Raw genomic sequence first — 72,089 nt, 5'->3', positions numbered from 1 at the left:
TAATTGCAGTAGGATGCAATCATCTCGGATGAACCGGATTGGATAGTTTGCTATCTGGCTTAATAAAGCCAAATAAATTACAAGACAGATATAAACGGTTAAATGGGCTTCGTCAATAATGAACCCTGTGCACGTGCTATCCTGACTTGGAAAGATCTAGAAAAATAGCATGCAGCCCCAGAAGTTCAAGGGTCTTTCAGCACTGCCTTCTTATCATGTCTTCTCATGTGATTTATCACTGGGGGTATCTCAGCCATTACAGCCGACTTGCCCCTCAATTTCCAAAGCTCAATGCTAAGAGCACTCCCTGCCCCAGTCAAGTATCATGATGTCATTGCTGTGCAACTCATTTGTACTCAAATATACCTCCTGTCTGTCATATCTGTCAGTAATACCCCTTCTGTATCCTTTCTGATATTTTTAATACCTAATAAAGCATTCCAAAATATGAATATGCATTTTTGATTTGTATAATAGTGGATTAGCCCACTATAGTCTCTGTTATTTAAATTAAGGTTTAATTTTTTTTTACCAAACTGTTTGTTTGCTTTCAATGCTTGCATTTTGACAGAACTGTTCGTTTGCTTTGAATGCTTGCTTTTTGGCAGCTGGTTTGGTTGTTTTGTGTGGATAGTGCAAATGACCTGTATGGATGGACTCTTTTACGACCCTATGGAAATGATTCACACCGAGTTGTTTATGTTCGGCAGAAAAAATCTTGACTTGGTCAAACAGAAATATGTTTCTTCGTAACAAATGTAATTACGAGAGCATATATTGCGTGCATTTTGCATGAAATTTTACTTGCTCAAAATTTTTAACAAAAGCCAGTTTAAATTCAGCTACAGTCCTTTTTGTCCTTAACTTCTGATCTTGAAATATAACATTGATAGTTGCTGAAATGTATATATATATATGTATGTATATAAGTATATAAGACTATAATCTTTGATCACATCTGATTCTGCATCTGACCTTTATAATACATTTTAAGCAATGTTACATAGCATATAGACATTTAACATTCTAATGTTTCTGCAATTCCTCAGGAATGTAACCAGCTAATGATGCTGCAGAGTTGTAGTATTGACTAGAATCATGTAACTCTGTCACTGTTCAATTTCATATATGCCTAACATCTGCTCTATGTGATACAGAAGGTTGGAGTAGGCCTTTCTCGTGTACATGGAGTGTCGGTCTGTGAGTTTAAAGTATGTATATACTCAATCTTTCAGGTATAGCTAATCAGTAAAGAGTAGTAAAAAATGTTTTTTTTTCTTTTCTTTTTAGTCTGTAAGTACATCCGGTCTGCATTTCCTTATCTAATCCCTCCACTTTTGATAGCATTTAAGAGGAAACACTACCAAGAAACTCCACACAACCCCTGCAACTTTGTCAGTGTCAAAAAACAGCGGAGATCTGAAGCATAGTTTAATGATTGTTGGGTCTGTTCACCCCACCCTCTCCCCACACACACCTGGTCTGGGTACCTGTGTGCTCGTCTATAACTGTGACATAGCTACAGTTCTCGAGGCTTCCAGAAACAATGCCCCCCATGCCTCCCCCCTCAATTCCCACCCCAACCATTCCTAACACACTGACCGCCACTTCACCTCTCTTCACCCACTGTGTGAAAATGCACCAGAATGAGTGACAGACCTCACATTGTTTCACTCAGTCCAATCCCCCAGCATGCTCTTAGATATATACCATCCTACCTAGCCTACTCCAGTCCCTCTTCCAAATACCTGGCCTACCAAAGATAAAAGCTTGCATTACTTCCTTGTTATGTCCCTGCCAAACACGTGCATATACACAACACAACACACCATGCTTCTCAGACTCTCATGCACGCACTATATTCCAGAGAACATGCATATACATTGCTTTGATTGCATTGGATTTGATGATTCATTCTCCACCAAATATCACACTTGCATCCATTAGTAATGGATACTTAGGAGCATGTTTTCTCTGTATCATTATGCTTCTGGCTATAATTCAATTTCCTTGCAACTGTGCTGAACTATGTTCTGCTGGAACCTACCTAAGAAGCCTTAGGTAGAACTTCCATTGTCAAGGTATGAGAGTACCAGACCTGGGACGAATACATTCAGTAATTATTTTGGATTCAAATACTTTTCTAGGCTTTACTGAGCTTGTGTAACAATATGCAAACCCCACATTCTAATCTTCTTGGTTGGCTCAGTTACACCAGGCAAGATCAATCCAGCACATAAATGTATTTGAATCCAAAACAATTACATATTTGACCCAGACCTGGAGAGTATGAGCTGTACAGAGTACATGCTGAGGAAGGGGATTCTTCAGTCTTAAAATCTTCTTCACACAGTAAATAGAAAGAATCTGCATACCTGACTCAGTGCTGCTACATGGAAAAAAGAGAGTTGGTCTTCTAGGGACACAATAATTATCCTCTTTTCAAATCAAAAAGTACTGCAAGTTCATGGAATGCTTGTCATCTGACCAAAGGGTTGGATTGATAGCCATAGTTAAGTCATATACAATAACATGGCTAATGTGTGTTAATATAGCTAATCATAGTCATTTATCCTTAGTGTCATACATGGTCACAACAACCAGTGCAGTCTTGTGATGCATATGAAGTAAACATAGTTTTGTGCCCTTCATACGCATACAGAATATCAGGAGAGAAAATGTGATGCTCGATAAAACTAAAACAATGTTGTGGAGTGATTTAGACATGCAATCTTTTGATAAATAAAATTAAAGCCAGACTTAATGGAATACTGACCTCAACCACATCCACAACCTTCCTCCCAGATGCCTTTGAAATGACTGTCTCAAGCTCAGGTCAAATCTCATAGTTCTGCCTTCTTTTGGGCGAGGCCAGCACCAGAGAGGTTCTAGATCCAGGTTGATGGCAGGTTGTTGAGGTTTAACACAAGGCTGAACAGTAGCAGGGCCAGTGATTCTGGCTGCAGTGGAAATGACATGACATGATAAATGAAATGTGGCAGAATCATAATCAGCAGAGACGGGCTACCTTTGCTCCTTCATTCTCTGCCTATTTCTGCACTGTGGCTGTGGACAGGTGTTCAGAGTGAGTGCGTCGTCCAGGTGGTCTTACTTGTTTTGCATTGTGCCACATGAACTTTGACCCCATCAGAGAGCAGTGTTTCTTTTTATGCAACATAGTCTGTAGCAACCAAAATACTACAGGGCAACTGAGATATAAAAGCACCCAAAGGGCTGCATTATAGCATGTTTTTCCACTATTGGAGTACAAATCCATCAGACAAGTGCCATTGCTTAGTAGGTCTGGCAGTGAGAAGGGGCTTAAGCCACAGTCATTGCTTTACTCAAGCAGGTACAGAGCAGCAGTGAGCTGCATTATTGGACCATGTAATCCTAACCCCTTTTGGGTGAAATCCAACACAGCAGACATCTTTTAGGAAGTTAGACCAAGCTAACAAAAACAGAGAAGCACATGAATGCTGCATTTGAACTGACAATGCAGCATTCATTTTCTCAATTAAGAACAAGCATGTTTGCAATAATACATTACAGAAAGCCTCTGTGTTCAAGTTCTTGGCAGTGATGTTAACCTCAGTTTCTAGAGACCCACAATGGCCTGGCTTTAGAAAATCTGCTCTTTATTACGTACCGCAATTCTGTTTAAACATTCTTATTGCTTCTACATACGATAAATCACAGCTGGAGATCATAATTTTGTTGTGCATTTTGATTAAAAGGCATGAAAGTGCATACTAAGTATATAGGGGAGACCAGGGATGATTGTATGATGTTTTGCTCCAACAGGTATAACCAATGGATGTTTATGCTAGAGCTCTCAAACTTTGATTTAAGCTATCCATATTTGTCTGCCACAAATACTACAATATCTACTACAATATCGCAGAATGCATGAGTTAATGACAAATACAAAGAGTTCCCCTGTTACAACCTACCCTGCTACTGTGGTGAGTTGGGGGTGAATTAAACAGGAGCACAAATTTTGCTTGTGTGTGTGCGCATGCATACGTGCGTGATTGTTTATGTGTGTGTGTGTGTGTGGGTGGGTGTGTGCTGGTAGTCCCTGAGCCTCTGGAGACCCTGCTGAGACCTGGTGCAGCAGGAGAGATAGCAAGTGACAGTGTGAAATGAAACACACAGATAGGGAAGTGGGAGACAGGCAGACAGGAGCCAGCCCCTCTGCTCAGCAGAGATTAGTCAGACTACCTCTCCCCTCAAACCAGCCCTCTGCATTCCCCAAGACCTACCCACCCTGGCTCCAGCGATCCCCCAAGACTTGTGAGAGCCAGGGCAGCAAAGCACTCACACGCACACACACACACACACACACACACACGCATGTATGCGTGCGCGCACACACACACATTATTTTGTACACATGACATGTTACATTATTATTATTATTATTATTATTATTATTATTAGTAGTAGTAGTAGTAGTATTTGTATTATAATGATACTAATAATTATGTTACTAATGTCATTGTTATTATTATCATCTGTGCATGCATATAAAAAATAACAACCATGCTAATGCATTTGCAAATTCATACTACACTGTAAAAAGTAATGGTTCAAAAAAGAAACCTCTCCTCTGTCAACAGTTCACATTTTTAATTTTGAAAATGATCTCCTCTTTAGCAATGTTGTTGTTATTTCTGTATTATTATTATTATTATTATTATTATTATTATTATTATTATTATTATTATGGGACATAACTAATGCCCCCAGACTCCTTTCAACCCCTGAACATTTCTTCAAGGTTCCCCAGAGATCCTTAAAAAAGGTCCCTGGAGGCACCTCTAGGGGTACCTCCAGGAACTTTAAATTTTTTGTCTTGCACCGCTCGCGCACACGATCAATCAATCAGTTGTACAATACTAATGTTTTCGTTCTCTATCCAAGCTTGAGATAGAAGAATGCCCTGAAGGTTGCCCTTTGCCGTTCCTGACATTCTCCTTGGACCTCGGGGTTACATCTCCAGTAGAATGTGTGTAAATGTGTGTAAAATATGCTAAATTGCTTACTTTCCTGACCAATTTGTTAAATTGCTACATAATAAACGGTTTTGAAAAACATCCATTGCAATTGAAGGGATATAATTATTTCATTGTTAAACTGCTGCATTCCATTGAAAAATGTCATTCTTTAAAAAAAAAAAAAAAAACAATAAAAAAAAACACACTTTGTCCACTTTGTGCTTTGTTGGACGTGGAGCGGTGATGGAGAACGGAGACCGGATAGCGCGCATCTGGATCACTGAGCACCTCATTCACAAGAGCGGTATCAGTGGATGGAATGAGAGACGAGAATTAAAACGCGCATAGGCCAAATCTCAGTTTTGGTTGCCGGTGAAATATCGGTGTTTGGATAGTTAAGCACGGAGAATCGACTGTCAGGAAGGAAGAGAAGGATAATAATTACTTTAAAATTGATAATATTGATAAGAAGTAAAACTTTTCTGCTTGGGACATGATTCTCCAAAAGGATGAATAGGAGAAATACCTCACTTTATTTTTCTTTATAAATAAGAATGCCAGGCTATATGTTTTGGTTACGTAGTCCATGCCCTTAATGTTTTCTGTAGCTATTTACAATAATGAAATCATTTATTGTAATTAGTAGAATTTCCGAAATCATAGAGTATACACTTCATTCCACTTATTATTATTATTATTTTTTAATCAAGCCTTATGCAAAATTGAAAATCTGCACTTCGTTAGAACCTTATTATTTTCTGTTTTCGACGAGGAAGAAAAATACTTTAAAAGATTCGAACGTGCACATGAAAAAAGCATTCCCAAACCATAATGTCCATTATATTTTTATATAACAGTTGTGAAACAGCTTTTTAGGTGGTATACAACAAAACAATATTAATGACCATATCCAGTGCTTATCATTTCTTGATAAGCACTGAGTCAAGTCCTCATATGCTGTTATTGAAGTCATTGTTGAACTGATCGTGCTTGCATATTTTGATCATGTGGTATAATTTCAGTAACGGGGAAAATATGACGAACTTGTCCTACTATGCAACAATTAATCATCTTCAAAATATCAAAGCAAATCTGAGCATGTTTTTAGCATAAATATTATGTTCTAATATATTATTTCAAATTAAACTATCTTTTTTTGTCATTTTGCCATTTTTATTCTTTATTCGTGAAGTTTATTTGAATTGTTCTGTAAGAGAGAGAGAGAGAGAGAGAGAGAGAGAGAGAGAGAGAGAGAGAGAGAGAGAGAGCGAGATTACACGCGACGCTTGAAGCGGAACAGAATTTACACCTCTCCTGGATCATTAAGTCCGTGCGTCTCTAAGTCGACAGAGGATCATTCACTGGCCCAAGTCACTGTAGTTTACTTCTTTCCCTTAGATCTTTTAACCCTTTATTTTGGTAGCACTTCACGGTTAATTGGCTTTTATACTGATTTATGTATTTAAACACTTTTCTGTCGTGAGCTCATATGCTTGACGTATGCATGTAGGCCTATTTGGAATCTGAGTCAAATTATTGCCGAATAACGAATAAATCAACGAAAATGTATTAAGTCCTGATATTTTACTTCTAAAAGTAGTACACATGATGTTTACACCACACCAAGCTTATGTCACGTTGGTTGGTGGGCTATATTTAATATGCTTTGTGTTGTAGTGCAATTATTCAATTAAAATGACTATACTTCAATATACTGCACATTGCAATAGGATGCTCGAGAATACCCACATCTTAATATAATTAGAAGCATATTTTATATGGCTATGCATTAGATAGAAATGTTGGGTTGGCACTTAAGACATGTCGACAGCGATAGACTGCCTGGCGACGGAACATGTCCTTGATTATAAGGCGGTCGTAGAAAATTAACAGAGAAAAGAAGACACGAATCGTTGAACCCTCTCCATTGATTAAACATGGGGGTGCCTTCCTTTAACAGACAAAATCTTCTCAGTTAATTTGATTGCCTTCTCTTTAGCTTCTGAGCGCTCAGTAGACTGAGTTCACAGGTTAAACATCATTTATTAATCGCGCTATCTGTGCCCTGTCTAACTGAAAGATAGACGATAAGCTATTTAAAATGTTAGAAAACCAATAGCCTACAATACTTTGGGTATTACCAATGCATGTCGTATGTTATAGGCCTACACGCAGTTACGAATTATTATACAACGAGATATCTCAAAAGGTAAAAACGTTTGACAAGACCAACCCATCAATAGATTTCTTAGGTAGGTGCCAATTGTACCTTAAATATTAATTAATTAATTAATTGTATCAATAGCCAGTTTATTTAGCCTAAATAGACAAACACCACAGTAAGAGTTTGCCTCTAGCAAATAGCGCAAATTATGTTTTTTTCTTCGACCGGTTTTCCTTAATTATAAAAATGCTAGGAAAAAAATGTTTGTAAAGCCAGACTTTTAATGTCTGGCTTTAAAACCACCTAAACAATGCCGCTAGAATAACAGCTTTTAAAATGGACAATATTTCCTCTGATTATTGTCATATCATCAGTTCCCTGTCGAAGTCATATCTCTTATCATTATGCGCTTTTATTGAGAACTCATTTCGATTTATTTGGCCATAAAACCAAACATAACTTTCCCTTTCGGAGTGAGGGATTATTTTACAGCAAGGAGTGTGTAAAATATTACGCATTCTTCACCGATTCAAATGAGGTAAAGGACTATCAATTCGTTATAATCCAAGAACCTCGGCTGATTAAATATTATTCAAAAGTACAACCCATGGGGTAGGCTTGAGTTAAATAATTCAAATCATAAGAGGAAAATTAATTTTGTAAAATGTAATAGTCGAATAATAGGCTAGACGGATGCGCAACATGTCCCGTTTCTTGGGTCAAAGTTTTGTTGATTTAATAAGATATTGACGTGTTAAGGTAAAACAGTACTTGACTGCTTTTAAAAGTTAACATGTATTGATTCTTAAGCAAGCGGAAGAAAGAGACTGCTAATTCAGCAACGAAGCCTTCAGGTGGTTGACAGTTTTTTCCTCTCCTTTCCCCCATCCCTCTTTTCCCTCCAAGTACGGTGTCCTACCTTGTAGCGCGTCACGTGGTTCTGGCCATACAAATAACGCGCAGTAAAGTTTCAGTCGAGGACGAATCAGTGCGCAGTTATATCTGCGATTATCAGCAGCAACGGCTATCTTCAGATTCTGGGAAGGGTAGTTAGAACTTACGAGTTCCAAGACAGGCTGAAAAGCGAATAGCGTCTAAATTGGAAGAAATTCGAAGGATTTTTGTTTGATTCCGTTTGAATTCCTGTTGTTTTGATTAAATAGCTAACCTGTCGTTTTAAAACGCTGATTATTCTTGCGGATCTTCATGAGTATCGTGAGTATCCCCATGCTTCTGAGTTGTTGTATGAAATCTACTCTACGAGGTTGACTCACTTTATCAACCGACTATCCTTATCTAGTGAGATAATACTATGGGGGTTTGGGATGAAATCGTATTAGTCTATGCATACAGCTATCAATGTTTTAAGCCTGCGTGATTTGTATTACGAACGATAAAAAATATGTATCTGTGATATGATTCTGCTATCTTGAGGTGTCTCTTAATGTTGTTACCTCGTTGATATGATTTGATAATAGGCCCATAACATTCTTCTATTAGGGATAGTAGTTGCGCTGATATGAGAAATCACGAATGCCATTTTCACATTAAACGTTGATTATATGTTGGCAATATAACAACGTAATATTATTAGCATTATTAGCCTATTATTATAATAATTATTGTTATTATTATTATTAATATTAGTAGTAGTAGTAGTAGTAGTAGTAGTAGTAGTAGTAGTAGTAGTCTTAATATTATAGAGTGTACATTCAATCTAAACTAAAGATTATTATATTGATTGCAGATTGCGTGTGATTTTATACGGTTATTAGATTGGGATCATTGATAGTCCTGAATATTTCTGCAAATGTTGCAGCTATACTTTTACTTGTTCTCTGGCAACTGACTTACAGTTCAGTGAAAATTGTGAAGGGGCTAAGAGCAAAAACTAAGAATAAATAAAAATGAAACAACCGCTTGGCAGTCCCAGTCTGATTCAACAGGTGTGTGAAAGTAGTTTGACTAAAACCAAACGTCGATCGGGCCACATTTATTACAATTAGTTTACAGGGGGCATGCATGAGAATATTCCATAACTATTTGGAGGAAAGTTATTAATTATGCCTTTCTTAAATAGGAGTGGATGTGCCCAACTCGACGGTCGAGGAGTGAAGATTGTATTCAGATTTTCCCACAGCAGCTGAGGACATTGGAGGACAAGTTGTCATAGACATATACTTTTTCATCTATTTTATACTTGGAATTCAAACGCAATATTACATAATTGCAAGAAGAAGGCAAGCAAACCCGACGCCAGAATGTACCAGAGCTTGGCCTTAACCTCAAATCAGTCTCCATATGCGCACGACACTGGAAACTACATCCACGCCTCGGCCAGTTCTCCGGTTTACGTGCCAACGACCCGTGTACCAGCCATGTTACAGACTCTTCCCTACTTGCAGACCTGCGAGTCCGCTCATCAGTCGCATGGCCTCGGGGGGCACCATGGCTGGCCTCAGACTGGCACGGATAGCTCGTCGTTCAATCCAGGCAGCCCGCACCCACCCCCCGGGTTCTCGTATGCTCACAGTCCCCCTGTGAGCAGCAGTACCGGCAGAGATGCAGCATACCAGAGCCCACTCGTTCTGAGTAACGGCGGGAGGGCTGATCAGTACAGCAGTTCTCTGGTGCGCTCAGTCGGAGGGTCCTACTCGAGCCCTTATGCGGCGTACATGAGCCCCGAGATGACGACTTCTTGGACACCTGGACACTTCGAGAGCGGCATGATCAGCCTCCAGGGAAGGCAAGGAGCTCTGCAAGGCAGGAGGTCCAGCATGGGTGTGTATCAGCGCAAAACTTAAACAATTTTCCAAAATATGGGCATTGAACATTGGAAATCATGCTACTACAAATGCTAACATATAAAAATTAATCAGTTTAAAGTCCACGTTTCTAAATATGCTTCTAAATAGTCGGCTAATTATATTATTTATCCAGGCTACCTAGACGAGACTGATTAGCCTACTTAATAAGTTTGTCCATATGTTAATATTGGCGTGGGCTATTATCATAATGTTAAACTTATGCTCGGCTTCTTGCTGAAAAGTTACAATTAATAATGTTTCATGTCACAATGTACTTAACTTTTTGATACATTTAGCTGTTTGGTATACAGGCATTTATTATTTTTCGTTTTTTTTAAATTGCAGTTGCACACAAATAAACGCAGGTTTTTTTTACCATTATCTCAGTGTATGTTACAAAGCTTGCTAATTATTTTACTGGCGACCCATTTGTATAGAGTTTTTAGTAATTTGGGCATGTTTCTTAGTTGAAAAGAATGCGTGTGGAATGGTGGAAAGGGGCTGGTTTTGACTACAGACAGGATCAAAGATTTTATTGTCCTAAGTTATTTATTGAAGTAACTACTTGATATTTGACGAGGCTATTCATCTGAACGACCCTTCAAATCACCATCAACTGCATCAGATTCAATCAAGCATGTAAAGCATTACCTTTTTTACAATCCACATTCTTAAAATGAAAGGCTTAGTTACCTATTCAATTAAGATGCTAATTTAATTTTCATCAGCAGTCTGTTTTCATTCAAGCGAACTGATGAAAGGGTACAATACACACTCTTGGATTAATGGACGCTTTTTTAAATAGTGAAAAACATCCGTTGATCCAAGCCATTGTCACCTTGAACAGACACAAAGGGTACATTTTTAACCGTGACTGCCCGAACACATTATGTCAACTAATAAGCCCCATACAAATTCTTGCCATATTGACATTTAATGTGAAGTTAACAAATAGGACAGGCCACAATCCGCAATCGGGTTACTTTAAATGAAGCTTCTGTGTGTTACATCTGAAAATAAAAGGAAACAAACGAGAATCGGGTAAAAAACTGTCAGTGCTGTAATTATTGATAGGACTTATGTTGATGTAGGACTTAATCATAAACTCGTAAGCATCCTACAAGTTTTTGGTCGAGACATAAATTTCGATATGTATGAAATTATAAGGCAACCACAAAAAGATCAAATGCAATCATTAAGCTTCTCCTTATTATTATTATTATTATTATTATTATTATTATTATTATTATTATTATTATTATGAAACAATAACCACAACAAGAAGAGACATTTATGGTTTATACAATTCGAATTTTAACAGTTATTTGTAGGAGGCCGTCCTGTGTCAGTAGCTTGATTGATTTCGTTCCCCTGGATCTTTGAGGCTGATAAGGTCTCACATTCCGTTGGTCTCCAACCCGTGCTCTGCCACTCACAATAATAAACGGTTCAATAACTGATTCAGGCTCCTTTTTGCTACACAACTGATGTCCCAAGACACTAAATTTGAATATGTAAATAGACCTGTGCGGGACAATGTGCTAATAGGAGTCATTTTTGTAGTATTTAAACACCTTAAGCTTGTAGCGGTATGAAGCGAAATTTGGCGGACGGCCCACAAATCCATAAATAATCAAGTGCATGATATGATTACCATTACTTTCCCTTCTGAGTACCGCATAATGAAAATGTTCTAGACACTGTTTTAAACCAGTGAACGAGTGCCGTCATTAAAATAAAATATTGGCGACAATGTTTGCGCGGCAACAGCGGGCAATAGCTTACACCGTGTAATTATCGCTGTAATTTAAATTAATCTTGTTTTTATTTAGACAGTGTTAAACTCACTGAACTCACTTACTACATACAGATTAACTATTAGACTAATAATGAACTGCTATGAGATTTGGCCGTCAGAATATTTACTCAAAAATCCATGAACCACTTAAATATGTGTTAAGACTGACTGCCCTAACACCCAATTTAATTAATCTGCGCAATACACATTATGTTAGACATGGTGAACACCTAAGTGATAACATTTATTTATTTGAAATAAAATAATGCATTGTCAGGTGCTGCATAGCCGTCAGACCGATTCAGGCAATGCTATATAGGCCTAGCCATACCTATATATTTCCAAGATTTATGTGGACAATGTTTAAGCATATAATTACAAACCGGTCAATTAATTATATATGAAAACCAACGTTAGAAATAATGTACAGAGCTTAGGATGCATCACTTTCTGTCCGAAATCACGCCTTTCAATCAGATTTCACAGAGTGCAAATAACCTACGAGCTGAAAGGCAACACTATCTAAAATAGTTCACATTAAAGAAGTGAAGAAATAATTCAACCACATATGGTATTTGATTGATGTATGCTATTAATTCCATAGAATAATGTAGTTATAGCAATTATGCTATTATTGACTAATTCCCACTCATTGCTCTTAGAAATGTTGGATGAGATACCGGGTGAAGGGCGCGAGTGTGTGAACTGCGGTTCGATTTCCACTCCACTGTGGCGGCGAGATGGCACCGGACATTACCTATGCAACGCTTGTGGTCTGTACCATAAAATGAACGGCATCAACCGGCCGCTCATCAAACCACAGAAACGCCTGGTAAGTTTAAACTGTGATTCCTCACAGTAGCTATATTTTATTAACGCCACAGGATACCACAAAGGCATAGATCACAGTGTTGCTGTTTGTTTTTATGAAAAAAATGAAAATGTAAAAAAGTGTTTTCAATAAAATTTTAATTTTAATATTTTAAATAAAACCACATATCACATTTCAAGTGGATACAGCTGTGACAGAAGCATTATATTTAAAATGAATGGTTAACATGTGTATTTCTTAAAATGTAAACATTTTGCCTTAAAAAAATGCAAATGGTCTTTAAAAAAGTATATGGACCATTAAAAGTATATTACCATTATATTTGTGAAATTCCATAAACCCAGTTTATTATCATTAATGTACCAAGATAAAAGATTTAATTCAAGGGCAACAGGTTCGTAGAGGAGGTCAGCTCTATGCCACAGCAAGCCCGCCACGATTCCTTTTCCAGGAACCAGGCTCTTGAGAGCAGCTGGTGTGAATTATTTCAGTTTTTTGTTTTTATTTGTCTTTTTGTGACCTTGTCCTTGGGTGTCTGTTTTTAGCAAGACTGCAGCAGGCTTAAAAACAACATGATCATCAACCGTTCATTTCTTCTATGAAGTGTCCCAGGGTCCAATAACACAATGCTGTGGAAGTGAGGGCAGGTTCTGAAAAATATTAGCAGCCCTTTTAGCACACGTAAAATGTTGATAATGGATCTGTGTATGCAGCAGCAATGTATCTGATGAATTAATTAATAGCGACCCTATCATAAGTAGACAAATGTAATATTGATTATTATGGGGAGTGTGGTCTAGTCAAGTCAAGTCATAATTTATTTAAAGCGCATTTCACAGAAGTCTCAACACACTGTACATTTAAAAACATAGGATTGTAAAATATAATGCACAACAATAACAGAACAACAAACAACAAAACCATAACAATATCAAGAAGTCAAGGGTCATAAGAGAAAGTGAAAAATTGTGTTTTAGTTCGCTTTTAAAAATATGAAGAGAACTTGCATGTGGAATTGCGTGGATACGAGCAATACTCTGGAGAATAAGTCCCTTTTCTTCTTAGTTGTTTTGTGCTGTGGATACATTACTGTTCCATATCCAGTGCCCTGTTTGTCAGAAAGTCCTGCTCGATTCACATTGGTCCTGATGTTAAGACAAAATTTAAGGGCGCTCATGTGTTTTATTTTGTTTTGTTACTCAGAGTTCTTGATACATAATTTTTTTGTTTCTGCTTAAATCACATAACCTTTCAATGTACACATTATTAAGGACATATAATATATCAATGTTTATCATTTTAATACGTTCTCAGTACACAGCTTATTTCACGTCATTTGTCTGATTCATTTTTCAGCATCCAAGAATAAACTCTTGTGATTATAATAATTAATGAAGGTAGATGAACAGTATGTGGTTGATTGGTCTGGATTGGGACTGCTCTGGTTGCTGACTCCTCACCCACCTCCTCTTACAGCAGAACACCTCCAGGCGAGCTGGACTCTGCTGCACCAACTGCCATACCAGCACCACCACGCTCTGGCGTCGCAACGCGGAGGGAGAGCCTGTCTGCAACGCCTGTGGCCTCTACATGAAGCTGCACGGGGTACATCTCAAATTTACCACATTTATCGCCAGCAAGTACTGTGTGAATTCAGTCCGCAAGTTAAGGAATTGCTGTTTGGTTTTCTTTTCATTAGAACATTATGTGATTGGTGTTTTATGAAGTAATGTCTAAGTACTTTATTTCTGAATGACAAACATATCTCAGAATGTTCTAAGCTTCCATTACTGAGCCTGTCTGTTGTCTCCCAATCCGTCTCTGGCTCTAAACTGTTGCTCCTTCCTTGAAGGTCCCGAGACCACTGGCAATGAAGAAGGAGAGCATTCAGACCAGGAAGAGGAAACCAAAAATGGGCAAATCTAAAACATCATCAGGTAACAGACTGCGTGTAATCTTTCCCCACTCACCTCAGATTTATTTAAATGTCGTAGTGGTGTCACTTCCTTCCAGCGCATGCACAGTATAATAATTCTAAATGAAATACATCCCAAGATGTTATGATCCATGTGAATACATGCCTGATTCACCCTATGTCTTGCCTAAATGGTCCATTGTAAATGAAAAAATTGGTTTTGCCATTATATAGCATTTATGTATTTATTAGCTTGAAATACAACATAATTTATTCTTAAGATAGTACATACATACACCAATACATAAATAAATAAATCAATGAATAAATTAATAAATTTATAAATAAATAAATAAATAAATAAATAAATAAATAAATAAATAAATAAATAAAGAAATAAATGTATAGATCATATATTTTCAAGGAATTGAATCAGGTACTTAATAAACGATAATTCAGGTAAACTGGCTTTAGGCTCCAGGAAGTTGTTAGGCGCATATAACACAAGAAGTAGGAGGCTCCAGAAATGTTCCACTACATCACACCTTCAACTTCTAAGACAATCATCATTTAGATAACTACACAGATAGATGGAGGTTCCTCTTTCAGGGGACAAATGAACAGTCTTTTAAAAGTGTGTCTGGCTGAGCAGATGCTAACTCCCCTTGGTGTTCGACAGGCTCGTCTGCCTCTGGGACCAGCTCCCCCTCGTCGTTATCAGTTTCGGAAAGTGCTTCCACCATTAAGAGTGAGCCCAACATGGCCCCTTCACCCTATGCTGGACAGACCATGGTGTCTGTCTCTCAGGTAAGCAACCATATAAGCACAATGATACACTGAGACCGGCAGAGGAACCCATGCGCAAACCTCTATCAGCATGGTTGCACATTTAGCATCTGTGACCACTGTGCTTTTGGGCAGCCTCTAGCGTAGTAGTTAAGGTACATGACTGGGACCCGCAAGGTCAGTGGTGCGATCCCCAGTCTCGCCACAATAAGATCCGCACAGCCCTTGGGCCCTTGAGCAAGGCCCTTAACCCTGCATTGCTCCAGGGGAGGATTGTCTCCTGCTTAATCTAATCAACTGTACGTCGCTCTGGATAAGAGTGTCTGCCAAATGCCATTAATGTAATGTAATGGGCAGTGGATTCACGGTAGTGTGGTTATCAGCCATTATCCGGACTAACAACAGTGCTCCAGCAAAGTGCATATGTCTGAATTTTTTCAGAATGGTTTTTGTTTTTGTGGTTACATTTTAAGGCATCATCGCAGCTGGACAGTATGACCTCAGGACATACAGACATCAAGTACGAGGACTACCACTTCACGCCCGCATCGATGGCTCCTCAGAATTCCTGGTGTGCCTTGTCCCTGGCATGAGCCCACAAAATCAACCCCCCGTTCTGGGACATCCGCTCTACCCAGGGTGTTCTGGATATAGACTTATGACGAGAACTACCTATTACTGACTGTTTCTTTCCCCGAGGGAGAGCAGGAAACAAGAAGGAATCATGGCAATTTATTTAGAAAATTTAAAGCTAAGAATATGCATTTGTATTGGCTATTACAAAATCTTTTTGTCATTGTTGTTGTTCATTTGGTACATGGTTTTGCAAAGACGATCAGCATCAAGTTATTACAGTGTGATAATAGCAAAAGTGCAATGAGGGAAAAAAAACTGTTTATTACCTCTCAACCTGCTTCATTATTCGAATGTAAATAATTGTAATTGTAAAGATAGAATATTTATGTTGAAATAAGGGCAGTCAAGACATAAAGATGTTGGTGTGTCATATTCCATGATTGCATCTAAACTTGTTCAGGTTTTGTGCAGTCAAGAAGAATATTCTGAAAGAATAGCTTCCTCTGATTAAATTTATTCTTAACAATTTATACAACAATCTTAAGTGCAATGACTATCTTTTCAGAAATATAGTGAAAAGAGGCAAGGTTATTAATTGTTAAATGTTTTTGTTTGGAATATGTTAACCTAAATTTATTTGCTCCATTATAAGATATATTGGACTTTTTTTGCTTAAAAATGTCTGAGGTTCAAGAATGTCTGCTTCTCTGACTGCCTCTCTTGTTGGTTTGCAATGCTCTTTAAAATCTGTTTAGGTAAATAAATAAATAAATTAATAAACCCCATGCAATGTTTAAAGTACCTAAAACAATACATTCATAAGTCTGAAACATTTAGAGATTCATTTTTTCATTCTTTTGAAAATATGTTAGATCTTAAGATAATTCTTTAAAAATCAAGGTTAAAGAAATTGGGATTTTCTTTCAAAACACATCATATATTCTGGTTTGTGTGTTGTGATTGATCTTTGTTTCTGAAAAATGGCAGCAAAATTTAGGGTGATTTCCAACTTAGTGCTATGCACAAGATTTACAGTGAAAACAAGTGACAGTTAAATAGCACATAATTTGTGTTGTCGGTACAGGATCTCTATATTTATAAGTACTGGTCTCGAGGTGGTTTTCATTACAACATTTAATTTTGTGCTGGCCTATGAACACAAAGAGTGGATGTGGACACACTGGCATCAATAAGTAATTTCATTGTACAGATATTTTTGGATAAACAAGGCTCCAACATATAAAAAAATCTCTCTGCTTTCCTATTTGAAATGTCATTTATATTTGCCTTTAACTGCAATCTCGTTCTCTCGTTTTCAAAATAAAAGAATCCTTCATATAGATTTCATTAACCAGCTGAATATATATTGCCCGCTCTAAAGTGTTCTTGTCTCTTGCTCAAGCACAGTTGTGAGCAAAGGTTGCTCTCCACCTCTGCTTTATGACTCTCAGGCCTCCTCTATCTTACAGGTGCAGCGCATGCTTCAGGGTGAAGCCGTGGAGGGGGAGAGAAACAGAGTTAGAGAGAGAGAGATTTTGATTTCTAGCCATCTTTTATCACCCATTGCTTACTTTATATTGTTGTTGATGTCTGGCTGGACACAGTGGGTAAGTTTGGCAGGCAGTGTACTGCATGACCGTATGTAGGCCCAGTCCAAAGAGCTATCCTTTCTGAGGCCTAATGTTTGCTGGGCATATGCATAGAAGAAGAATTGTGCGCCAAGCTATCTGTAGCAAGGAGCTATACCAGTTGACAGTGCCTGTGTGTAAAGCCACAGGCAGTGGTGGCAAACATTGTAAGTCAAGAGTATAACAAGGGTGAGTGCGCTTGGCACCTCTCCATCACACCCTCCACTGTAACACAAGGTCCTTTTAGTGCTGCTGTAACCCCAGCTCTGCGCATCAGCTCTATCCTGTATAAAATGTATAACTATATTCACAAAGAAACTCCCCCTTTCCCACCACGCTGCAGCACAGTGCTCAAACACCATTGTCCTTGTGCAAGCATGGCTCTCTTCTTCAAAAGGCTTGTTTGGAGTGCTAAGCAGACAGCGTTGGTGGGGGAGGTGGTGAGGTTGGGGGGTTGTGTGTGTGGTCGTGGAGCGCTTACGGCACGTTTACGTTCAATTGTCCCTGAGTAAGTGCTTTCATTACGGCATCATCATTGTAAAACACTAAGTGGGGCATTCAGAGCTGGAAAGGTTTCAAGAAAGAATCCTTGTCCTTATCTCTCCCTTTTCCCTCTGTTCTTTTACTTGCAGTGGTTTGTGTAATTGTGGTCATTGCAACAGAACAACTGCCGCCCTCGTCTTCCAAGTGTACCTTGTCGTGTAAAATCCTACTGCTATTCAAGTCTTTCCACAATCATTTGCACATAATTGCACATTTTATGTAAAACCATCAAGTATTTTATTAAAAAATAACCTGTGTAGGACTATTGTCTTTTTTGAATTGTCCTCAAATCCACCTAATGTTCTTGAAGGTCTCATGAGTGAAAATTCCCAGGGTAATTCAGTTGTCAAGGTTATTATATATAGTTTTTGTTGTTCTGTGCTCATTATTCCTCCCTCTCTTCAGGAAAGTGTATTTCAATCTGTGCTTCCTTTTCTCACCGCTCACTCTGCGACGCTGATGGCTTCAGCCCAGGGACCTCAACTGAGGGGCAGCAAGGGAAGAAAGCCCACCAGCGATACTGTGAGTGACTCAGGGCGGTAGTGAACGATGGCTTCTCCTCCTGCAACGCTGAGGAGGGTCCCAGGGTCGCGCTGCCCCAGGGTCGCGCTCCTCCGGCGGTGCACTCGTTTATCCCTCCCCCCATCCCTGGCCTGCGGTGGAAAACAGGATATTGTCTTCAGGTCAGAGCAATTCGGGGGGCAGAGGGCCACGTGCTTTTCTTTAGGTAGTATTCCTTCTTAAATCAAAACTTCCGCACACTGTCCCTGTGTGATCCCCCAGGGCCCGATCCATTGCTGCCCGCAGCAGGGCCCCTGTGTGAGGGCAGGGTTAGGGTCACAACATGGGCAGTGTGCAGCACGTACTGCTGATATTTCACACTCCATCGCAAGTCAGTTCTGCATGCTGTCATGGTTTACACGTTTGTTAATGAAAATTCATTTTGGAATGAAAAATAAAAAACAGTTTAATGTATTTGTGAATGATTAATAAATTATAAGTGTTTGCTAATGCATAAATATGTGTAACTAATATATGAGTTAGTAGTGAACAAATATGCTAACTAATTAAAAAGTTAATTCCATGCTTAATTAATGCATTTGTGCATCAATTCATGTTAACAACTACATTAGCTAATGGCAATTAATTTATTAATAAGTGTGACCCAAATTTTTGGTTCAACCGTACAGAGAGAAAGGTTTCTGTGGAAAGCATACAAATCCTGAACTCCTGGTTACTATATAAAGAGTATTTTTGCTTTAACCAAGACAACTTCCTGTTTTCATTTGCTGCAGAAACACCATTATCCATCATTTTTGACTAATGCACAGACAGGAAAGCATTGGCCAGTGAACATAACCCTGGCCATTGACTTCTTGGGCTGTGTGTGTGTGTGTGTGTGTGTGTGTGCGCGCGCGTGCATGTTGTGTGTCGGTGAGCGTGTGTGTGTGTGTGTGTTTGGAGGGTTGCCTTTTGTCCTTCACTGCTACTAGATATGCTAGACATTTTTTAAGGAGGATGGAACTTATAGCCCTAAAAAACCAAGCCTGAGATCACTGGAACTTTTCTAAAAATGGTCACAGGTGAAACATTATGGCATGCTGGCATTATACACCTCTATTAGAGTACTAACAGAGGGAGTGGCCTGGCAAAGAGGCTGGGTGATATGTGTGAGATGGAGGGAGGGCGTACCAGAGCTGATAAGGTATTAGTCAGCTCAGCAGCGTCAACTAGTCTCTGAATCTCACGCAGAGAAAGATCACGTGTCAGCTGACAGGGGCATTCCAGCAGGTTCAGGTGGTAAGCAATCCAGACTGCTTCTGATTTTAGTGACTCGGGCACTTTGGGACTTTCTGAGTTCTGAGCTTCAAAATTCAAGCAGAAAAAAAGCAAATTAATCTGAATGATTTTCAGATTCAGTGCAGATTGAGTTCCAGGATTAGTGAATTTAAGTTTGGGCTGGCACTGCAGCAGTTAACAAGGTCCCTTGTTTCTAGGATGTGATGTTGTGTCACCACTGAACCTAAAAATATTCCATCCTACACAAAAACACCTGCCACTGATTGGTCCTCAGGGCCACAAACAGAAGCACAGTTTAATTTTGGCATCCCGGTTCCTGTCAGTTATTTTTAGGTTGATAGATGGGTACACCAACGATGGAACAACACTGGTCAAATGTAGTGGGGATTTGACCTTAATCAGAAGTCGTTTGGGGCAGATAGACATTCTGCACCAATAATGGTGGGTGAACTGATATGTTGAACAAGCATGCCTTACAGATGGACAAGAGTTTTCTGTCTTTTTTAATTTTGTGTGTATATGTGTGTGTGTAGGGGGGTGGGGTGGTTGGTCTTGTTATTTTTTCCAGTGGGCCAAACCTAATTTTATCCCTGGTGTCTCTCAAACTGGTGCTTAAATGATGGATAATAGCCTTTATTGAACAGAGGAGGTAAAAGCGGCACGTGCCAAGTGCCCCCTCCCCCTCCCCATATGCCAGTCCCTTCACACCTACTCTAGCTTGTAGTCCCTCCCACAGCCAGGTCTGGAGTCAGAAGACTGGAGTCTTGCGGCTGCAGTGTGATTCATGAGCCCCCTGCTGCTAAAGACAACACCGTCCCACATGTTTGTGTTTCCACTTCAGGGGGGCTCCCTTTGACTCCTATTATATTTTGATTTACTATTCAATACAGCCCTCACTGGGGGAAAAGAGACCACAACACATTTTTGCTAATTGGAAATTCTACCAGCTTTGTTCCTAGTGATCTATAAGAGGTACGGTGTGGATAAGTGACCTATAGAAGATATATGGCTACCATCTCCATGTGGAGACATCTTTTTCTAAACAAGAGCCATGAAAAGAATAATAGTTTAGAATAATAATATTCAATGAGTAGTGAGAATGATATGAAAAGTAAACAATGTTTTTTATGAAGTCATGCTTTCCATTATTCTGTTATAATGATTGACATGTGTTTGTTTTGTGTGTGCATTAAATTGTTTTTGTCATTCCCTAAGATATTTTCCATAGTAAATGATACTTATTGTTTTTAAATACATTAATTCACAGCTGGGTATAGCTAAATAGTTATTTAATTTAATTTATTACATATATATATCATTGGTGGGGAAACAAAAACCCTGGAGCCTACCCATGAGTTCTTAATAATGCGCCATTTTATCCATTTACATGTCACACATGATACATTATATTTCTATTACATGGGTTTGTTTAGTCTAAAGCAAACCATCAAATGAGCAGGTGTATTTATTATACATAATCACCAGGGTGTAGCTTTAGTTACTGCATGCCCAGCAATCTGTTACACCTTTTACACCACCGTGTACCTTTCCAAAGGTCAAGGAGAGGCCGGGGCAAAGGCTCACTTACAACCCGAGCACAATAAACCAAAGTGCATCTCCAGGCAATTACCACACGGGGGACAAACACACTTATTATGAAGAGAGGGAGGGTGTTGGGAAGCATTAGTCTTTAGATGTCGACGTTTAACTGCCTTTAAGGACTGGGATATCAATTTACACAAGAAGTGTGATGTTTGTGATGTATGGACATTATAGGATATTATGGTGTGCAAGTTTGATGCATTTGTGTTTTGCCTGTGCTTTGTTTTATGATAGAAAGGGGCAGATGGGGCACGCTGAGACAGAAAAGGCTATGGTGTCCAGTGGAAATTCTTGTTTGGATTTCAAAGTGAATCACAACATGCAGAGATGCAATAAAAGAGATACCATTAATTTCCTTTAAATAATGTAGAGTTATGTGCATAGGCTACTCGTGATTATGATAGTAAATTCTCTATTGTTACATTCATAGAATTGTCGTCACAGCTTTGGAAGTAACTATAATATGATAGCTATAAACTATAAAAGCTGCTCATGAATTTAGAGAATGAAGTACAGAATAAAATGCAAAACCAAGATCAGTGAAGTTCAATTTTGCCCCAGTATGCGTAGAAATCTGCCCTTCAGATGAATAGATAGTGTCTACCAAATCTGATCTGAGATCAGTTGGCATTATTTTTCATATGATGGTTGGGGTTATGACTGACTGATTCGGCGTCAGCTGTGAGAGGCACAGCTCCTCTGACACATGGTTGTTATTTTGCACTCTAAGTGGGTGTTGTCAGAGTTGTACCCTGGCAGCCGTGACACACAGCTATTAATGTGCTCAGTATAGCTGACCTTGCACAGCAATACTGTATTGATCGCAGCAGGGACCACGACTTCTGGTAAATATTTTACCTTTCCCTTTGACCCTGTTCTGTGGATTCAACTGCATTTCTGTTTGTGTGTGTGTGTGTGTGTGTGTGTGCGTGAGTGTCCATGTCTGCATGTGTGTGTGTGTGTGTGTGTGTGTGTGTGTGAGCGTGCTCACTTGTGTGTATGTGTGTACTTCCTTTTGTGAAAATAAAGGATTTATTGAATGGATATAATTAGAGATAGAACTCTTTTCAAAGTTATTTTTTACTTAAAAAAAAACCATGATTGATGTGAAAGAGATGTTCAAGAATAATGTGGTTCCGTGGCCCTGAGTAATATTGTTTCCGTCTGAGAGAAGAAAAACAAGAACAGAGCTCCCTGAGGTACAATTAATACAGTCCACCTTATCATGTCTCCACACACCCTGAAACACACACACACACACACACACACACACACACACACACACACACACACACACACACACACACACACTCATCACATACAATAGCACATGCATACTACGTATATAAAAGAGCAATCTCCTTTCGTTGCTACATTCTCTAAATTTATCTGACACCTTATTCCTTGGATCTGTTAAACAATTTAACACCTATGCATGTAAATACTCTGAGAACTGCACATTCACGGCATATATTATATACATTGGATATTTATTATCAATTGGAGTGGCTTGTTCTGTGGAAATAACTCTGGGAGAATTTACAGAAGAAATAAATGTTTATCACTTTCGATGTCTGAATGACCGTGCTGATGAGTAGGTGCAGAATATTTTGTGGATGTCCAAACATTTGACTCACTCCTCCATGTCCACAGTCTACTCTAATTACTGTAATCTCTTTGGAAACAGTAAAACAGAAAACACCAAATTGTGTCCATAATCAACCTTTTCTTTGCAAAACATCTCAGGTTACGTTCAGCTCCAAGACCATAGTGTCTCCGGACTTGTTTTGATGCTTGGATTGGTGCTTGCTTCGTGTCCACCCTGTTTGTGTGTCTGTAATAAATAAAGGCTTGCTTAATGCGAAACTGAACACTTCTCATGTAAAGCTCCATCACACATCATACAAAGCTGGCTGCAGCACTACTGTGACTGGGCTGCAGTTAGAGAGACCCCTGGCTGTAGGGTCAGTGATGGGCATTGTCTGGGTGTGGAAGTTCAGGTAGCCATGTCTCTTGAAATGGAGCTCTAATGTAGCTGAGTCTGGGAGTCTCAGAGACAGGGGGGGTGTGGGGTGATTGGTACCAGGTACACGATCCAGACCCAGGCATCTGCTCCCTCCCCAGTCCCCTTTCCCAGGCCGTCCCCCTGGGTATGCGCTGTGCTCACCCAGCAACGATGTGGCAACCGCTGATGAGCTATTTTTACTCTTTACAGCTCTGACGAAGGTGCGGGGCAAAGAGACTGGACCTTGAGCTGGCCCGGCCTCTCTCCCTCCTGCAGCCTGGCTCTGAGTCCCCCAGCCTCACACAGAACCCCCCTCTCCTGCAGCCCTCTTAGAGTGACTGTGCTTTCTGCAGCCTGGCTCTGAGTCCCCCAGCCTCACACAGAACCCCCCTCTCCTGCAGCCCTCTTAGAGTGACTGTGCTTTCTGCAGCCTGGCTCTCTCAGGACCCCAGCCTCACACAGAACCCCCTCCTCTTAGAGTGACTGTTCTGTCCTCACCTGTCATCCATCCAGTTCCACCGTCAGCTCCACACACCCTCCCTTGTCTCATTGGCACCACCAAAAGACAAAGCTTGTGACAGTCAAACTCGCCGCTGGAACATGCCAATAACAGCCTTATCAACACTGAGGTGGCAAAAGGAACTGTTCCAATGAGAGAATTAACAGCAGCACTGCGGGGAACAAAACAACTGTGCCAGTGAAATTATTCATTACAGAGATGTGACCAAAACAGCTGTGTCAATGAGAGCATTCGCAATAAAGCTGAGGTGAACCAAACAACCATGAAAAAATCATTGGCTGAGGTGACTCAGTTAACTATGCTCACGTCATTTATTTGCTCTGAGGATAAGCACCTAAAAGAGGAGACCCATACCATGTTTGCATTGGTTCTGAAAAAAGCTTTGATGCTGCCCCAAGGACTAACTAAACAATGCTTTTTTAAGAACTACTGTATATGTCAATGAGAGCATATATAAAACTGCCGAAAGAACAAGAAACTAATTAATGAGAGTTTTCACATCACTAATTTGTCTGAAATAAGTGACCAAAAAACAAAGTGACCCATATAACAGATTAAACAATAAATATAAAGTGGAGTTCTGGCAGTTGAATATATGCATTATGTGAAGATGGAAAGGCAGAATATATATTATTATTCCATGTACAGCTTTTAATAAAAGAAGCAATAGGAAAAACAGCATGAAGCTGATGCTTTTGTTTTCATCACTCTATCTGTGTGTGTATACAATATGAGCTTATTGTGGCCAACCAATGGTGTCCATGTAGGATTCAGATTTATGTACAAGACACACAGAACTGTGGGTGCCGTCTTACCTCTCACCTCTGTCAAATTTTCTCTTAGCAATTTAGTTGAGTTGAAAAACTTTGCACTTGTGTAGCACCCCTCTAGGACATCCGTCAGCAAAGGTCCTGATACATCACCAACTCTCATAGGCCAGATCGTTAATTCACAGAGATTTATAGTACCAGCTGATTCCCCTATCACTGTGATGCCATTACAAGCCCCCCCCCCTTCAAAACCTAAAAGCTGCCACTAAATAATAAGCATCATAAAACAGGGGCTGTCCCACAAGACAGAGTTTCCCTCCCTCTGCCTCTGAGAATGCACTTTGGATAACCCTCAACAATGCCTTTTTTTCTGCTCCCTCTAGATGAATTGACCCAATTTATTTAAGAGAAGGACGGACAGAGAGAAAGAGAAAGAGAAAGAGAAAGAGAGAGAGACTGAAAAAAAATGATAGGTGCTTTTCATCTTGTTTATCTAAAAACATCTGTACAATGCAGTTTATGATGCCAATGTGCGTGTGTGTGTGTGTGTGTGTGTGTGTGTGTGTGAGAGAGAGATAGAGAGAGTGAGAGAGAAAGAGAGAGAGTGTAGGAGGATAGATGCTTGTAGAATAAATCCAGCACAATTTGGTGAGGGGTTACATGGTTAAGAAACGTCTTTCCAGATTTATGGATGTGGCTCCACTTCCTCCTCTTGGAAATGTTTTAATCATGATTTGTTTGATTAGGCGGCAGAATGAAAAGAGCGTTGGAGGGGCTTCACGGTGTACCTCAGAGCAGCCCTCTTCCATTTGGAGACAAGAGTTCACAGACTCTCCTCATCCCCTCACAATATTTAAGGCAACAATATTTGAATAATTGCTGAATGGAGAGGAGGAGACTCATAAACCTTGTGAGGTTCATCTTTCTTGCCTGCACAACCTTTCCACTCTGGGAGAAAGCCTTATAGGTGCATAATCGGCTGGCACGTAAAAACCTGAAGTGAGAAAAAAAATGGTAGTTGTTTTTATTGGCCCCATTTCTGTTCTTCTTTTATATGTCTGTTGCAACTGTCACTTGCTTTGTTATTAACAGGGAAATGTCAATGATGAAGTGGATTCATAAAACAACAATAAAAAAAATGGAACTGACAAAGCATAGACAAAAGCAACATGGAAAGAACAAGGAGAAAGGACAGAGACCCAAGAAACTTACGTTGATGCTACTTACATTGATCCAAGTGCTAGTCATGCAACCTGGCCACTGGCTATGGGCTGCCGTGAGACCAGGAGAATGAGGTAACATAGAGAGGGAGGAAGGTCCCGTAGAGGAGGGGTAAAAAGAAGAGACAGAATGGAAATAAAATAAGACAGGAGGGAATGAGTACACAGCTCAGGACAAAAGAGCACAGGGGATGGAGAGGAGAGTCGAGGACAGAAGGGTGAGTGTGTGGAGTTAGGCTGGGGTAGAGTGGGGTGGGGGGGGGCGGGTGTGTCGGGGTGGGAGGTTGGGGGTGTGCATTTGTCGGGAGCGCTATTGGGATTCCTCAGTCGCTGCCTCATTGTCCCGGGTCCTGTAAGACAAAGGGTTAAGTAAATGTTTTGGGAAGATAAGGCCACTCACATTGACAGGCAGCAGACTCCACTGCTGGGGTGAACCAGACCAAGATACACAGCAGAGCGACAAATTCTCCCCCTCCTTTATTTCTGCTTCCCTCTCTCTCTCTCTCTCTCTCTCTCTCTTTATCTCTCTCTTTTTCTCAACTCTCCCCCCCCTCTCTCTTCCCCTCTCTTTCTCTCTCTCTCTCTCTCTCTGTATGAGGGCAGAGAGTGAGTGAGAGTGTGTGTGTGTGCATGTGCATGTGGGTATGTGTGCAATGGTTTCTTAAAGGGGTCATGTTTGTGTGAGAATTTTTTTGGATTTGTGAAAGAGGTGGGAGGGAAATGTTGGTTTTCTTAATGTTGGTATTTCAGTCGCTATCTCCAGAAACAAGACTGAATGTCTGGCCAAAAAGCACACCAACACGTATTTGCCTGAACACTCTTTGCAAGTTTTTCCATTCTGAGAACAAGCTCCATCTCTAAGTCCACTGATAAGAAAGAGGTGTGGCAGCAAATACGTGTGTATATGTGCATGTGTGTGTGTGTGTGTGTGTGTCCATGTGTGTTTGTGTGAGTGCGCGCGCAAGCACATAGGGCATAGTGCAAGCATATGTGACAGTTTCTTAACTATGTCAAATGAAAAGCAAATAAAATTGGAAATTATGATTTCTTTTTTAGTTATTATTATGAATACATAATGATGCGAAGTGGTAGATCCAAAGCTGTTACAATCCAGATTGAGGAGCTGCAGCAAGGGTCATGTCCATACACAGCGATCCAGAGGTCCACTGTATGCACAGTAGCTCACTTCACGCACCAAGTGCTAAGGCTGCTACTGTTGCTAAGGAACAAGCGGATAACAAAAAACACATTTATAACCAGAGTTCAATTTATAAATTCAGACCTTTTTCTTTACATATTTTTTCTACAAACAGAAAAAAATAAATGAGACCAAGAATCATCAGGGGATTTTTCAAGGGTGTCAGGACAGAGGTGTTGCTGTCATCCATGTCTCTGTTGAATACACGCTGGGGGCATTCTGAATATACAAATGGACATTTAGTTTTTGTAACAAATTATCAGATGAGGTAAACAGAATGGTAAGTGGTGCAGAAAAAATGTGCGGCAGTCAAACAGTTTATACACTCCACCCCCCAATTCATTACCCCACCCCACCCTACCTAAAATAAGAGTATATCTATCTGGCTTGTGATTCTTTTCACCTATACAGTGCCATGGGTTCTCAGCTGGAGACACCTGATACCTGATACCATCAGAGATGAATAAAAAATGTTCTAAATAAAATCATTGATTGGCGGTGTTTGACAAATATGTTTTTCCTTGTAATTGCACCTTGTAATTGCACCATGTTCATTCCAAGATAAGATTGCAAACAGTTTAACAATTGACATGTCAACTGACATATAGATGGCTTCTGTATACATGTCCATACTACCACATGCAATGATCAGCTGGAGAAGGATTTTCCCATGGTTAAGGATGTGGGAAGCAGCCAGTGAAGGGAAGTATGGAACATATAGCAGGGCTGACTACTGGCACAATCAATAGGAGGCCAGTGTCCTAGTGCATGTGGTTTCTGTAATCACAGTGGATACACAAACGGGATAATATGCCCAGTGAGTTATTACAATAATAATGCAAACAACAACAAACATAGGCTGACATCCACACAGAGGAATTCATGAAACTGGACCAATTTGTAGCCTGTCTCAGAAATGATGTGATCACATCCTTTTACAGAAAACAACAGGAGCACCCAGCTGTTAAAATCGCGAAGCTCCATTCAGAATTTTCCTTGAGTAACTCTGAACTCCTGTTCTATTACCAGGTCCCATTACACCAGCTGCATTGTACAACTCCTGAGCTTTGGAGTGAGACAATCTCTCTCTCTCTCTCTCTCTCTCTCTCTCTCTCTCTCTCTCTCTCTCTCTCTCTCTCTCTCTCTCTCTCTCTCTCTCTCTCTCTTCTCTCTCTCTCTCTCCCTCTCTCTCTCTCTGTCCCCCACCCCCCCTCTCTCTCTCTCTCCCACTTTATCAGCAGCCCTGCCTGGTCAGTGTCCCACCATCATGGCTCGATGTGATTTATGTCAGAGGCTCTAAAGTTTACTTATCTCCAGGCCCTTCCCCCACCCCCCACCCCCCACCCCCGCAGTGGCTGGCTCCCTCTGTCTCAGCCCGCAGTCTGCCTGTCTCCTCCAAAGCACCCTGGCCTGTTCCTCCTGGGAGAGAGATGACCAAGCCAGAGAATACAAGACAGAGGGGAAGAGAGAGGGCTGGGAGAATGAGACAGGGAGGAGTAGCGAGAGAGAGTGATGGAGAAAGTGGAGAGCGTGGGGGGATGAGAGAGGAGGAGTAGTATGGAGCTGTGCTACAGTGCCAAAGATAATGGGGTGTTAGGGAGAAATACGACAGACAGGGAGGGGAGGGACCCAGGGGTGCAGCGCACGGTGCAACGCGCAGTGAACGTCGCTCTCCCTCTTCTTCTATAACGCACGCATTCATTCCCTTCATATGGCACAACAACACGGCTAGAAGAGGCCAGCTACCGCCGCAGGGCTGAAGGCATGTTTCCTCCAGCTGCAGGCTAACATGGCGCACGGTCGCTCGCTGTGACAGACTGTCGCGCGCCAGGCTTACGCCGTGACAGTGTGCAGCGGAGGCTGATTAAAGAGCGTCACGCCCACGGGCGTGCAGGTGGGCCTGAGCACGGACGTGTGAGGTCCGCTCCACGGCTCACGGTGGAGAGTGTCACTTTCATGCTCATGCGTCACGCCACTCTTCAGGTACACAGTTCTCAAACTGCACAACCATGTTATTTTATTTTTTATGTAATGGTAGATTAATATAAAATATTAAATCTATTGGCCAAATTAATTTCGCAGTGGATATTTTGGAGTCTGTAAAAATGCTCTGTCCCTCCCATGGGTGGGTTTACACTTGTTTGCCATCAGGACAACTCCTTATTTTGTGCTTTGATGTGCTTTTAAAACGCCCGATGGCCTCTCTGTTTTCTCTCTCTCTGACAATTGTTTATTAGTTTTGAAAGGGCTCAAACGGACGTCAGACTCTCCCAGAGCGTGGTGGAGGAGCAGAGAAAGGAAAAAAGAAACCTAAAGGAAAGAAAGAAAAAGAGAAGCAAAACTGTTTATGTTTTTTTTATCAGGGTTTATTTAAGAGTTCATGTTTGGCACAGTGACGTGAAAGGTATCGGAGAGAGAGAGACCACCCAGGTGTCTGGAGTCTAATTCTGTTGGAGATTTATAGAGTCCTGGGCAGATTTTGATTATGTTTGAAAGACGGATCTTGATGACCCACCCAGCACTATGTGTGCTTTGATCCCACTGCCGTGGTTTATAAACTCATTCAGAGAAGGAGAAAACTGAGATTTATATGAGGGTTGAGTGGCAATACAGACATTAAGTAAATTTGAGTCGTGTGACAAGTGCAAAAAATTTGAGATAAGATTTTAAATCGCCAAGAATTTAGTGAACGTAGAGTTGTTTCCTTAAGACCTTATTAATAGTTCCTTTTGACATTTCTTGCACCATAGAAAATGCATAGGTTATTTGATTAATATTAACATCTCAAATCTACCTGAATATTTTATAGATAGAAAAAAACACACATTGGGATAATAGTTCTTCCAAAACACTGAGCCTGAGTAACTTTTTAACTTTTTAAAAGGGACTAATGAAAATGACATTTCTGAAGCATGGTAAAAACTAGTCCCCAAAACAACTCTTTACAGGACTAGGTGAGCATATAAAGTAAATGTGGAGGAGATAATTTTAATATCATAACTGTTGCCCTTAAGAATACAGAATTATCTGGATAATGCCAGTAACCAATGAACACCACAAAGGCGTGTTAGAAGATAGCTATACACTGAATTCAAATAGATATCCAGTGACAACTTATCCTCCATACTCCACAAGTATCAAGTTAAATTCTCAACTTGGCTCTCTCAACCTAGCACCTAATCATCCCCTGATTTAATTGGCTGACAAATTGACACCTCAGCTGATGTGTGGTGAGTGTTAGCAAAATGTTTGTCATACATTACCCAGGTGGGTGCTATACATTGATGGTGGTTGAGGCGACTTCCCCCTCATCAGTGTAAAGCACTCTGAGTGTGAGAAATGTGCTATAGAAAGGCAAGGAATAATAATAATATATTAGACAATGACAGAAGTCAACTAGCCTACCATGAGGTTCATACCACGGGTACTGTTTGAATCAGACAATGGACATACATGTAGGCACAAAGAAATCTAGATAATGGTTGATATGTTGTGCCCATAACTGGTGGTGCTTTGTTTACCACATCTGTATCGCTGGTTCTTTTCCTCTTTCATGGCAAACTCAATACCTGGAATGTTCATTTTGGAAACCTTATGGAAATCATTAGTAATTGGATGTTTAAATAAAATCTACTTGGTCATTTCCCATTCACAGATATTTCTGGAATGCTTTATTTTATCTCCTCCCCCCTTTGTTTGCTCTTGAGTGCAAGCTATAGTCATGAAAAGTCCTAATTTTTGTGATCCATCCCAGGTTTGAAGTAACCTCAGGTCAGCACCAAGTGTACATAGTCTTTGGAAAGCCTAATTATATTAACTACATGATTAATCCTTTGCTATCTTACTCAAATGTTCTCCAGAAATAGGTCATAAGAAGTTAAGAAAGTTTCTTTGTCAATTTCTCATTCTTGCTTAACTTAACTGGAATTAGACTGACACCACACTTAATTTAAACAGAATCTGGGAAACTGACCATAAAAAGACAATATTCTTCCGGATGCCAAAATAAATAGCAGTAGTCAGATGCATATTACACTTTCTGGAATAATGTTTTGGAAATAATTTTGTTTAATAATAAGTGACTCACTGTCACAAGTGAACAGATTCCATGAAGAAAATGCAGTGTCTACTTCATTAGGTAGACCTGTACACCAGATTGTTAATGCAAATATTTAATGAGCCGATCATGTCGCAGCAACTAATTGCATAAAAGAGATCCAGCAGTTTTTCAGATCAAATGTCAGAATGGGAGAAGAACAGAAGAACAATAACGTCTAAAAAATAAGTCTAATAAATACCTAACAAAGTGCCCACTGAGAGCATATGTAATGGAATGTATGTATCTGGAACAATGTTTATTTGTTTGTGTGTAAAGAACATATTTAAGATTTCCAAATATTCATTTTCCAAAAGATTTAATTTTAAAGACATTTTTGTATTCAATTTAAAAACAATTTAGTAACATAAGCAATTTACTACTTTTTACAAAAAAAACTTGATCAAGGCTGTCAGAGATCAGAAGCAAGGAGCCAAACAAAGTCTGCAGAAGAACTGTGGCAAGTTCTCCAACATGCGTGGAACAAACTCCCTGCTGATTGTCTTAGCCAACGCTGTCCTGCAGTTCTATATCTCAGAGAAGTGATGCAGTTTTAATGCTGAAGGGTGGTCACAAAAAATATTGATTTGATTCAGTTTTTAACTATTCTGCCAAATTACTAAAATGTAATGTAAAATGTATTGTACATTTATTTAGGACCATTCATCAAATTATTTTTGAAAGAATCTTATCTGTACACAATGTTATATAGGTGCCCTAAGACTTATAGGTGCACAGTGTTGTATATTATATGATATGATATTATATTATTACTCTTATAACTGCAAGTATGCAAACAGCACGTAACGTGATTATTTAGCTGAGCTTAATCTCTGTAAATATCATCCACTGACTATGATTAAACTCAATTGGCAGGTAAAAAACCGTCTGATATTAAAGTTATAGCAACACAACTACCGGTAAAGAGGGCAGAGCTTTGGATTTGGCACCACTCAAGTGATAGCCACGATGAAAGTGATCAAGATGTCTGCATTTTATCACAGGATTTTGAATGAAAATAAGTGCAATGTTATGTTCACAGAAAACATCTGTTGGGCAAGGGCTTACCAATGTGAGCATGAATATCCCATGCATTGTCAAGCCCAGTTAGTAGTTAGTTATAACCACAGTCAGGATCACACATAGTGCCATGGAGTGGAAAGTCCCCTGGAAGCTGCCCTATGGACATATTGGTGACTTCAAGAGTTGATGGACCTAGGCCTTCATCACCTTCAGAGAAGAGAGAAATGTCTCTGTAAGGTCCACGGTCATAACCCCCTCCAAAACCTCTCTCTGTCTCCATTCCTCTTTGCTGTGGCCTCCATGAATGGTACACTCACTCTGTATTTTGGTGCTGTTTAATTTTTCAGAGCGGCCTCTTATCTGTTCATAAAGAGGGTAAGAAAACAGTGTGATCGTGGCCCCTAATTCGCTCTCTCTCTGTAATTGCCTAATTACTTTTTTCTGGGGTTCTGTTTTCTGTCAGGCCGGCAGCAAGCTGGAAACAGACCTGAGGAATAGGGGGCATCTCCCTCAATGTCATATGCCTTCCCTTCATTGGTTCAGTAGAGGATGCAAGAGGTTTCTGATTGGCTCAGTTGAGGAAGAACAGCTTTGTTGATTAGCCCAGCTCAGTATGGATGGCCAAGCTCATGACCCATGGGCCCCATATGTATTTAAATGTGTGTGTGTGTGTGTGTGTGTGTGTGTGTGTGTGTGAGTGTGTGCGCATGTAAGCTTATTCCCATAACTCAAAGACTTGGCCCTTGGGGTGGATAAAGGAAAGGACAGTACTGACTGCACAATAATAGCCTAACAAACCCATTAGCCAGAATGGAGTCCCTGGAGACTCTGCTGCTCTATGCATCGGTATCTGCTAAAAAGAATAACAAATAAGTAATATATGAACTGAGTCTGTTAACTTGAGATCACTTTTCTTAGGCATTCATACCTGTAAAATTAGACATGGTTCCAACTTTCTTCTCCAGCAAAATAATTTATATTGCTTGCTGAAGAATTAACCTGACATAAAAAATATCTCTTTTTAAAAAAAAGGAGCCCACAAATTAAAATGTTTGCTATAATGAGATAATTCATTTGGAAATAGCTATTGATTATTTTGTCATGATGAGCGATCACCTTGAGGAGGACTGATTGATTCATATATGGACAATAGTTCATCTCGCGCACAGAGCCATAAACAGTGAAATGCATATTTCAGTGTCAGATGGTTTGAGTGCAACTGTATTTTCCAAACAATTCCAAGGTTTATTATTATTCAGGGATGGGGGGTAGGAGGAGACGGTTCAGACTTTTGCCCAATCAAGCTTGACAAAGATGGGGCGTGGGAGGGTGGTTGAGGAGTCATAGCCTTAACACAGGCTATAAATCAGAGGTGGGTAGCTTTGGGAAGGTGGAGGGGCAGAGAATTCACTCCTATGTCTCAACGAAAGCAGAGCATCCACAGCAGGAGCTGGAGGTGTGTCGGCAGGGAGAGAATTGAAAACGTGGCAGAGCACAGAGAGGAAAATAAGCGAAAACTTCTCAGATTGAGTCTGGGAGAGGAGTAGCACGTCAAAGAGTTGAAACACAGGTATTCAGAGAGGAGTGGAGAGAGGAAAAGGGCAGCTGAGAGACCCAATGAGGAACGGAGGTATAAGAGGAGGAACAGTGAAAAATTCAGGGAGTGAAAGAGGAGAGGGGACTGAGGGCGGAGTAGAGAGAGATGTACTGTAGTCAGCCAAAGTGGCGCGGCATGGGGCAGTTTGTTTTCATTAGGGGTCTTAAGAGGGGCTGTGGTGAGTGAGGAGGTTGGAGTGTGCATGGGCGAAGGTTTGAGGGTTAAAGGGTAAGAGGTTAAGACTTGCCGTTCTCAAGGGCAAGGGCCATGCTCTCTCTTTCATCCAGTATGCCTATAGCAAATCTTATTCAGAAAAATAAAAATGATAAAACCGTTCCTCACATTTTGCTTCATCTCCTTCATCCTTTTCTCTCTGCCTTTTTTTTCTCAAGGCAGCCAAGCTCTCCAGAACTATTACCACAAATGAAGATGGATTTGGCCACTGCACAAGGTTGCTGGTCATTTATTGAATGTCCCCTCTCTTTCATGTGTGACAGGGGGTGCTGGGTGTTATTTATGTGGGTTGGATGGGGGGATTACGTCTGACTCTAGTGGGAGGAGTGTTCCCCCAAACGAGGGCAATAGATTTGACAAGGTTATCCTGTTCTTCTTCTAACCCTCATTACTCCCGGGTCCCAGACCTGCCATTTTCACACAAGAAATTACAATGACTTTTTTTCAATCTCTATCTTCATCCTCATCACCATCATTAGATCCTTCTCTCTCTCACTCACTCTCAGCCTGTTCTTGCTCACATGTGTTGTGGTCACTTCACCACAAACATTTGTGGACGTTGAACATCTTCATCTTCCAAACGTGTCCGTTGTGTTCCCTCTCACATTTTCCTGACACACCTTCCCTTCCCACATCATGTTTCTCTGTCGCGTTCCTCACTTGTCGTTCAAGCAACAGTGCTACGCAACTCCAGAGCTGGTGGGCTGAAGTGTTAGCATTTCCCCCATCCATGTACTCCACAATCTGATTTCACAAATTCAACTATTTATTTTTTCTCATTGGTTCAGGAAGTAAGCTCATTAGTGAAATTAGGTGGTCTAGTGCATGGTTGAAGCAAATAACTGCAGACACTGTGGCCTGCAGGACTTGGAGTTAAGTAGCCCTGACCTAGCCCTAACATCTCAACACAGGGACAGAGACTTTGCTTTGATATGCCCTGCTTCTAATGCTGCTACAAACAATGTACTGAAATTATTTAATTATTTGATATTGTGGAACATCTCAGGTTAAAAATGTGCACCTTCTGATTTGGGACAGGAGTGGGGTGCAGAGCAAGGGTCATCACCTTCTCTGTTCTGTTTTTGTTCTTTGGAGACATAAGAAATGAATTATTAGGTAACCACATGTAAGAACCAGTGCTTTTTTTTGTTTTTGCTGCACTGTTTCAGTATTTCAGGTAATAGAGAAGGTATAACTTTGCATCAAATACAAGCTGAAGGCACTGCTCTGTCAAAGGACCATCAGACCCTACACACCAGCGAAACTCTCTGTTCTACTGCCTCTCTGGAAAAATGGTGACTATCCCCGTCTCCCTGGGAAAATGACTAGATGATGTTTGGGATGGCAGCGATGTCCACCATGGAGACGACAGTGTTATCAGCTCTGATTCAGAGAGAGGAAGCAGCAGGGCGTCCTGCCACAGGAAGCAGTGTGGTACAGACAGGAAGTCCCTTCCAAAAAAATAACGAATAAAAAAACAAAACAAAAACTTCACCATCCCAGAGCTTGGCTGTGGTTTCAAAAACAAACAAACAAACAAACACAATCAGAAGTATGTCCAAGTTTAGTCTGTACACAATGAATGGGTGCACAATCACAAGCTCACTGATTTGCCACAGTGCCGATTCTGAATAATCTGCAATGACGCACCACAACTGAAAAATGAGCCAAGGTCATTCCGCTATGCTGCCTGACGGTATGGGCGCTAGCATTTCTGAGACACACAAAGTTTAAATTGTTTAGCGATAGCTCTTTGCGCCAGGTGTAGTGTGTGGCCACTGTGCTAATAATGTCAGAGGAGTTATTAATAGCAGCTCTTGTAGTGTGTTAATGGTATTAAAGTGGGCCTGGGACTGGCGCGAGACTTAGGTGTCACTACTCTACTTCAGTACGTGTAAACAGCAATACCTTCAGAGCCCTATTGTTTTACGGAGTGGGATGTCAGATGAGCTTTATATCTAAACAAACAATTACTTAAAGGCCACCAGGGCCTTTAAGTATGCAGTGTGATATCATTAAAATATGCAGTATGTAGACACAATTTACTAAATGCAAGATATTAATTGCAAAGTAATATAATTCTGAAGACTCTTCTAGATGTTAAAAGTGCACCCAACCATACATAATCATTAAGGACGCTGATTGTGTAGCTGTTTCCCCTACTTTCCTCATCTTTGTCTACCTTGGACCTTTCCCATTGTTTTGTTCACTTCCCCACTCCAAACCTTCTCTCTCTCTCTCTCTTCCCCATCCTCTATCCCCCCCCCCCCCCGCTCTCAATGTCTTTGGTTTATTCATCCCCTTGTGTGGACCTAGATGGGTCACATTTTCAGGATGTTTCCTGAATGTGTTACAGTTATGTAGTCATTCATATTTTATTCTATCTCAGTGTAGCTACAGTCCCATACACTCGGTACGAGCCTGAGCACATAACAAGCAGGTTGCCTCATGGTCATGCCAAGATGGGTTCACCTATGGTAATCTCAGGTGCATCTCAAAACACAGGCAACTGGGAAACTCAAGAGCTAGGTAGGCATGCAAAATGCAATAATGTGCTGAAAATGAAAATAAAATTCATATTCAAGACAAAACAAAGATATTAAAATATACCTTTGGAGGTAAAACATGAGTATCTGGGTGAAAGAAATACTGTAGAGTGAAGTTGGTAGCTCTACAAGTCACACGCATACTGTACTGGAGAAAGTGAAGTGATTCTGCTGTAAGAGACTTTATCGTAATATCAACATACTCAGGGAAGATCACAGCAGGCAGTGGGGCTCAAGTGGCACAAGGACTCTATTGTAAACTTTCTACGGAGCCGTTTTGCTTGGTCCGTGTGAATCTTTGGGCAGAGAAACTACAATGTTTTCCACTGAACACTGCGCCTGATCAGTCATGCAAGAGAAATCTGCAGTGTACAGTGCAGAAGAAACACATGGTAATTTTTCAGTTAGTGCTTGAGGCAGCCAGGCAATAAGCAAAGCGTTGCATCGGCATTGTCTGTTTGAAATGTCATTTGAATCAAGCCTTTGCCAGCTTTCCTCCAGGGCAGAAGGAATGGGGGTTGAAAACCTGGTTATAGGAAAAAAAAAAACTAGGCAGTTAGGAACTTCGGCATGCCTCTCTATGCTGTGGAAGGTGAATAACTGAGTGCCAGAATTTATTTTGTCTATGTCCCTCAATGCCATGCAAACATCCATCAAGCCAGCAGTGCCTCTCTTTCTCATCAACCAGGCCACTCAAACCACTGCAGTCATGGGAGTAATTTAATTATCGTTAAGCATCAGCAAAGATATTTCAAAAAGGAACACTATAGACCCTGCTAAAGAACATTGATTTAGATACATCAGGCCATAAAAGTCTCAACAATTCTTCGCATTTAAAAAAATAACACCAGTCTTCTTGTTAAAATCATAGGTAACCTATTAATCTTCCTTCTGTTTCCACTGAAAAAGATCCTACTTTTTCTCTCCTGTGTTGGCCATCCATAATATTGCATAAACATTTACACAGCAATATTTTTTAAAGGCTTTCCACGGCGTCTTGTAAATCCGCCCTGCTCTTTGAAGTCTTATCTATGGGGGCTTGGGGGATGGGGTGCGGGGGCAGGAGGATGAATTCCAGGTCCTGCCAGTGAGCTCCACGGTGAGACCAGCATGTCCAGGGAAAATGCCCAGAGTTCAGTAGTTGAGGGCCAGGATTGGATCAGTAAGCCTTAGAGACACCCATATATACACTGTTTCACCATATTCCTCTCAGCAGATTCAATTCAACTCCTGGGCCAATCAAAATACTGAAAGTGTAAATGCTTCTCACACATGGATTCATACGGGCATCACAACTTAAAATAGACCCCATAACCTTCAGGGGCAGAATCTATTGTTTTAATTGTTACAATGTCAATTGCAAATACTCTCAGGTCATTTTACACTGTGTTATTTCCTATATGGACGTACCTCATAGTTGCACATGTGAATATTCCCATAATAGTAATAACACAACAACAATAATAACAATAATAATAATAATAATAATAACAATAATAATAATATCTAAAATAATCTGTGAAATCATAAATTTCACTGAATAATGAATTTAGGAAAAGCTATCTAATATAGTCGTAATTTATTATTCTTCATATTGTATGCAGAAAGCATCAATGTAACCTTCAGTCTGACAGTGTGAATTGATTTGAGTTGAGTGTTGGGTTATACCAGTTTTCATTAATATTACCCTGTGTGGGCATGACCCACAATCTTGTCCATCCATTTAAGTGCATATTTTGTCTTTGTACAATGGTGATAACATTTATACACCTGATATGTGAATTAATTAAAGAAACATGGCAAAATAATGATATCTAATATGTACTCACTGGACACTTTATTATTTATTAGACTTATTTTTACTCATTTGTCTTCTGCAGCTGTGGTCTATCCACTTAGAAGTTTGACACGTTTTGTGTTCAGAGATTTTACAGAGATTTAAAAAAAAAAGATTTGCAGCAATCTCTGCAAAATCTCGGGACTACTGTGCATGAAAATCCATGGAGATGAGCAGTTTCTGAGATACTCAACCTGTCTGCCACCAACAATCATTCCACAAAATCAGTTAGATCACCTTTCTTCTCCATTCTGTCATTTGGTCAGAAAAACAGCTGAATCTCTTGACCATGTCTGCATGCTTTGATGCATTTAGCATACTGGTGTACAGGTCCACCTAGTAACGTGCTTAGTGAGTATATGTTAGCATCAGGCAAAACCTTGAAAACTAGGCAGACAAGAAAAGTCAGCCCCTGTTTCATATAATTAACAATGCAAATTTCAACTGTTTTGATAGCTTCCTTATTTTATGATGAGTTAATGAGAAGGAAATTGATACATTGTAATGCAATATCACAACATAAGGAAGCCTGTCAGCCTGTTCTCTTTTTTAGTTTTGACTTGAGTTCAAATTTCTGCAAAGGGAAACGTTTGCATTCAACACCAGAATAACAAAAAGCGTAACATGCTTTTTAAAAGGGCAACTGATTATTCTTTAGCATTGCAAAGTTGATTGAGCTGTCATGTTTGTAAAGAAGTCAAGCTGCACCCTCTAGTGGGGATCTCATATCCCAATACTGCTTGGTGTCTTTTGTAATGAGAGGAAGATTCAGTTCTCCCTCACATTAATATTGCTAAGATTCTTTACCGAAAATAATTTCACAAGTTTGGGGAATATGTTCAAACTATTTCAGCAAACATTTAATTATTTATTTGTTTGTGATTCCTGTTGTATACAGTCTAATGTTGAAATTGAAATGATCATTCACGTGGGCCACTCAAACATTTGCAATGCATTCAGCAGTAAAACATTGGTTTGCATGTGTCTTATTTCCATGGAAATATTATATTTAAGGCGTAACGAGGCAAGCTGCTAGTTTGTTTTGCAAAACAAAGTGAAATGACCAACTGAGAAATGTTGCTCCTTGTGAACCGGGCAGTGCCCATTTAAGGTTTACTGATCACCTGAGAGATGAAAGGCTTTATTTCACTGACCAAAAAGTTGAATCATTGATAGATATGCTGTGGTTCTAGTCATTATAAAGGCTGCGTGACATTTTGTTTTTCTGTTCTGATCCTTTTTGTTCTAGTTTCGTGCTTGTTCCTCTTAAAGTTCTGTAGTAAATCAAGGTGAGACATTCTACAAAAAACTTTTTGTCTGTATGCAGATGTTTATAAATGGCATGGAATGCATCAGTCATGGGATACTATCTGTAATTAGAAACTGTGGTGGCTACAGTCCAAACATGGTCACAGCGCCCTTAATGGTGTATCTACGTCATGCCAATAAAAGGAGCTATTCCATATAACTAATTTGACATGCCCATACATTTTAACTTCAGATTCTCTCCCATCTGTGAAGGAACTCATATTTTTAGAAAGTGAGTCTCGTTCGTCCAGAGCGAGAATAAGGAAATGACCTGAAAGATTGTGTGCCAGTGTCCTAGAATGCCCTTTCTACATAGCCTAGAGCAAAATAATGACAGTGTTTGTATTTTGTTTGCGTGCTGATTTGTGGCACATATATAGCATTCCGTCATTGCTGGTACAGTACTACTTGTAATCTACAGGAGCAGGAAAATATAACTTTTAAAGTGTCTTAAAGTTGCCTCCTAGCAACTCTCATAATTTATGGGTGGCAGCACATATTGTATCAGTACACAATGCAGAACACAACACAGTACACAAGAATCAAGTGTTTTGTCAAAGCAGAAAGTAATCATTTAGTATGTGAACAATCAGCTTCACTGACTCTGTGCCCTGCGGTTTTTTTTTTGGAAAAAGTACTTTCTTGCCTCTTTTCTGGGAGGCAAAAAATTCATGATCAAATCAGCTCTGTGTGCTGGAGGTTTTTTTTTTTTTTTTATTATTTTGTTTCCAGCGTTTGTGAAGCCGGTCAATCCAGTTCTATCAGATTTCTGCAGAACTGGAAAAGCCAGAGGGAACTGGCTGGGTTTCTGTGTGTGTGTGCTTTGGAGGAGGACTGCTCAGACCTGTTTCCCCAGAAGCCATGAGTCCTGAGGCGGGCGGGGCAGGGGAGCGGGACTCTATCCTTTGCTTTTCTTCTTACCACGCTCCTTACCCTATATCCCTCTATCTCTCTCTCTCTTTCTCTCGGTGCCTGGACCTCTGCCTTGAAGCTGAGGGAAGAGTGGACAGACTAAGGGGATTGTGTAAGTGCGGTCCTTTCATTATCCTCATCCTGCAGTGCATAAATAGAGCTATGTAGTGGAGGTAGGCTTTAATTACCTGCTGAGGGGAAAGATATGAGTTCCTTTTTGCCCGGACTGTTGCATTGTTGCTTCATTGGTCGAAAATGATGAATTGACGTGTTCTGAGCTATATATTAATGTAACTTGTTTGCTTGTTTCTTTAAACTCACTTTGATTATAATCGACAATCTATAGCATGACAAAAATGAATGGTGAATACTATGTTCAGTTTCCATCAAATATTTCTAATTTGTATAGCAATGAATTTCCCTTTGTTGACCTGGAAGCAGAATGTATGGTCCATTACTTTTAGGGACTTTACGCAGAGTGTTATGGCAGGGAATAAGAGCAGAGACAGATGACAAACGCATGGGAAAGGGACGTCGGAATTGTAACTGCCGCTCAATGAAATCCAGACATGTTGTGACAATGTGACAGTGTTGCTCCAGCTTGTTTTCCCACGCTCTGCTGTGGATCCCAGGCACATCACTTTGTGTCCTTGTCACTGAAGGCGTCTGGGTCTGTATCTAGAGGAGGGTCCTATCATCATATTTGCAGATGACAAACCACAAGTCAGAATACATTTGTTTAAATATGAATGTTTATTATGTACAAAAATCGAATTTAATCTGTGGAAGGGCCAATAATTTTTGCGAGCTAAATTATGAATGATTTTCCACTGTTGCTTCATATGTCTGTTCTGGGGGTTCAGCTATACTTTCATATTGTATTTACTGCCCCAGTCACTCACACAAAATATCAGAATGCTTTAAAATCCTACCTCCCACAAATGGAGGCTAAAAGCCTTTACAACTATGGGTATATGAATTGTATATCCTATACATAATTTTGTCAAAATGTGGAAGCTTTAAAAGCAGTGAAAATTAAAACAAATAGATCGAGCTGTACTCTCTACATTTTTTATAACATTTTAAGACAAATGTTCATCCCATGTCCACTGGCCCAAGTCCCCTTAGTGCTTTAGTGTACTGGAGTACACTAGTGTGGCTGCTTTTTTCACTGCCTCCCTCTATGCATGTGTATGAGGGGTGAACATGTCACCTCTCGCTCTGTTTACACATTCAGGATATAGTGAACATTTCTCAACTTGCAGAGAGAGATTGAGAGATCGAGAGAGAGCGAGAGAGAGAGAGAGAGAGAGAGAGAGAGAGAGAGAGAGAGCAGCTCACATTAAAATGCAAACTGGAGGGTTACGCCCTCCTGTGCAGCTCTGTTGAACTAAGGGAAGGTTGCCATGAGAAAACTTACAACGCATAAAAGTTGTGTTATGACACTACTTGTTTGGAAATAGGCATGTATAAGTATAATGCATGGGAAAATACATTCGAAAATTGCTCTGTAAATGTAATAATTACCTTCTAAATTAGTAATGTCCTTGTTAAAAGGTCAAATCTCTGTAAAAATGTGTTATTCCTTATTCCTTACCTGGTTCTTACGGACGTAGTTTTTGTTAAACCTTATAAATGGGTTTGTGTAATTTGTGTAATGTAATAACCAAAGAGTTTATGAACCTCACCTACCAACCCCCCTATGCAGACATTGATAATTTGGGCCTTGGGCGACTTCCTGGAAAAACCAGTCAGTCAAGTTTGGCTCATTCTCAATATTAGCAGCACTCTACATTCCCTCATTTACATGCTTGCACAAGATGAGGTCAAAAAGACCTACATGAAAACCAAGAAGACTTTATCTGTTTTCACCAGGACGTTCTGTTGGATTCCATAAAATTCTTAAGGAGGAGAGGGTGAAGGTCACCACTGGCAGGAGGAGGCAGTGCTTCAATATGGCCATGGCTCTGGAGAGCTTCACTGAGTTACTGCACAGGCTGAAGGACCTTCACGAGAGAGAGACTGAAGGTGGGTCGCTATTCTGAGCAACTGCAATGTTGCAGTGTCAATACAACTTTCACAGCTTAAGGGTCCAGGAAACTGGATTCAGATTGGGGTTATATTCCCTAGAAGTGACAATGATTGTCTTCTTGGTATTTCTATCAAATTTGTAATGCAATTATATAATTAAAATATATACATTTTAATATACACTATTACAGTATCATTACTTGTTCAGCAGATAAAGGCAGGTTGGGCGTGTTTCCTGCACACATTAATATTTATATCTGTCGGACACATCATATGTCAAGCATTCCTCCTTGCTAGGTTAAAGCAGGTTATCCCATGCAGTGGAGCTTGCCCATGAATGCAGATGGGTGCCAAATTATTAAAAAAGAAAAGACTAGATCAGGTTCACAAAAATGACACGCAGTGCAAATATCAGTATTATGCAGTCTTACGTATATGAAGCAGAGGTTCATTTTTATTTTTGACCCACAGTTTTGTGTATCACTGTGCTCTCCGTCTGACATTCAGCGTCGAGCATTGCAATTTTGTGCAAAGGTGGTGGTGAAAAATGCAACAAAAGCAACCACTTAAACCCCCTGATCATTCAATGGGTAATAACATTGTAACACTGAGCTACTGTACGCTAACATTAGACTCAACATTACATGCAAATAAAGAAAGGCTATTTAATTATTGCTAGCTAACGATAGACCTACTTTCCAATCCGTCAAATGCCTGTTCTGCGACAGTGTATACCCCCACCCACTTAAAGCCTGGCCTTTAGCCAAGCGGGGAGGCAAAAAAATTTGGAAGAAGCATTTCAAAATATTTAATCATGACAATTCCTGTGTTCAGAAATATACTATTAAACTGCAAATAAGCCTCAGGGAATTCACTGAATGAAGTAAACAGGAGGAATTTTTGTGTAGTTGATTTTTGTGCATATTGCAGCATCTTTCAAGAAGTATTTCCCATACTATTCCCTGTAGTATTTCACATACTGTAGTACCAGTATTCATAGGTGGTGCAGTTTAACTAGAACATCGGCACCTTTATTGTGATGGTAGAATATTATTTTATTACAATCTTATTATACATAATGTGGGGTATAATTTAAACTTTTAACCACAAGACGTCAAAGTGACACCGGAGTTGTGCATTGTTTGGAGACTAGCTAGCTTGTCACCGTTCACAAGTCACAAACAACAACGTCAGTTGTTATGTTAATACACTTGCTTTCATGGTCAGTATGTCTTAATGTCAAGAGTAAGTTTAGAATAAAAATATAGTTTTAAAGAGTTTATACATAAGATGGCATGTTATAGTCCCAGAGTTTCATTAGCCTAGTGTCAGTAGTCTCCCAGCCTCACATAACACACTTGTGATTCGCAAACTGAAAGATGGCACTCAAATGCGACAGGGATCTACAAGAGCATATATCAAGTCAAGGTCATTTCCAATCTACTTAAAGGAGCACTGTCATGCTTTTTGAGCTTATTTGGATCAAATTCTTAAATTATGTGCATAGGCATTTTTAAATCACCATCAGTATAGTCGTTTCCTAAATATGGGGCAAAACTTATCAAAACAAACACGTCCAGTGACATCACAGGACATGTGGAATTTTGCAGAAGACAGGAGGAGGGTTGGTGACATGGCTCAGGCAGTAAGAGCAGTCGTCTGGCAGTTGGAAGGTTGCCGGCTCGATCCCCCGCCCGGGCTGTGTTGAGGTGTCCCTGAGCAAGACACCCAACCCCCAAATGCTCCCGACGAGCTGGTCGGGGCCTTGCATGGCAGCCAATCGCTGTCATGCAGTGTGTGTATGAATGGGTGAATGGGAAGCATCAATTGTACAGTGCTTTGGATAAAGGTGCTATATAAATGCCTGCCATTTGCCATTTGGTTACATCACATTAATGGCATTTGGCAGATGCTCTTATCCAGAGTGACGTACAGGTGATTAGACTAAGCAGGAGACAATCCTCCCCTGGAGCAACACAGGTTTAAGGGCCTTGCTCAAGGGCCCAAAGGCTGTGCGGAACTTATTGTGGCTACACCGGGGATCGAACCGCCAACCTTGCGGGTCCCAGTCATGTACCTTAACCATTACAGGCCTTGTGGTGAAACTGCCGTGTTTAAAAAACTAAGCACAGCAAGCTCAAAGAAAAACACTGTTTATATAAATATTGGTTAATCTCAGCACTAGTTGAGAGACATTAACTATGTATGTTGGCTAATATCCTTAAGGAAAGGAAAGTTAGCTTTACCAGGCAAAAAATGGCCATGATTAGGCTACAGCTTTTTGTTGACAGATGACATAGGTTACTCGAAAGTAGGATAGAATCTCTGCTTATAATAGAATTCTACGTATGGCACAATGTGAAAGCAATCCGATTCACTGCGATTTCAGTGAGCAATGGGTAGAATTTATTTTATTCTTTGAGTTATCGCGAGTGACTGAATAAATAATCATCCATCCAAGTCATCGTATTCCATGACGTCACTCAAAATAAACCGCGGCCATATTGTATGGATGCACAGTGCACCAGTGGGCTTAGCACCAGTGGGCTAAAATACTCACCTCCGTCAAGGCATGCAGACAAAATATCACGAATGACAACCAGAACCAACCAATACCAACACAAAATATAAAGACACTTTTGATAAACTATCACAGAGACGATATGAAGAAAAGTCAAAAGTGGCCAGTGTGTTCATTTAATGTTAGGTAACTAGCCGGCTAATGTTACCCTGCTTTACTAACGTGACACTAACATTAAAGGTACAACAGGTAATTTCAGACTTCTAAAGGTCAAGAAAGGAAACCACGCTCAAAACACAACATTGTTTAACCCACCCCTTCTCTGTGAACATGCTGACATTGCAACGCCATTGGCTGTGGTTATTAGATCCAATTTTCAACCAATGAGCTTCAATTATTGTACAGCAATACTATGTTTTAGTTCAGTGCCGCCCGTCAACTGCATGTTTTGAAACCCGAATTTAAGGGCTATAAAAACAGAGGGTGAGTCAACATGTCAGTGAGCCTTTTTTCAATGATAAAAAGGGATTAACAATGGTCTTGTAACAGTGGTTAAACACAAAAATCTTACCTATTGTATCTTTAACGTTAATTGTCAACATTGGCATTAATCAATTTCATCTGGCTAGACTCTACCTTGAATTTAGTGATCAGAACACACTGTTGCTTTGTGAAGGCTGGAAATCTTTCCGGATTATTCTGGCTAGCCATAAATACCTCCTTGCTTGGCTTAATTTAGACTCCTCTTCCTCATTCTCTCTCACCACTGGGATTCTATAAAAACGCCGCTGCCGACTATTGTCACCATCGGATTTGTTTTGACAATGATAAATTACACACGCTATGACCATTTTGGAAAAAAGGTGAACAGAAAAATGTATAATTTTACTCCGCATAGTGGCGGGCTGTTTCGTGTTAGTGAGCAGTTTAGTCTATCCATACAATATGGCGCCAAGCTAGTCAAGTGACGTGATCATAATACTATGAATTCAAAGCATTCCGTTCTTGTTAGTCTAATGGTACGTTGACGCGTTTGTTTTTGCACGAAGATAACATTGGCCTACAAACACAACGACATGCGTACATTCTGCAAATAGTTCAAGATAACGTGTGAATAGGCTAATGTCTGTTCTGTAATGAACTGTGGAATGAACTTTGACCACTACAGATCTAGTTATTTGTGTGAATAAATAAAAAACACTTTTTGGTGACAGTAATATTTAAATTAGCATAGCTTGCTTAATATCTGGAGTAAAAAGATAATGTGGCTATTGCAAGAAACAAGATAGCCATGTTAATGATTAATAATGGGAATAGCTGTTGAGCCATCCATCAGTATTTTTTGGTCCTTTTAAACTTAGCCTATAACATGTGAAATTGAGCACACCGTCTAATTTAATAATGAACATTGTCCATGTTAGTGCTGATCAGAGATGACTTCCTATAAGCAGGAAGTCCTCAACAATACCATGAACCCACAGTGTTGCTGAATCTGCTGCCCATGTCTGCTTGCAGTCTTTTTCCTGCACATTCAGCAGAACATTATTGTTCATGTTCAAGCATGAAACCTGGGTGAACTGGTTGTGCTTATTTTAAGGCAGGCTTCTTTTTTTGTATTTATTTATTTATTTATTTAAAAAATCTTTTTTTAAGGCAGGCTTCTAAAACACATGGAAAATTAGAGTTTGCTCAAATAATTTACTAATTATGTTGTCTGTCTCTTAACTTAACAATAATCAAAATGATCCAACACATGCAAAATGGTTATTAAAGTGTTTTTCTGCTCTGATTTTGTAGGATGGCAAGAGAAGGTTTTGGAGCTGACCAATCAGAAATGCTGGTGAGTGTTAATTCCATGAACAATGCTAATGCCAGCCAATGTGGTGATAATGAACATGGTGAAAAGAAAGATGCTGATGATGAATACGGCTCCTCTTCCTCTAAGCAGCGATACAAAGAGAATGGAGGAGCTTTTCAACAAGAACCAGCTGCTACGAGAGCAACAGAGGCTCCTGACAGAGAACATTAAACAGCTGGAAAACAGGTGTGTGTGTGTGTGTGTGTGTGTGTGTGTCTGGCACTCCATGTAATGCATGTTTATCTGTATGCCTGACAATACTGCCTGTTTCTCATACCGTGTGGGTGGTTGTGTATATTCTCTGTGAGGATGCTTTACTTGTATGTTTACTGTATACCAGTATACTCTTAAACTGTGTGGGAATATACACTCACCGAGTGTATTTATTAGGAACATATTTCATTTATTAAACCAACTTATTCAAGCGATTATCTAATCAGCCAATTGTGTGGCAGCAGTGCAATGCATACAGTCATGTAGATATGGGTCAGGAGCTTCATATACGTGTAAGTGTGTAAGTTTATATGCCACCATCAGTATACACATGCATGCTGGTTCACAGGACCTCAGCATGACCTCTAATAACCTTTGTCTCCCAGGTTGAGGGCAGGCCTGTGTGATCGGTGCACGGTCACTCAGGACGTCGCCAAGCGGAGACAGCAGGAGTATGAAAACTCACAGATCCAGAGTCTCCAGCACATCACTGTCCTTGGTACTTGCTCCCCTTCCTGATCACTGGCATGCCACACTGTCCTTGCAGAGTATTAGGCCTTTTTCTTTGGATGCTGGCTGTGATGACCTGCTATGTTAGGTATCAGTCAGCTGCTGTTGCCAAGCTAGCCTGCTAGACCTGCAAGGCATCTTCTATACAGTGTGTCAAACATCAGTTGAAAGTCATACAGGTAGTAAACCAAAAATGGAAACGCTAATATGAAGTCACTTAATGTTGTTGGACCATTGCGGTAGAGTCTACCAGCATTTAAAATTCTGCAGGAGGAATCCAACAACTCTCTTCCATGAACTACTCATGCTTAACTGATGGAAGAGGGGACCGATTAGACGATGACATAATATGGATTACATTGGTGTAATGCTCCTCAATCCATTCAGTGACTATTCATGTTCTGTGCTTGGGTCAATTTTTCAACTATCTGGCACTATGCACTGGTCTTAGGAGTTAACTGTTTGAGTGCGGATTTGTGAGAGAGTGAGACTGCGGTGATGCTGAGTGCATTTGATCGCAGTCAGTGAGTTGGTTTTCATTCATTCTCTATTGGTTGCTGAGTGTTTTGTATTTGTCTTCAGTGAATGAGATGAATGCTCTCAAGAAGGAGAACAGGAGGCTGCATGATGAAGTCAAGAACTTGCGAGGGGTGCTTGAGTGAGTCTGTCCCTTTAATCCATGAGGCTAGTGTATCCTACTGTGTGCACACATGCACTCATACAACACATACAGACAGTAAATGGTGCATGGTCAAGAAAACACAGAAATGTACATGCTTGTTACTGTCCGTGGACACATGGGACACACAAGGAACAGATGGCTCAACACTGGTCATTCCGATTCATGTTTAGGAGGTGTGCTCATAAAAATGTATTGTCTCTGTTCAGTGGTCAGAGCAATCAGGATTCAGTGGCTCCTGCCCCAGATGTCAGTCAGTCACCAGACCCTTCACACTCTGCAATGGCTTTAAATGCTTTGGCCATGAAAGGCAGCAAGCAGCCACAAGGGGGCACCACACTTGGCCTGCCGATGGTGAAACGTGACCCAGACCACAACGGATGTGCCACTGAAGGTGAGATTAGTGACACTCATGAAACTTGTATTCACTGTTTCAAAATATTATTGCTAATTAGTTATTTCTTACTCACTTGTCTAATTAAAGTCATTTGCAACACTGTTCAATTCAAGAACACAATTTAAATGTGAATTTCAAAAGCCACAAACCATGTAAGTGTATATATTGATTAATTCATGTCCTGTTTACTTTATACATTTTATAGAAAAGCTGCCAGTATACAGGAAGCAACAGAGTTGGAATGGACATGAAAGTCAAGTAGGTCACTGTACTTAATTTTCCACATATTAGTTGTGCTATGACCATCTTGTAGTAACATAGGAGTATAATTGTTCTGCAGAATGTGTACAGTGTGTTCACCTCTATACTACCCTCCTGCTTTTTTGCCCTTTAGATGGTACACAAGCTCCATATTCCTGCTCCCATCTCCACAGGACAGAGGGCTGAACAGAATACTGTCCGGGGACCTGTAGCTGGAGAGAAGAGGTGAGAGAAATAAAGAGAGAGTGAGTGAGAGGCAGAGAAAAAGATCAGAGTTGAGGAAAATGTGGTAGAAGGTTGGTGGGAAAGATACAATATGTGAATGTGTGAAATGAAAAAGATGCAACGGACACTGCATTGCTGTAATAAACAGTAAGGAAAGAGAGAGGGGGAGATATTAAGTGAAAGTAGATTGTGAGAAGAAAGGAAGGGTGAATAAAGACAGAATGCATGAAAAATTATATTTATCTAAGGGGCAATGCACATCTGTTCACAGTAAAGTATTTTCTGTTTTGTCCTTCATCTTCTCTTCTAAGAGTGCGCAGTGTGGACTCTATGGAGCCACGGGCCTCCCCCAGCATGCCTTCTCTCCCCTCTCCTTCCCCCCTGGTCTTCTTGAAGAACCTCCCTTATTCCTCCTCTGCACCTGCTCCTTCTGCCATGGTGCAAGAGAAGCCTGTTCGTAACCTGCTCCATGCTCCGGTCCCGTACCGGCCCCGACCCATTAAGACAGCCCGCCTCTCCTTGCCCTGGACCCTGCAGGAGCAGCCAGACTGGGCTTCCCTTGGGTCCTTGTGTGGCATTGGGGTTGGGCCCCATCAGACACCCCATTTATCGGAAAACAACAGGGGTTTGCTGCTAGCAAAGGACCTGAACCAGAATGGAAAGAGAGGCGTGGAGCTGCTTAGGGCTGATAGAGGTGCACCCCAGCTCCACGGCGCCGCCCTTCCTTTGAAGAGGGCCATGCCAGCAGAGCAGGCAGAGAGGAAAGACAAGGCAGAGGAGAGAGGGCCAGTCTGGTGGAAATCCAACATGAGGCAACCGGAAAGGATATTTGGAGAGAATCTGCGCGATAGTGAGACAGATGCACCTCTCGACCTCTCCGACCCTGGCAAGGGCAAGATTGCTGAGCATCAGCAGTTTTATGAGGCCACTCCAGCCATGCTGGAACAGGGTATTAAAGAGGAAGAGCAGTCATCTGGCCGGATGGACACGCCGCCCCACACATCAACAGGCTCCTCCTCTTCCTCCTCGTCACCAGTGGTGCACAGCTCTCCTTCCTCTGCCTGCTCCACTAGCAGTGCGCAGCAGGAGCAAGGACAACACACACAGGAGCAAGACACGCTGGTACAACACACACAGCCGCAAGACATGCTGGTACAACACACACAGGAGCAAGACACGCTGGTACAACACACACAGCCACAAGACATGCTGGTACAACACACACAGGAGCAAGACACGCTGGTACAACACACACAGCCGCAAGACATGCTGGTACAACACACACAGGAGCAAGACATGCTGGTACAACACACACAGCCGCAAGACATGCTGGTACAACACACACAGCCGCAAGACATGCTGGTACAACACACACAGGAGCAAGATATGCTGGTACAACACACACAGCCGCAAGACATGCTGGTACAACACACACAGCCGCAAGACATGCTGGTACAACACACACAGGAGCAAGACATGCTGGTACAACACACACAGCCGCAAGACATGCTGGTACAACACACACAGGAGCAAGACATGCTGGTACAACACACACAGCCGCAAGACATGCTGGTACAACACACACAGTCGCAAGACATGCTGGTACAACACACACAGGAGCAAGACATGCTGGTACAACACACACAGCCGCAAGACATGCTGGTACAACACGCACAGCTGCAAGACACGCTGGTACAACACACATAGCCGCAAGACACACTGGTACAACACACACAGCCACAAGACATGCTGGTACAACACACACTGGAGCAAGACAGGCTAATACAACACAAACAGCCACAAGACACACTGGTACAACACACACAGCAGCAACACACAGCAGCAAGTCACACTGGTACAACATACACAGCTGCAAGACGCACTGGTACAACACACAAACACATGCGCCACACATACACAAGTACAGTCATGTGTGATTGCTTGACTTGCATTTAATTGTGCTTTAATTAGAGTTGAGTGGTAAATATTGTATTCTGGTTCAGACTGAGTTTTAATATTGCCTTAATTAGATATTTGTGATGATTTAATTAAGCACATTTGATTCCAGGACCAAGATGAAGCAATGGAAGGCAAACAGGATTTGAATTTGGAACTCAGTGCTAACACAGTGGAAAAGAAAGTACCAGCTCTGACTATCTCTCTTCATCCAGGTACAGAGAATATTGTGTATTCATGTCCCCTGAGTTTATTTGTGTGTGTGCTGTGTTGTTGTAAAAGTATTGCTTTCCTCACAGTGGTTGTCCTGGAGGCACTGAAGCCAGGAGCAGAGAAGAAGGATTCATGTGATGGTGAGGTCAGTCCTGGAAAAAGGCGATACCGATGTCTTCCTATTTCTGTCTTACACAATCAATCCAGAGAAATCCGGGGATCTGGGGAACCAGGCATTGCCCAATAACCAGTTGACCTGAACATGTCTACTATCTCTGCAACCCCCTGTGTCAACTCAGGAAAGCCAAACACTCTTACACTCTCCTCTAAAACATGTTCCTGACAACTTCCTTTTAGTCTGGAGTACACCAGTTGAGGTCACCCAGCCATTGTCCTGGTAGACTTTACCTGTCATGCAGGCTCACTGCTGGTGCCAATAGAGCAAGGGGGTCATCGTTCAGTGGCACAGTCTGGGTTCACTGGGAGTAGACCATAGGGAGTATCCACACTTTGGATCACCCCAAACATTAACAGGATGAGGCAGGAGCCCAACAACATTCAGCCACTTTAAGCCATCTACACTCATACAGTTCCATTAGGAGCTATACTGTAAAAGGCTTTGCATAAGTATGTTTGAGTTTAGGATGTTACTGATTTCCCGAGTTTGTGCTTTTAAGTAAATATAGCATTTGTTGGTATAGATTCACTTGCACTTTCTACTATTAGGCTTGTACTGAGATCAGAATCTTTATGTATGTATGTAGATGGGCCTGGAGCTCCCTACAGAGAACAAACTGGAGGGGCAATCGGAGGATGGTCTGTCCTCTTTTGATATGAGCCAGAATGCCAAACGGAAGACAAGAGGGCAGTTCACAGGCAGAGAAGGTAAGGGTATCAGTCATTCATTCAGTCATCTAGGCTTTCAACTTTTTCCACATTTTTATTGCAATTGTGCATGTGTGGTCATGCAAGTTTGAAGCTGGCAGTTTCCTGTTATTAAACGAGCATGTTTGCACTAGCCGTAAGAGGGGTGTGTTCGTGAAAATCTCCTTGCAAAGTGCTTGTTTCACTGGATTTCACATGACAAAGTATTTATGCTCACCAAAACGGATCTTTGTGGTTATGCAGTTGCTTCTTTCCAATTGCAACAAATGAGCTGAATGATCCACGGTCATTTGTGCAATTCTGAAAAGTGCCCTTATATGGGTATTTCCTCTCATTACTGTCTACCCAACACATTTCAACATTTCAAATGATAAAGCCATTTGCCACATGCCTCACAAATGATCATATTCCCCCAATCTGAGATACTGTACCTCAATCAGATAAAAGGAATACAGAAATATTTTGGAATTAATATAACGCATTCCATCCTAATTTTGTGCACTCTTTCTGTACTTAGTACCATACATAGTACACTCACTGAGCACTTTATTCGGTAGACATGTACTCCTGCTTTTTCATGCAAATATTTCATCAGCCAATCATATTGCAGCAACTAAATGCATAAAAGCATGCAGAAGTTGTCAAGAGGTACAGCTGTTTTAAGACCAAATGTCAAAATGTGATCTAAGTGACTTTGACAGTGGAATGATTGTTAGTGCCAGTGGTTTCAGCATCTCAGAAACTGCTGATTTCCTTGGATTTTCACACAAAACTGAAGCAGCAGTGTCACGAGCAGAAATGCGTTGTTAATGAGAGAGATCATAGGAGAAGGGCCAGGCTGGTCAAACCTGACAGGAAGGTGACAGAAATGAAAATAACCACACATTACAACAGTGGTATGCAGAAGAGCATCTCTGAACACACAACATGTCAAACCTATAAGTGGATAGACTACAGCAGCAGAAGACATAATAGGTGTAAAAAATAGGTCTAATAAATACCTAATAAAGTGTATGGATGAAAGTTTTATTATTTTACGCATTGTCAAGTTGTTGCTTTCTGTTATTATTTCACTAAATAGTAACAGCCCTACGGCCTCGATCTCCCAAGGAAAGGAGAGTAAAGTTGAGCCCTGGATGGCAGGGGAAAACAAACAGTATCCTGGAGCAGAGCTGAGGCCCCCAACTGTACGGCCAGGTAAGAGCAGCCTATGAGATGTACTTATTATTATTATTATTATTATTATTGCTTTTATAAACAACCAAATATTTATAGAATTAATGAGCAAATCAATCAAACAAATAAGAGGTCTATTTTGCAATGCTTCTATAAACAGGCTGCTACATAATGCTTATCAACAAACATTTTGAATTTGACAGCTGTAATTTTTAGGGAATTAGCTTAGTTTGTATGCAAAACAAAAAAATAAGATAATGAGTCAGCACTATTAAATGGTGACTAAAATGCATTTTCAAGAATGAAGAGATTGAATCAGATCATATAAGCCAAGTCATGCTGCTTTTTACTGACAGGGTGAATCAGGTCCAGAAAAGTAGACTATTCTTTTTTTCATTTTTCAAATGTATCTGGGTGGGGATTACAATCGTGAGAGACAAAATCGGCTTTTTAAAAAAGGATGACCTGCATAACTTCCCTTTTTTCAACACCAAGGGAAGAACAGGAAGTCACAATGAAAAACTCTTTGTTTAGGATGTTTTCATAGTTTTAGAACGGACAAAGGTGAGAGGTGTGAGAGTCATTCCAACAACTGATGCATTTGTACTCATTTGACCTTTACTGGTAAACCTTCATTCTGATTATTTGTAATCCCATACGTGAGCTCCTACATTTTATTGCAGAACATGGTATATCTATCCAAAACCTGTATTAGCTGTTATTTAGAGGACAAACAGGGGAAAAAATGGATGTTACAGGTGGTTCATCATAATTTCCATGTAGAGGGTGCCAAATACTAAATGCATAACCGAGTAACAGAATGACATATGAATCCAAAATTTCTACTGCGCCAACATGCACTTCCTAGATATTCAAGGAGGGTACACCAGCCAAGACTCAAACCTGCCGCCCATTTGTTTACTTTTTTTTGTTTACTTTGTCATCTTAGCGTTGACATATGCATTACATTTTTCAATCTATGGACTCCAAAGAGATGACTTGTCCGATGGCATTCATATTTAGAGGCATACAGTTCAGGATTTATTTTACCATTTGGTACTTTTCTGTATTTTTTATTCTACATTTCTGGGCATGGCACTCTTGTGTGTGTGTGGAGGGGTGGGTTTGGCTACAGAGCCTGGGAGGGGGGTATGGTTTCAGTGGAGCGTTTGTAGCCAGCTAGTTACTGAAATGTAACTCAGCATCCGTCACATTTAGAGTGAATCTGCCAAATCCTCACCTGAACCTTGCTGTCCGCTTCGTGGCTAAATAGCTATCCAACGGGCTAGCCAGGTCTAGCCATCTAGAAATAACTTTAATTTAATTAAATAAACACAGTAGTGGAGTGGAGCGGAGTGCTGGAAACAAACGCCTTAAACTGCAGACAGCACTAATGCATGCTGTATGTTTACTTAAGGCAAAATGCTGAATCACATATTACACACGTATTACAAGTTATTATAAGTTGTTTAAAAGCAGCTTAAAAAGCTCATTAATGCTTTCTTTGGTGCATGAGAGAGAAACAAAGTAAACAGTGATGCTGCCGGTATCACTGGCTGTCTGCCAGGATGCCATTTTCTATCAGTAGAGATACAACGGGTATCCATAAACAACCCCATTATTCAAGGAGAATTATCTTACCATTGGGAATGATCATTATCACATAAGATTATGTGACATATTAGGCACATATTTGTAAAAATATTTTATTTTATTTTATTATTTCCATAATAAAAGTGGTATCTGAATGGGATTCCACTAGTTGCTTTTGCTCCATGATAAGCCTTCTATCATATGACCTTCTAGACATACATCTAAATTTAGTGTTAAAAGTATAATCCTGTGCAACATCCCAGAGTTAAAAGTACAGCACATACAGTACCTCCACCAATACTATGCAAATTGAAGATGTGCCAGTTCCACATGTCAGATATTCATCACGAAATTTCCCATTTATTAAATGCCATTCACATCAAGAGATGCACATATTTTCATGACTATCTCAAATTGGGCATGAGATATGCCTATTTAAAGCCAATCATAAGCATTTTAGTGGGTTATGGCAACATCAGCATTATATTTGTTCAGTGGAAGGAAATGAATTCTCCAGCACCCCCTGCTGATAGACACACAGTTTCATGGTGTTATCCATTCAGAAGTTACATGCGTTTGTGTGAGAAGTCACACCAGTGGTGAAAAATGCACAGCAATCTTCTGCAATGTTATATGTTTAATATGTGTAGCTCACACACTCACTGATGTCATTGTTTTCCATTTTTATCTCCTAGATGTGCGTATGACGAGGACCTGTCACTATATAGATGAACTCTGACCTCTTCAAATGCTTCAAATGCTCAGCTGAACACCTGTGCCCACTGGAAGACTTCTTTACAAGCATCCATCCATCATCTGACTAACGTGGGAAGAGGGCTGCCCACGAACTAAAGGAAATAATAGTCACTACTGAAAATTCTCTCAATGGAAACCTTCCCAGAGAAGCTCAGCATTCTGCTGCTGTCGTTATTGACAAGGAGGACTCTGGGACCAGTATCTATATCCCATAAGGAAGAACCTACACAGCTAAGAGGAATGCACGGAAAAAGAAATCCTTCTTGTGGCTTTAAGCACTTTTGTGTTGCAGCCCCAAAGAAGCATTGGGTTGCACTTTTTTTGCCTGTCATGTGCCCCCTCTTCATGGAATCATTCTGTCCATTTGACACAAATGTACTGCTGTTGAATTACAAAGCTCTGACAGTGCATAGACTCTGATGAGAACTTTGATGAGAACATGTGTGTTAATATTCAAAATGACCAAATAATTGAGAAACTGTCTCGGGGCTTTCTTCCCCTTATGGTTTTTGGTGGAAGTACATATTTTGCAATTACTGAGCTGCCACATGCAGCTTCGGTGGACTGCATACACTGTAGGGGACGGGTGGGGAAGCAGGTATTTCCTTTTAAAAGCTGTAAATATATAATAAATCCACACATCCACCTTTCCACAAAATACACTCATATTTCAAGCTTACATATTACAGTTGCTGCAATAAGTTCATAATACATGATGCCATTCTCAGCATGACAGTAAAAATGCCCTTGAAAATGCTCAGATTTTCTCTTAGAGACTGTCATCAGATGCAGGGAGAATTACCTCCAAACATCCAACCATTCAACAATCATTTCTGGACGTCACACAGGTTGTTGCTGGGCCTGACAGTCACATCATATCCTTTCCCAGCAGTGTGGAAACCTTGTCTGTAGTAATGCAGAATGATGAAAGTGGAGGGATTGGCAATACAACAGAAGGAGAACACACAGCTTTCAAAACGATGAAAATAATAAAAAAGGAAAGGAGAGAGATTGTCCCCCTCCACACACACACACACACATGCATATTCCCATATGAACCTTGGATGTTCATAGACGATTAGATCCTGATCATTTATTTTGGGAATGTTAAACAGATACGCTTTTCCATAATTAAATGGATATGTCGATTTAATAATCCAAAAACATGAGCAGATTGATATTTAATTAATGTGGAAGTTTTAGCTAGCACTGGGGTAGCATTATGTAACTGTGGTAGTGTTCCACCATGGCTATTGTCACTTCCTTTGATGTGGAGATGACAACATGTCAAGCAGATACCGTTAGGTTGTAGCAGCACTTAGGTAAATGTGGTGTGGTAAAGAATTTGTTGCAAAATCACTACTTACGTATGTTAACCTTTGAGGGAATTTGAGGATAACAATGTGTTTTAAGTGCCTTTGTAGATTCTCAGTTCAAGTCTGATGGACATGGCAAAATAACCTAGAAGTTGATGAAAGTAATTGTGACATAAAATGGCTTAATGTTTAAATTTTAGTAAATACCATCAGTCATCCAAAGATATCAAATATGGTATTTTAAAATTTTATGTAGGTTGCTTTTAGAAATCTAGTGACATAACATTTTGTCAATGTTTTAATTGTGCCTTTACCAAATAAATGCATTTATTTACGTTTACCGGGAAAGAGGTGATTGATTAAAGGGGATTCAATGGGTTGCAAAGACTCAATAATAGAATGAAAACAGGGCTTCTTATCACTCAAGGCTTTAAAGTCACTTTAAACGCAGCTTTTTGACCTCAGGAAGACAGAGTTCCTCTCCATTGCATGAAATAAACTGAAATCTAATACATTAAATATATACGTTTTGGCCAATAGTACATTTCGCCTCCTATTGATAAGATAATAAGATGACAATCCCAAAACATGAATAGGGTAGATACATATGAAAGAGATCATTATTACTATTTTAATCTCGTTTTCAAAAGAGGAGCACAGCATAAAACATTATGTCCGAGTTTTTCTCGGCCTTTGCTGAGATAGTAATGTTGTCGATTCTCTTGTGAACTCTTTCTTATGTAGCTTAATTTTGCAGGCGGAAGTTTTTCTTTGTGAGGTGAGGAAGCCCTCCGCCGGTTTCAAATAACCTTTTTTGATGACTGTACTTTTGGATGAATGCAACTTCCTCTTATGCTGATTGATAATATTCTATTCACTCACTCTGCGACACTTCTCTAGTGAACGCTATGGAGGAATCGTCTATGTCATAAATAGATAGAGGGGCCTTCGAAAATCTATACTTAAAAAAACCTTCAATGGACTGTAGGCTGCTGCGCTGCACTGCACTTCCCGGACAATACAAAGATTCAACAGCTGGTTTGAAAAAGTGAGTAATAAGAAATAATCTCTGTTTCCACCGTTTATTTTAAATAATTAAATACTGTATCCCCAATTTGTTGCGCAGATATTAAAATGACAAGTATGGTCAAGAAGTGTTAATTTAATGTTGTGAAGGCAGGTGATTGAATATAGGCCTACTAAAGAAAAGTTCCAAAATGTGGTCAAGTATAAACTATAAATGACTGTTAATACATTAGCCTATAAGATGATAGTCGAAAATCTGTAACACGGAGTAAATGTAGTTGACAAATTACACCTGGCAACATGATCATCTCCAATGCCAAGTTTTAAAGGCTTCTCGTTTTTTAGTGTATTTGCTTGGATCCTGTGGATTTGGATTTATGCTTCTCGTGTACGGGTTTTCTGCATTTAAACTTTGTGTTTCGGAAATCATTCGCAAATGAATGCGGCTATAATAATAATAATAATAATAATAATAATAATAATAATAATAATAATAATACTAATAATAATAATAATAATAATAATAATATCGCTCGATATTTTAATAATTTTAATTTGGTATCGCTGCGGGCCGTTCCACTAGACGCGGTAAAGTTTAAAAAGGACTTGCTATTTTGAACAGCTGAGCTTAGGGCTTGAGCTAGTTTGTTTTTAATCGCTGTGTTAATCACTGACGATAAAAATTTTTTTTAAGAAGATGATGTTCAAATAGATGAAATTGTACTTCCCTCGAGGGTCTTTCAGCGCACTTATCCCTGGTCATGGGTATACACTTTGCACTTTGTTGTACGTCGCTTTGAATAAGAGCGTCTGCCAAATGCCATTAATGTAATGTAGTGCATTCTTCTGTCTTCAGGTCGTTGCTTTCAGAAGGTGCGTTTCTCAGCTTGGTTCCTATATGTACCAACCGACACATGTCATTCTTTGTACTCTGTAACTATGCTATCTCTGCTTCATGTGCAAAACGAGGTTTGTGCATGCTTGTATACACATACACACACGTTGTTGGAGTATATGCATACCCTTATGTTTGCAGTTCTACTTATATAAAATTCCAGGAAAATATTTGATGTTGTCCTTGTTTTATTCATTTCTTTTTGGGGAGACTGAAGACCAATATCAGGATACATCAGTGAACGGAATGCTACATTGAAACCCAACATTGTCTCTCTTGTGCATGCAGTCTTGGACAGGTGTCTGAACCCTGGTAGGCCTCAGTAGGAAGGTGCCGGCTGACAGTTGCCCCAGGGAGTTTGTGGAGAGACTGTGGTCTGGAGATTGTGGACTGCAGGGTTTTCTTCCTGGAGGGACCCACTTGCATCTCGGTGAGTCTAAATGAGCAGGCATGAGAGAGCATGGCAGTGTGGTTGCTGTGGGCAGGTGGAATTTGTTAGCGAGGAATGGCATCATGAGAACTTAAAAACCTGATTCCCTCCCTATACAGACAGATGATCAGAGTTTATGGAGAGATGAGACGCTCTCTTACAACATGGGGAGAAATGGCTCACTGGTTTCTCAGTCCTGTCATTTTTACAGTAAAAATGAATGTGTATGTGCAATAATGATTATCAGGCCTGACCCTGTGAATTTGGACATGCTTGTATTCATTACATCTGGTCGCCTAATTTGACAGGCTTGTTGACAGAATACTTTAGTCACCAATATATCCACCCAAGGATACATGTCAGTACTTTGGAAACTTGTTTTGCCTGTGACCTGAAGTCTGAAGCTCCTTTTTAACTTTCGGTGACTTATGTAAAAAAATAAAAAAATAAAGCTTTTTCAAAGCTGAATGAAGGAAGTTATTGATGAATGTGGAACCCTACACTTTAAATAGATGGTCCAACATCAAATAAAATACTTCCCTGATGTTAGGTATTCTTAGATGTTTGATAGACAAGGGAGTGACAGTTGTGTAGGTTCTCATGGACAGTAAAGATTCTGTGGACTGTAGGTTTGGGTGTTCACAGTTGTGTAGGTTCTCATGGACAGTAAAGATTCTGTGGACTGTAGGTTTGGGTGTTCACAGTTGTGTAGGTTCTCATGGACAGTAAAGATTCTGTGGACTGTAGGTTTGGGTGTTCACAGTTGTGTAGGTTCTCATGGACAGTAAAGATTCTGTGGACTGTAGGTTTGGGTGTTCACAGTTGTGTAGGTTCTCATGGACAGTAAAGATTCTATGGACTGTAGGTTTGGGTGTTCACAGTTGTGTAGGTTCTCATGGACAGTAAAGATTCTGTGGACTGTAGGTTTGGGTGTTCACAGTTGTGTAGGTTCTCATGGACAGTAAAGATTCTATGGACTGTAGGTTTGGGTGTTCACAGTTGTGTATGTTCTCATGGACAGTAAAGATTATATGGACTGTAGGTTTGGGTGTTCACAGTTGTGTAGGTTCTCATGGACAGTAAAGATTCTATGGACTGTAGGTTTGGGTGTTCACAGTTGTGTAGGTTCTCATGGACAGTAAAGATGCTGTGGACTGTAGGTGTGGGTGTTCACCGTTGAAGTGCTGTGAAAGAACCCTGGCTTTGAACAAAGTACTGTACTTCACTTACATTTCCTGATGGTGTGCATGTGTGTGTGTGTCTGGGTGCATGCCTGCAGGCGTGTATGCGTTCATATGTGTGTGTGTGTGCGCGCGCGTATGTGTGTGTGTGCTTGTGTCTCTTTGCATGGTATAGAAAATGGAAGCACACACCCTATGGTACAGTTGATGGATTGCTTTTCATGTACAATAACGGTCTGACCTTCTCTGGTAGAACCAGTGTTTCCTCTTCTTACTGCAGACATGTAAAGACAGCAGTAAGTATACAGGACCTGTCTTATATTGAAAATGATGGCACTGAACAACAGGTGTTTGGACAAACTGAGCTACCACTCATTGTCCTTTTAAACTGTTAAGCCCACTTAGATCTACAGCTAACCACAAACGATTGATTATGGGTTATAATGATAATCATATTTTAAACTAATCGAATATTATCTTAAGGATTCAACTGTAAAAATACAAACTGGATAGAGGGAAATGACTGTGGTTGTCACTGTACTAAGCATGTTTTGTTTATTTGATTGTCTGGGATGATAAATATGGCCCATTGTCTGGCAGGCTACCAGTACCTGATTGTGTGAGAATTACAAAACAAAAACAACAAGTTCAGTGACATCACTGGGCTTTTATTTTGTGTCCAACCACAAAAGTCACGTCCTGTGCCTTTAAGAAAAATGGTCTTGTCACAAACTCACTCCACAATACCCACTCAGTTGTGAGCTGTTTTTTAAATTAGGGCTTAATGAGGTAATTGCCTTCAGCTGTAGGCACTTGTCTGCTGTTGCAGTGGAAAGGGGTAGGTACTCATTACATAAGGTACTCATTGGTACAAGGTAAGAATCACTGATCACTGCAACACTGTAATATGTTTGCCACATACTGTATATGACACATGGCAAACATATTGCAATGAGTAGCATGGCCAGTTACTAGAGAAGTCAGTCTGTGTGTGTATGCATTGCGTCTGACAGGTTCCAGAATGGGCTGCATCGGCTCCAAGGAGCAGGAGCCCATCAACAAAGTGATAAATGATGACTTTCTGAACAAGGCTCAGTCATCCCAGTATGTCAACGACCCCACATCCCAGAACAAGGCGGTGAGTAGACAGCCGTAGCATACGTTGGGTTTGATAGATGGGAGACAACTAGATGGGGTTGAGGAGGGAAACGTTTTGGAGAGAGCAGGTGTGTGTTAAGGAGAACAAGGAGGGCAGCATTATTGTCATGATGTGGATGATGTCAGACCTGGTACACCCTGATGTACACCCATCAGACCTTCCTATGTCTGATGGATTCAGAATGCCGTGAGGTGTCAAGGGGTTAAAAGTCATACAGGAAGACTGCATGCTTGAAAAGGATGAGGGCTGTGTTCCAGTGTTCATCATCTTCATGGCCTAGCTGTTCATAAACATCACACTGCTGAATTGTTGACTGTTGCCAGTTGAATTAGAGTTTTGACTTACCGTGCCTCTGCTTCAGTCATTATTCCCAGAGGTTTACTCTGGTTAACCGAGTTAGCATGATGCTACTTCAGCACACAACTTCTGTCTCCTTCTGCCCTCTCTACAGAACAAAACCAGCTACTCCAACCTCCCAGCCTGCACTGATGGTGAGTGGTAGAGCATAATAGAGCATAAACCAGAAGCTTTCCAGCTTCAGAGAGCTTTGTTTGAGCAGTTATTGTCGGTGAGAGCAAAAGGAAGTAGTACATATTGCTGTGGGTTCAAACTGTTTCCATAATGGCCACCCAGAAATAACCTAACATCGTCGAGCTGACACTGCCCAGTGCCGTGCTAGGAACTGCCGAGGTCTAGGTTACTCCGACGAGAAGTGACCTCATTTATGATTTATCATGTGTGTATCAGCTGGATTTAAAGATATTTTCAAACCTCTTATTTGTGTGCACGCTCACCCAGTGGGACAGATGGTCCAACTCATTTCATTGATGTTTTTTTTTTCAGATGATATATGTGCACTGCATATAGCAATATAAGTGCCAGTTTGTGTTGAGTGTTACTGAGTCGGTAAACAGATCAAAGTGCATTTGATTTCAGGTAATTTATGTTACTGTGTACATCTTGCCATGGTATGGCACCATGCTTAATTATTACCTGCGGAAACCCTAATAAGCCTATATAACTATAGCCTAATAATAACATAAAATTAAATGTCATTATTTCACTGACTAGGCTAAACTATTGGCTTATACGATCGGTGTCCTTATCCTTATGTCATTAAGTGCAGACAATCTGATGAATTCACTGCATGCTTACCTGCTCCCCATTGCACCATAGGTCCAGACAGCATTGTGATTGCACTGTATGACTATGATGCCATGCATGAAGGAGACCTGGACTTTAAAAAGGGTGACAGACTGAAAGTTCTTCAAGAGTGAGTGTTGCCCGCATAGCCTTGCACTTCTAGAATGACTCTATAAGAGTTTTCATGGATATTGAATGTTGCTGGTTGTTGTCTCACTTGCGGGGCTATATTGCTCATGCTCGCTTGATTTTCACAGAGAAGATGGCAATGCTTTGAGGGGGTGAACAAAAGTGTCAGTGAGTTTGTTTGATGAACAACAAACTTCCTCATTGTTATAACCAGATTTGTGTATTCCCAAAGGGGATATGATCAAATAAATCTGTTGGAGAGGAGATCACTGTGTGTGTGCGTGCATGCATGTGAATATTTCTGAGTGTAGTCTCTTATCTCTCTCTCTCACCCTACTCTCCATTTCTCTGCAGGTCAGGGGATTGGTGGAAAGCAATGTCCATCAGTACGGGAAAGGAGGGCTTCATCCCCAGTAACTATGTAGCTAAAGACAGTTTGGAGACCGAGGAGTGAGTACACTGCTCAAACAAATATGGTGGCCTGTAGTGTAGTGGTTAGGGCACATAACTGGGACCCGCAAGGCCCTTAACCCTGCATTGCTCCAGGGGAGGATTGTCTCCTGCTTAGTCTGATCAACTGTACGTTGCTCTGGATAAGAGCGTCTGCCAAATGCCATTAATGCAATATGTCTGTCTGAAGGCATTGTGAAAGTGTGGTTAAACTGGAGAAAATGTGCTAAGATCTGCAATATTTTTGATACCCTTTTATTCATGCAATTATCTAATCAGCCAATTTCAGAAACTGCTGACCTCCTTGGATTTTCATGCGCACTAGTCTACAGTTTTCAAAGAATTGTGAAAGAAAAATCCACTGAGCAGCAGTTCTGCAGACAGAGAGAGCTCAGAGAGAAGGGCCAGACTGGTGAAAGCTGACAGGAAGGTGACAGTAGCGCAATTAACCACACAGTGGTTTGTAGAAGAGATCTCTGAACACACAACACATAACTCTTAAGTGAATAGGCTGCAGCAGCAGAAGTCTAAAAAATAAGTATAATAAATACATAATAAAGTGCTCACTGAGTGTATATGAGGATGTTATTTCAGCAATGAATACAGTACCAGGTCACACACACAGCTCTGATATTCTGTGTTATTTCAGCCATTACAATGTTCATATCATATGAGATACAACATGTTCTGTCAGGGGAAAATTTACTCTCTCTGAATTAATGTAACTAGTTCTGTGCAATGCAATAATTATCTAATTCAGACCTTCCTATTTCATTCTGTGTCAAGTGACTAGTATTCTTATTTTGTGCCCTCCCACCATACATAGAGCCTTCTTGTGGAAGCCTTTGAGTGCCCTCCTCAGAATACTGGCATAAACACAGCAATTATACTGCAGACCTGTGCTGCTTTAGTGCGTTTGCTGACAGCTGTCTATAAAGCATGAAACAGAGCAATTAACAGAGCACACACAATCTGTCCTGATCACCAGCCTCCCTTTCTGAGTGAGAAAACAAGAGGAAAGAGAGAGAAGAACATTGGCTTGTCTGATGGCATTTCTTACGGATAGTTGATTTATTTGATTTTTTTTCTTTCTTTTTATAGCAGGTTAAATTAAACGATTCACATGTATGAATAGATGTGGCCTCTTTATTGCCCCGTACTGTAGGTGGTTCTTCAAAGGTATCAGCAGGAAAGATGCAGAGAGACAGCTCCTGGCCTCCGGAAATTCTCTTGGGTCCTTCATGATCCGAGAAAGTGAAACCAGCAAAGGTGAGCCCTCTGATTGGTTATACCTGTCACCTGTCAATAACCAAGTAGTTATTCTCCATTTTGGCTGTGGTTCGTATTGAGTTAGAGCATGCAGTGCATTATAAATGAGATGTAAATGTTGGCTGCATAGTTGTGGAGATATTGGTACAGTACAGTATGTTTAATTTGTGGCCTTTTATGTTACGCAACAAAGGGATAAACAGCAAGCAATACACTGGAGACCCACTAGAGAGCCATGCAGCAGGATGGGTTAATAAAACACTATTTTATTCTTTAGTTTACTGTATTTTTGTGCATATGTACCAAGGGTGGTAATAATTCTGGAACCCACTATGCATGATAGGCATATGAGAGGCTGTTGTCATCCTAGAAATCTAGGGAAATCGGCGATTCAGGTCACTATTGGGTAAAAGTAGCTTACAAATCAACCTGAACCTTTAACTAAACTCTATATCAATTTTTGATAAGAACTTATACATTGACCAGACTGTGTTCATTCTCACAGGCAGTTACTCATTGTCGGTGAGAGACAGAGATCCTCAGGCTGGTGACAGGGTCAAGCATTACAAGATCCGCACCCTGGACGATGGAGGATTCTACTTTTCTCCCAGGATCACCTTCAGCACCCTGCAGGACCTGGTCAGCCACTACCAGAGTGAGTGCCCCCTGCTTGCCCCACAAGCCTAGAGAGGTTCTGTGTAATGATTATTTTTAGTAGTATTTAATATCCTATAGAAAACACTAATAATGCTTGCACAACTTGTGTGTGTGTGTGTGTGATTGTGTGTGTGTGTGTGTGTGCATGTGTGAGTGTGTGTATATGTGCATGTGTGTGTGTTCATGTGTGTGTGTATGTATGTGTGCGTGTGTGTGTGTGTATGTATATGTGCATGTGTGTGTGTGTGTGTGTATGTATGTGTGCGTGTGTATGTATGTGTGCGTGTGTGTGTGTGTTTATGTGTGTGTGTGTGTGTATCTATGTGTGCATGTGTGTGTGTATGTATGTGTGCATGTGTGTGTGTGTGTTTATGTGTGTGTGTGTGTATGTGTGCGTGTGTGTGTGTATGTATGTGTGCGTGTGTGTGTGTGTGTTTATGTGTGTGTGTGTATGTGTGCGTGTGTGTGTATAACTGTTGCTGTTGCTGTATCTGTACAGAACAAGGCGATGGGCTGTGCCAGGTCCTGACAGTCCCTTGCCTTAGCTCCAAACCGCAGAAGCCCTGGGAGAAGGATGCGTGGGAGATTCCTCGGGAATCTCTGATGTTGGAAAGACGTCTGGGAGCAGGGCAGTTTGGGGAGGTCTGGATGGGTAAGCCAAAATTACAGCATGTAAACAACGGAACCGGAAACATAATGGGTTTTTTTCAGTCTTCTGCCTTTATGTAAAATTTTTGTCCTGGCTGCATGTTTGCATAATGCAAGCAAATTAATTGGCGTACTGTATGTTAAGTGAGGCCTTCCATCATTTGTATTTTAATTTAAATATATCAAAAAAGGATATTTAGACATTCAGGCAATTTTCAACTTTAAATTGGATTGCGTTTCAAATAAGTGCAATGTTCTTGTCTCATCAGCATAAAGCTAGGCTTTGGCTTCCCTGGATAAGACGTAGGGCAATAATGATCTTTCACCCCTTTCCTCCCCCTCAGCCACATATAACCGCCACACAAAGGTGGCGGTGAAGACGATGAAGCCAGGCAGTATGTCCGTGGAAGCTTTCTTAGATGAGGCCAACCTGATGAAGATGTTACAGCACGACAAGCTGGTGCGGCTGAATGCCGTGGTAACCAAGGAGGAGCCCATCTACATCATCACAGAATTCATGCAGAATGGTGAGCGGTAACCTCTTTCTATTTATTGCCGACTTCTTCCTCACTCTCTCTCCTCGTCTTTATCTCTCCACATTTTCTTATTCTATTGGCCTACACCTGTGTTGGGAAAGGTAAGAAAAGCTCTAAAAGTAACTCTTGCTGATGTAATCAGATTACAAACATCGAGGGGATTGAGTAAATGTCTCCCTTTCTTTCACCTTGTCTGCCTTCTTTATGCTCTTTCACTGAGCTTGTGAAGAGAGAGGGTAAGGATTATGAAGTGTTTATGCTCCTCCTCTGTGTCACCTGATATTCTGATAGCATGTACACCTTGACTGTAATGATATATCTATCAGTCATTGGATCCCAACTACTGTAAATTACCATGGGAACAGTGACGAGAGAAAATGCTTTCTTCTTGAGCCGTGTTCCATCGTAATATGCACATTTGCTTCTGCTAGATGAAAATGCATTGAAAAGAATCAAACAGCTCTTGGGCTTTTGTATCAATAGGCAGTTTACTGGACTTCCTGAAGAGTGACGAGGGAACCCGTATCCAGTTACCAAAGCTCATAGACTTCTCTGCGCAGGTTAGTCTTGCTGAAGACAAGCAAGCACACATGGATGGACACACACACGCATGAACACACGTGTACACGCACACAAACCACACAGGCCCTTTACATGCTTTCCACCAAAAAACACAATAAAACATTTATATGCAGAGCACATACTGTATGGCTTTGTAATGGCATTGTTCATGACTTGCAAAAAGAAATAAGCATATTCAGGGACATGGCTGCAGGGACATGGCCACATTTGTACTTCATTTGTTCTCGGGCCTTGGCACCCGCTCGCTGGCAGGGGCACGCCCTCCGCTCTTACTACAGAGAGGGCAGAAAGTGGAAGTGCCAGATGCAGTCTGACACAGGAACTAAACACACAAGGCTGTGGTTGAGAATAAAACCGGGCGTACAGATCATGCACGCGTAAGAGTGATCTGACACACTGACAAATGTGTGGTCAATGGAGCAGACACAACACAGGCAGACACACAGACACAGAGAGACCGACAAACAGACACACAGACAAATGACAGCGTGGTGTCAAACAAATTATGCACGGAACAAAGACAAACATGGACAAACACACAAACAAACACCCACACTGGCCCTTATCTTATTTAAGGTTTCCAGGAAATAATGGGCAAACACAAGCTCTTTGTTCACTATGAGAATAAAACCCATGGAACCCATGTTGTCTTCTTTTTAAACAGTAAAACAGGACTTTCCCCTGTGAAGCAATTTCAATATTCAAATGAGCACTTTTTGTAATAACTGCCTGTGTCAGGGAGTGTGAGCACAAGCATGCAAGTATGCATGTGTCCAAGAGTACGTATTTGTGTCGCATGCTTCCATGCAGGTGGCTAAGCATATACTTATTATTTATCTACTTCTGGCAAAGTATGGTATACTGTGCAAGTATAATCATACACTTGTCAAGTGTCTCTGTTCATAGTGTTGACACTATTTTTTTAAGAAAGTGCAGGAGAAGTTTAAAAAGCAGAACTTTTACTAACTTTACAGAGTGATAGAGAGAAAGAGAGAGATGTATAAATATTTGTGTGACACAAAAGCTCCACACAGGATGAAGAAGAAAGAGTCAGGTTCACATTATTAGATGGCAATAAGATGGCTGTGATACTTTGTTTATGCACCCATTCCCCAAATGACTGTGTTCACAGTGTAGGCTACATATCCTGTAGCATTGAGAATGCTATAGATTTTATAGTTTTGGTCTTAACACTGAACAATCACTGCTGTACCACATTAGTATTGCTTGGCCATTTGTGTTAATGCTTCATGTTAACTGCATGCTTTGCAAATGACATTCCCATGATAGTTAACAAACACATGGTAGTTAAATGCATCAACGCATATTAATGTCGTACAAGGTCTTTGCAAGACCTCAATGACATGGCTATAACTTTACATTTTGACATTTTGTTCGGCTGTATTTGCGTTTTGGTCTGAAAACTTTGCACTAAGAAAGACCAGATATTCCGCCCAAAACCTTATTGTACTTATTTTACATTACACATATTGCAGAGATATGCTATTGTAAATAATTATTGTAAATGTTTATGTACTGCATAATGTTACAATTACTTGAGTGGCTGTATCTTCTGAGTAAAGTGATCTGATGATTTTCTCAGCATCCGGAGGAATGTTGTACTCTTGAGCCCCTTTTGAAGGTATGAAGTATACAGTACCGACTGATCTAACTCCTGAGACTGACTCCTTCTGATCCCTGTGGCACTGTGCTTCCAGATTGCTGAGGGAATGGCATACATTGAGCAAAGGAATTATATCCACAGAGACCTACGGGCTGCTAACATTCTCGTCAACGAGAACTTGGCGTGTAAGATCGCTGACTTCGGCCTGGCCCGCATCATCGAGGACGATGAGTACACTGCTCGGGAAGGTGAGCCGAGGGCCTCGTCTGTGGAGAAGTGCTATTATTACTGTTTTATAAAAATGCAGAAGGCTCTTTCTCTCAGAAACGCTGTTAAAAAAAAAAAGGCTATACGATGTTTTGTACAGAGTGCCTGTCAACTGCATATTTTGAAACCCAAATTTAAGGACTATAAACACAGGCAGAAGGTGAGTCAACATGTCAGTGGCCCTTTTTCAATGATAGGAAGGGATTTACAATGGTCTTGTAACAATGTTTTAACACAAAATTCTTACCTATTGGACCTTTAAACTGGAGTAAGTATTCCTAAAACCTACAAAATTATACTCGAGGCTTATGTGTCTCTCAGGTTGCTAGGTTAACATTTTCACGTGGTTATCAGACAGTCTAAACAAACACTAATTTAATCTTGAAGCAACATTTAAAGGAAAGAAACTTAGCAAAACTGCAAATCTACAGAATAATGGTCCTTGCAATTCAGCCAATCTGCATGAGAGATGGAAGCATTCAAAAGTACTGCATACTGTGACCAACACCGCCCCCTTCTGGAGCCCTGCAGAGCTGCTGCGAATTGCATGATCCTGCAATTTTGTTTCCTAGCCTTTGACTCATGATACTACTTTTCTCTTGTTTTCTGAGCTCACTTCCCAACCTTTTACATTGTGTGGACCCGTCCCAATACTATATCATTTCTATCATGATGGGACACCAGCATTCAACAGCCCTACTGTCCCTACTGTCACAGGAGCAAAATTCCCCATCAAATGGACTGCACCAGAGGCCCTCCATTACGGCTGCTTCACCATCAAGTCTGACGTGTGGTCCTTTGGCATCCTGCTTACAGAGATCATCAGCTATGGACGGACCCCATATCCAGGCAAGTATATGAGTTGCTACAGTAAACAGCTCACTGTGACCATGGAGACCATAAACCAGCTCTACGACTCAAACACTGTTTTGATAGTGTTACAGCTTCTTTGTGTTTAAAGATGCTGCCAAACAAATCTATTATGCTGTTTGGCACCCAGCTATTCTTGTTGAGAGCTTGTCTGTGACAAGACCTAATTTGAGTTTAGATTCCATGAACCAAGATTAAATCAGTGTAAAACAGATTTACGCATCAATGCCACAATTATTTCTTAACACCAGAAGAAGACTGCAAGATACCACATAGAGCAAGCAGAACACAAATTCTGGCAACTGCAAGAACATTTCCCCCTAAAATGAGCCAGAAAGGATTACTTTGTACTGAGCAACCAAAAAGACACTGTGGGGACAGTTATACCAGATGTTTGTGGAATTCCTGAAGAAAAATAAAGTTATTCTATTCTGTAACTCAAAGGAGTAAGGTTGTATTGAGATGTTACAATATACTCAATAATATTTTTATGTTATTAAATCTCTAATTACTGTCTGTGTGTTGGCCCAGGAATGTCAAACACAGAGCTGATTCGATCCCTGGAGAGAGGCTATCGCATGCAGCGCCTGGACAGCTGTCCCCTGCCGCTTTATGATATTATGCTGATGTGCTGGAAGAACAAGCCCGAGGACCGGCCCACTTTTGAATACCTGCAAAGTGTGCTGGAAGACTTCTATACAGCCACAGAGGCCCCTTACCAACAACAACAATGACATTGTGATATACACTGTCTCTGTCTGTCTCTGTCTCTCTCTCTCTCTCTCTCTCTCTCTCTCTCTCTCTCTCTCTCTTTCAGACAAACACACACACGTGCATACACACACACACAGTCGATTTCACAACAGATGAAGACGTATTGTACAGGCACAGGACTAGTAACACTTTAGTCCCTGGTTGTTACCACATATCTTTTTATTTGTATTGAAATGAACATGGTAATATGTAGGGAGGGGAATACACATACAGGTGAGCTTATACTTATAATGAAACATCAGACACAGGTACAGACACACACAAACCACACACTGTAAATGCTGGTTTTGGTCATTTATCTTTTGGAATTCCATATTAATATGAATATTTTTAGATACGCCCTGTATTTGAAAATCATAATTTTCTCTTTAAATCTTCTCCTTTTCATACCTCAGACAATTTTCTATCTTTGCTACATCAGACCTAAATATACGCAGCCTACATTAGGCTCCTTAATTCTGATTTCACCATGAAGGTGCCCATCCAGGTTTAAGTCAATGACGTGAAGAGAAAAGTGGCCTGGCGTGAGTCTGAGGACACTGGCCTCCTGTGTATTAGCTTACTGAGGTTAGATGAGGATCATTCTAAGATGGTAGTTGCAGGAACAGCCAAGCATATGCTCTTGATTATTGATATTACAGTTCAGAGCTTCTTTGGTAAGGTCTACAAGGGGAGAAAATATACCTGCCTCTTTAATTCAAGTTTTCGATAATAAAAAAAAAACATCTCTTACAGTTTCCGATCGTTATTATTGTTTTATTATCTATCCATATATGGTAAATGAACGCATTACAATAATTAGTTGAGCCATGGTGTTCTGAAGTTCATATGAATTATTAAGGAATTAATAATCACCACTTAATAATAAACGCAATCCTTACCTTTTCTCATTAAAAATATTGTCTTTATTTTCATACATGATATACATTTTACACACATTTTAAATGTTTAAAATTAAATTAAACTTATGGTGTAATAATATATTTCTGCAGCTTGTTGTATATCTTCTTCCTCTTTATTACATACAATTTTGCGTGAGTTCATGTGTAGATGTGTGTGCTTGTGTGTATGTGGGTTGAATTACTGTCACTTAATGCAGTATGTCTGTGTGAAATCTGTGTGTCTTTTTTAATACGGTGTAA

The 72,089-nt window shown here is 40.5% G+C and overlaps 3 protein-coding genes across 4 annotated transcripts; all 3 read left to right on the top strand.

The window, feature by feature from the left end:
• Positions 1-9,425: 9,425 nt before the first annotated feature.
• Positions 9,426-16,025, top strand: gata5 (GATA binding protein 5). The gene is made up of 6 exons (XM_061258589.1): positions 9,426-9,945; positions 12,432-12,601; positions 14,078-14,206; positions 14,454-14,538; positions 15,196-15,323; positions 15,776-16,025. Exons 1-6 carry the CDS (start codon positions 9,426-9,428, stop codon positions 15,893-15,895), a joined length of 1,152 nt encoding a protein of 383 aa, XP_061114573.1. The 3' UTR covers positions 15,896-16,025.
• A 24,700-nt stretch (positions 16,026-40,725) lies between these two features.
• On the top strand, positions 40,726-57,647 carry rbbp8l (retinoblastoma binding protein 8-like). Of its 2 annotated transcripts, none has more exons than XM_061258458.1 (15): positions 40,726-40,829; positions 42,593-42,745; positions 47,067-47,109; positions 47,218-47,313; positions 47,727-47,839; positions 48,433-48,508; positions 48,739-48,923; positions 49,132-49,184; positions 49,321-49,412; positions 49,724-50,534; positions 51,481-51,583; positions 51,668-51,726; positions 52,346-52,466; positions 53,548-53,663; positions 55,931-57,647. In XM_061258458.1, exons 2-14 carry the CDS (start codon positions 42,673-42,675, stop codon positions 53,640-53,642), a joined length of 1,920 nt encoding a protein of 639 aa, XP_061114442.1. In that variant the 5' UTR covers positions 40,726-40,829; positions 42,593-42,672; the 3' UTR covers positions 53,643-53,663; positions 55,931-57,647. The 2 variants fall into 2 exon arrangements, with proteins under 2 accessions (XP_061114442.1, XP_061114441.1); XM_061258457.1 differs by having other exon boundaries at positions 47,215-47,313.
• Positions 57,648-58,117: 470 nt separating this feature from the next.
• On the top strand, positions 58,118-71,832 carry hck (HCK proto-oncogene, Src family tyrosine kinase). Its single transcript, XM_061256867.1, has 14 exons — positions 58,118-58,355; positions 59,517-59,658; positions 61,853-61,977; positions 62,450-62,489; positions 63,175-63,271; positions 63,625-63,720; positions 64,886-64,989; positions 65,495-65,644; positions 66,146-66,298; positions 66,639-66,821; positions 67,314-67,390; positions 69,131-69,284; positions 70,021-70,152; positions 70,705-71,832. The coding sequence occupies exons 3-14, from the start codon at positions 61,861-61,863 to the stop codon at positions 70,905-70,907; spliced, it is 1,506 nt and encodes a 501-aa protein (XP_061112851.1). The 5' UTR covers positions 58,118-58,355; positions 59,517-59,658; positions 61,853-61,860; the 3' UTR covers positions 70,908-71,832.
• The last annotated feature ends 257 nt before the right edge of the window (positions 71,833-72,089 follow it).

Source organism: Conger conger, chromosome 10, assembly GCF_963514075.1.
Source record: "Conger conger chromosome 10, fConCon1.1, whole genome shotgun sequence".
Classification (NCBI taxonomy): Eukaryota; Metazoa; Chordata; class Actinopteri; order Anguilliformes; family Congridae; genus Conger; species Conger conger.
This window is presented reverse-complemented; position numbering and strand designations above follow the sequence as displayed.

Coding starts and splice junctions, on each gene's coding strand:
- hck (XM_061256867.1), top strand. CDS start 61,861: ATGGGCTGCATCGGCTCCAAGGAGCAGGAGCCCATCAACAAAGTGATA. Junction 63,721..64,885: donor GACAGTTTGGAGACCGAGGA/GTGAGTACACTG, acceptor CCCGTACTGTAG/GTGGTTCTTCAAAGGTATCA. Junction 70,153..70,704: donor TGGACGGACCCCATATCCAG/GCAAGTATATGA, acceptor GTGTTGGCCCAG/GAATGTCAAACACAGAGCTG.
- rbbp8l (XM_061258457.1), top strand. CDS start 42,673: ATGGCCATGGCTCTGGAGAGCTTCACTGAGTTACTGCACAGGCTGAAG. Junction 47,840..48,432: donor CCAGCACATCACTGTCCTTG/GTACTTGCTCCC, acceptor ATTTGTCTTCAG/TGAATGAGATGAATGCTCTC. Junction 50,535..51,480: donor CACAGGAGCAAGACACGCTG/GTACAACACACA, acceptor ATTTGATTCCAG/GACCAAGATGAAGCAATGGA.
- gata5 (XM_061258589.1), top strand. CDS start 9,426: ATGTACCAGAGCTTGGCCTTAACCTCAAATCAGTCTCCATATGCGCAC. Junction 14,539..15,195: donor CAAATCTAAAACATCATCAG/GTAACAGACTGC, acceptor GGTGTTCGACAG/GCTCGTCTGCCTCTGGGACC. Junction 15,324..15,775: donor CCATGGTGTCTGTCTCTCAG/GTAAGCAACCAT, acceptor TTACATTTTAAG/GCATCATCGCAGCTGGACAG.